At 39.6% G+C, this 72089-nt stretch overlaps 2 protein-coding genes across 4 annotated transcripts; one reads left to right on the top strand and one right to left on the bottom strand.

Moving 5' to 3' along the window:
- The first annotated feature begins 14316 nt into the window (after positions 1 to 14316).
- kita (KIT proto-oncogene, receptor tyrosine kinase a) lies at positions 14317 to 34648 on the top strand. 2 transcript variants are annotated; one of them, XM_044362550.1, is made up of 21 exons: positions 14317 to 14781; positions 17671 to 17925; positions 18625 to 18909; positions 19072 to 19211; positions 20034 to 20205; positions 20663 to 20849; positions 21661 to 21776; positions 22024 to 22138; positions 23964 to 24148; positions 25648 to 25754; positions 25912 to 26038; positions 26627 to 26731; positions 27055 to 27165; positions 27398 to 27539; positions 27715 to 27809; positions 27913 to 28043; positions 28439 to 28561; positions 29393 to 29504; positions 29597 to 29696; positions 30008 to 30113; positions 31975 to 34648. In XM_044362550.1, the coding sequence occupies exons 1-21, from the start codon at positions 14727 to 14729 to the stop codon at positions 32152 to 32154; spliced, it is 2949 nt and encodes a 982-aa protein (XP_044218485.1). In that variant the 5' UTR covers positions 14317 to 14726; the 3' UTR covers positions 32155 to 34648. The 2 variants fall into 2 exon arrangements, with proteins under 2 accessions (XP_044218485.1, XP_044218484.1); XM_044362549.1 differs by having other exon boundaries at positions 20013 to 20205.
- A 19171-nt stretch (positions 34649 to 53819) lies between these two features.
- On the bottom strand, positions 53820 to 70809 carry kdr (kinase insert domain receptor (a type III receptor tyrosine kinase)). 2 transcript variants are annotated; one of them, XM_044361671.1, is made up of 30 exons: positions 70480 to 70809; positions 69489 to 69582; positions 69186 to 69388; positions 68580 to 68701; positions 67055 to 67223; positions 66656 to 66795; positions 66035 to 66218; positions 64173 to 64293; positions 63233 to 63399; positions 62991 to 63147; positions 61887 to 62007; positions 61654 to 61765; positions 61193 to 61537; positions 60571 to 60717; positions 60353 to 60484; positions 59263 to 59369; positions 58758 to 58893; positions 58097 to 58201; positions 57839 to 57952; positions 57400 to 57488; positions 56968 to 57130; positions 56785 to 56876; positions 56546 to 56668; positions 56349 to 56460; positions 56157 to 56256; positions 55957 to 56062; positions 55305 to 55450; positions 55120 to 55204; positions 54786 to 54868; positions 53820 to 54638 (listed from the first exon to the last, which is right to left on the bottom strand). In XM_044361671.1, exons 1-30 carry the CDS (start codon positions 70544 to 70546, stop codon positions 54422 to 54424), a joined length of 4059 nt encoding a protein of 1352 aa, XP_044217606.1. In that variant the 5' UTR covers positions 70547 to 70809; the 3' UTR covers positions 53820 to 54421. The 2 variants fall into 2 exon arrangements, with proteins under 2 accessions (XP_044217606.1, XP_044217607.1); XM_044361672.1 differs by having other exon boundaries at positions 67055 to 67220.
- Positions 70810 to 72089: the final 1280 nt, after the last annotated feature.

Raw genomic sequence — 72089 nt, 5'->3', positions numbered from 1 at the left:
ATGGAAAGACTCAGTAAGGCCTTACCAGATCATAAGTCATGTAAGAGATTGAGGGAAATTTGATTGTATGATGTTTTACTTTGTGAGAGTGAGAGGGAATCTGATTTTGATATATTTGGCTGCATGAGTGAGTGTGAGACAATTAGATTAGCAATCTCTTTGGTTTGTTTGATATGTAACATCAGTCTCCTTCGTGAAACTCGACGCCTTGTTGCCATCCGTGCGGTATCCATGCTCTGCTCCTCTGGGAGAACAGGTCCAGGAGTAGTCCAGGGTTTGAACAGATCTGCTGTAGATTTGTCTCTTGGCCGTCGTGAGTCCTCGAGGCCGGTGTCCCATTTCAAGCTTTTCTCTGAGGGGCTACATGTGTTTCCCAGGCTTTTTGTTTAACAGGGGGCATCATATACAGATTAAAACACCATCTCTGTAAGAGATACTGTCATTGATTTGTCACACCAGGACGGGAAAATAAACAGCAGTCAGATTACATCAACACTACTTTTAGCCTAACCTCTTAGAAAGACACGCACGCACACACGCACACACATACGACACATATGTGCTGTAGAATAACCAAAAACCCATTGATCTTGATCTCTAATTTATAGCTGTAATCACATAGGCCTCGTTGTTGGGAACTTGCTGCAAGCCAAGAAAACATGCTAACTCATGACTGTGCAGAGATTGCTTTCAGGAATCATATGAGACTGCTCCAGGCTGGGACAGTACAGGACTCCAAACAGCACTTAAGACTTCCTTTTATATTTATACTTTTGTGTTACCAAGCCAACTTTTGTTTGGTCAAATCTTGCTCCTTGACTACTCAGTACAAAACAATCAACTGAAATAAATAAAAAGGATAATTTGCACACATGGACATATGTTTTCTTCAATAATCAGCTATCCAATGTCATTTCTTAACTTGAGTGTGAAAGTCAGAGTTCAAGAAAGATTTAGAAAAACAAAAATTCAAATACTGAATTTGTTCCCGTAGAAGCTCTAATGTCCGATCTTTCATGCTACATAAATGTGAATGTTGTCTTACATAATCAGTATTATTAATTGATTTTCATGCTTTTCAAGTGAAACTGTTAATTCAGGGGTTACAATGTAATCAAAATACAGACATTTCCTGTCTGTATTTTGACATATATTACAGAGTCCTGTGTTAGTTTAGGAATAAAGGTTAACAATGGCGCCAGACTAAAACTAATGTGTGTCATATCAACTAATGTGTGTCATATCATGAGGAAAATATGTTTTTCAAATACACAAATCACACTGGTTTAGCTTGTTTTTTGTATTTTTCGTGTTTTCCAGTCTAATTGTTCACTGCTTCAAATTGAATAACCTGTTATTAAATTATCATCATGAATCTTCATTCAAAACATATGTTTTCTAAATTGTACAGTAAAAAGCATAGTAGTCATGCAAATCAATATATCCAAAGTGTTAATTATCCATGAGATGGATGTAATTTGAAAAGAAAGTCTTTGACAGTCCAGGTTTGAAAAGCACTTGGTCTTGAACTAACTGTGACTATCGAGGATACAAGACACCTGGCTATTCAGTTCCACTGTTGCCTACACCACTCTAGCCACATAGTATATTTAAACATTTATGTACCCTGACTGCCTCACATTACAGTATTTCCTCTGTTCTGAATGACCACACACAGATGGTACTGAATAGAAAAGGTTTTAACCAAAAGTGTTTCATATAGCTTCTTTCTGTCTGGAGCCTCACAGAGAAATAGTCTTCTGTATTCTCAGTAGCTGACTCTTTGCCCCTAAGGCAAATGTATTGGAACACGCAAACGATCGCTGACTGCTGCTGCGTCCACATTTCTACAAAGCACAAAACCCATGGCATCTCCATCACCCCCAACCCCCCCTCTTGGAAAGACTGTACAGAGTAATGATTGTTTTCTTTTTATTTCATTTTTTCACTTAACACCCTCCCTGTTTCTGTATTTTATAGCTTCAGGTCTGAAACATTGTGCCTCTTGTTGCTTCCTGGGGGTCTGACCTGGATACAACAATGTTTATTTTTATTATATATATATAATAATAATAATAATAATAGTTGTTATTGTCCACAAATGTGGAGATTTGCCTTCAGCCTCACAGGTTGGTTAAAACACATCACAGTAAATCACATTAAATACAATAATAAATAGCACAACATGCACAGTACAGACAAAAACAACAGACATGGTTTGAGAGTGAATGGTGTTTATGAATTTAGCAAAGTTATTGTTCTATTATTGGTATGACAGACTTTTTGTAAATGTTCTTGGTTGCTGCAGCAACTCTATAGCGTCTTCCTGAGGGCAGTTTTATGAATTCTTTAAAAAAATGATGAACAGGATCAGGCTTTTGTTTCACCTGTGTTTAACATACTGTATACATCCCAGTTGTTTCTGTTCTTTCCCAATCATGTTACTGGCCATGTTTGTAATTCTGGACAGTCTATTTTTGTTCTTATGCCTATACTATATACACATATTAAAAGTTAAAACACTTTCTACATGACTTCTCTAATATGTTCTTGTTTATAACTTCCAATTTCCTGATTAGATACAAGCACTGCATTGCTTTTGTATTCTAAAATGTATTCTGTGCTGGCTGTGAAAGTGCAGTCAAAAACGGTTCCTAAATATTTAAACTCAGGCTTATTTAAAAACTTATATTTAAAACAGGCTGATCATTAATCAGAGCGGTTGGAAAATAATGACAGGCATTGTGGTGACTCACAATCACCAGCTCCTTAGTCTTACTTTCGTTAATAAAAAGGCCACTGTCCTCACACCACTTAGTAAACTCACCAATATGGTGGAGATATGTAGACTGCTTAACTGTGTCCCCTCTCTGCATGAGACCAACTGACACCATGTCATCAGCATATCTATACAATTGACAGGTTGAATTCATAATTTCGATTTCATTAGTTTATAGGGAAAACAAAACTGGTGAGAAAGCAGTTGTCTGTATGGCTTGTTTTTTTTAACTTGTGAGGGCTTGTTATTACATAAAACTGTTTTTGTATCTTACAGTATTAACTGCGGGTGTGTGTGTTTGCGCTGGTGTGTTTTTGCTTTTCTGTGTGGATGCATGTGCACTTGCGTGCTACTGATCCAATGTAGTAGTCATGTGCTTTTTGACTTGTGGCCTTGGCCTGGGGATGACACCCTTCCATTCATGTGATCAGTGACAGTGGGCTGTGTTGGTACCCTGAGCCTCAGGCTGAGTGGAGAAGATATATTCCTTTCATATGCCAGACTGACAGAAATAAACTCTCTGAAGTCACCAAAGTGCATCTGTCTCCCAAACTGTATTAAATGATGGCCATGATGCCCTCCATGTGGTGTGAAGCAAACATATTCAAATTCACAGCCACACTAACTACATGTATTTGCTTTGTGTGCTGCAGTCCTTTATAAACTGATCTGAGTGGAGGAGATGGTTTTAATCCTGCAGTGATCTGGCAGAGCCTGTATTGCTGCAGCTCTACTGATCCAGCACCAGGCAACAATTATCTGGGTCTGTCTTCATCTGAAACATTATCTGTTCCCCCAGGAAACAGTAAAAAAAAAAATCAAACTTGAGTTACTCTCAACTCTTGGTCCTGGCAATAAGTAAGAGTGTAAGAGAATGTGAGGAAGCCTGACCAGACTGGTTTGGAAGGAGGTAGGAGGCAGACTCAGACTTGTTGAATGAGAAAAAAAATGTTTATTCTGTCCAGTGTAACAAAAAACAAATGAACAAACAGACAAACAAAAAAACAAATGTCTTAAATAAAGAAATGAATACAAGCAAATCAATTTAACTGGCTTAACTCAAGATGACTCAAACTAAGGTATGATCATGTGTACACAACTACACTGTCATCCTTTGATTTCTGCCCTCTCTCAAACCAACATCTCTCCCCTTAAATAGGCCCTCCAATCTACTAGGCAGAACCACATTTCTTGCAGGGGTGTTCCTTCCCTGATACCAACTGGCATATAACTATGCTATTGTATCAGTTAACATTGTTTACAACAAATCACATCATCCGTAACATAATCCTCATTACAAGCCAAAATATGTACAAATCATATAGATGCTAAACCAAACATTAACTGAGTAAAATAAATCCCCCATACTTGGTCTAACACATGACAATGGGTGACAATTAATGACTAATGACTGTTTTAATCCCCTTGTTGCTCTAGTCCAGATTTGACAGGTCTCAGTATAGTGGTTTTGATTTTCGATTTTGATTTAGACCTGGTCTAATGTGGTTTGGATGGAGAGATATCAGTGAAATTGCTTTTTTCATTTTTCATAAGCAAAATAAAGGTTTCACAAATCTGAAAGTGGGTTTAAATTGCATTAAGGCTTTTGCTATAATATAGTGTGAGTGATGCAGAGAATCAGCCACTAAAAATCATTATTTATGTTTCCCTTTGTTCTCTCAGACAAATTGTCAAACTAAACGGCCAATCAAAGGTCATGGTCAGTATTCAAAGTGACCAATGAAAGGAGTGAACTGTCTATTCCATCCCCACCTCCAAAGTCTCAAAAGTCAACGAGGAAGTGAGTGTTGACCAGTTGTGAGCGTATAGGAGTTGTTGAGCTCATGCTCATCACAGCCCCATGCTAACAGGAGCACAATTGTGCACACAGAGCAGAAATGCTCCCTTGCGAGGATGCTTTTACAGTCAAAGATACTATTCCGTGCACTTGTATCACATGCACGTGCCTGGTTTTTATGTGCGTGAGTTTTGAGACTAATTTAACACCATACACTACATACTACAAACTCATCTCTCATATGTTCCATCAGGATGTTTTTGTCAAAATGACAATATAATGTTACTTTAAGGGTTAATAATCTGTTTTTTGGGCAACATACATTGTAACATTGATTTGTGTTCAAAACACAGAACACATTTCAATTCCATGTGTTCTGCAGAACCAGTGAATCTGATGATTGGCAGGTTGTCGATTCCTCTGAGACAGCTGCTGAACAGCTTTTTTCAAAACTGATTGTTTTGCTATGACTGTCTTTGTCTCTCTGTCTTTGTCTTATTGTCCATATGTGCAGTGATGGTCCATATGAAAAAAAGGAAATTGTGGTTACTGAGAGTGGCATCCATCCATGGCAGTGCAGACTGAAGCGACCAAAGCAATTATTATGGTTCAGCTACAGAGGAGAAGTCCATGAAGTTTAGACCTCCATGTTATGATTTTCATTTACTAGCAGTGACAGTTTGTCAGGAGTGTAATGGATAGACTTTCATTACATTTATTCAGGCTTTCTAGTCATTATTTCATAATGACATGACATTCCTGATGAGATGAAATGTGATTAAAGGTATTCAGAACAGAAAAACATGCAATTTTGTGCTACTCATAATTCTAATTTGACTGGTCAAATTTACCTTCTGACTACAGTGAAAACATTTGCAGTTCTATAAATCTATATACTGTAGTTGAAATACAGATCTGATTATAGTGCAACTCTCTTTTGTTGAATGAGAATAAAAATTTAACTGCATCAAGCAAGCAGGATATAAGAGACTTCTTTCTTCTGACTGTAAGTTGATATGTAAGAGCTCAAATGCAGATACGGTAGGTAGAAAACTATGTTTTTAATGTTTAAAGGAGAAAAACCTGACTAGTCAAAAATCAAAGACAAACTTTTTTTTTTTACAACAACTTGCAAATGTTAGTCACAGATAAACAGCCAAGCTCAAAAACCACTGTGGATAATTACTGTAAATCCAATGTATTGGTGTGGGGAGCAAAAAAAAATGTCTGTACTTCTTAAGTTTTTGTGATCTTTCTTTGAAATGAGTGTGGACATTTAACCATTTGAAACTCTAAATACCAGAATACCAGGTTCTTGAAAAAAAGTTGCATGCACATTGGTGGCTGTGTGCAGCATATTGGTATAGAAATTTAAATTTAAAATATGTTTGTTTTCCAGTCACTGTTGCCAAGTGCTTGCTCATGGAGGAATGTTGGGTCTCTGTAAATTAGAGGACAATCTAGACCCTGATCTATGTGAAAAGTGCCCTGAGATAACTTCTGTCGTGATTTGGCACTATATAAGTGCATTGACTCGACTTGACCAGTCATCTGGTTTGGCAGTATGGAGGACCTGATAACTTGCAGTTTTGAAGCAAGGCTCTTTCTCGCCAGCTGAGCAGCTCATAATCCCTCCATGATCCACAAACCGATTAACTCCCCTCCCAAACACACCCAGTTTTCCTCATGCCATGTTTTTACAGGAAAGCCAGACTCCATCACTCAATATATTCCAGTATGAGTTCTCCTGTGTTTTCACACAACATTCAGCGAGAAAAAGTTGGTACCGTCAAGTTACCCTAAGGCACATAGTATTTTGAGGGACCCTGGTCAACACATGCTTCAAATTTCTTAAGATTGATTTAGCACTATGAGATCATGGAGCCTTCATACTACAGCTCTGATTATAAGCTGTAACAGATGGGAAAATATCATGGACTCTGCCTTTGACAAAAATTTATTAGCTGTGAACAATGAATATATAGTATCTTTTGTGTCTGCAGTTGAAATGACAAATTTCTCTCCTGTTGCTGCAGGTGATTTGGATCAGCTGTAGCTGTACTGACATGACTTGCATGTTTGAAAAATATAATTTAGTAGTCTTAGCATTCATTTTACTATACATACGTATAGTAAAATGAATGCTGTTGCAGAGCTGTTGTGGTTCCACAGAGATTACTACACTGTATTTCTATAGGTTGTTACACTGTGCGTTCATTGAATATGTCAATATTGGTATAAGCAAACGAGGCCTCTAGGTAATGCTGCAGGACCACTGCTGAAGCTTATTCTCACAGCTTTTTTTCACCTGTCTGTTCCCAAGAAAATTTGTAACAAAAACAAAAGGCCATGGAGGAAATTACAGAGTTGTCTTATTGTGATTCATATCCAAGCAAACTTTCTTGAGTAAAATATCAAACATGCCATGGTTGAGTAAATAATCTGGCTAACATAAAAATGTCTTTTCTCTCAAAGCTGCAATTTCAAGCCATAAATGTGTCTGAATTCAAGCAACAAACAGACTCCCCTCCTGGGAAACTGGATATTTAATGTCTGCTGGGTGATGCATAACTGACAGCTGGGCTCCCCCACTGTGCAAGTGGAGTATAGACAATATTATAAAGTATAGCTATATCAGACCCACTACTTCCTCTCTTGTGACTCTCGGAGGTTCGTTGCAGTGTGTTAGTATCATGTTGATAGGTTTATGGCTCATAACAAGCAGGGAATTATATTTGGAAGAGGTTGCAACAAGGTCATGTGATATGTATAAAATTGAAGGAAGTGCAAAGTTGACAGTTCACACCAGAGGGTACTGCAAGTGATAAGTGCTCATTTTTCATTCTGGCCTCTATTTAAAAGCAACAGTCATTCTGAATGCTGCTTTCTTTCACAGCTTTTTCTCCCCCTCATGGTCCTGGGAACCATGACGGGCCCAATTAAGACGTCACTGACAAAATAAAAATAAGGATTCACTGTTGTTTTTTAGATGTAATGTACAAATACCTACTGGGGTCTAATATTTCATTCTGTCCCCTGTTGTTTCTCTGCAATATTGACATTACAATAACAAAATATCATGACAAGAAGTACAGCATATTTAAAAAGCGTGTCATTTAGCTTATGGAATGCAGAGACTCTCTGGTATTGAGTTCATGTGATAAAATGCTAAAAGATATTCATAGATTTCATACCCTCAGATAAAAGTATATTATATGTATAGTACTAGTCAAAAGTTTGGACACACCTTCCCATTCTCTTGAATGAGAAAATGTGCATAAACTTTTGACTGGTAGCTACAGTATAAAAATGGACACTTTTAAAACACAGGTTTCCCCTTAGCTACTACGTAACACAGTAGTCTCCATTGTTCAGAGTTGTGTTATTTTCAGCAACAGGTTTATTATTTTGAGATCATAACAAATACATAAAACTCTTTCCCTGTACAAAGTTCATTAAACAGTTTCAGACCTTCTTTTCTTCCTAATCCTGCTGAATAATCCTAACAGTCACCAGCTACAGTACTTATAATTAAAAATGAATGATTTAAAAAACTGATTCTGTCCAATAATTGTCTTGGAGGTCATGGAGTGGTTAACGAAGATTCCTTGTCTTCCTGATTAACTATAGAAAAAGGACAAACAATGAATCCAAATATTGGGAACATCTTGGTCCCCTGGTTCCCTGGATCCTGGTTAAGTTGTAGAAGTAAGCTTCCCTCACCCTTCTACTTTGCATTAAATAATGGTATTGACAATAACCAATATCCAGAAATTCCACCAAGTGTTCACACTGGAAGTAATATTAATACCAAAGTGCAATATAAATACAATGACATCATCAGCATACAGTGACAGCCGATGTGTCTCTCTCACAATTATTCAGGCTCAGACCCTAAGGGGATCTAGATAGTCAGACAACAATGCTGATATCCTATTTTGACATTAATTGGCTTTCATATGTTGTGGACTTTGTATTTATATAATCTGAACCCATTTTTAAAAAGTTGCTCCCCCATCCAAAGCAATATATCCCAAAATATCAAAAAGATAAGGACACTGATTTCACCAAAGTCTTTGTTCCAAATTTCCTTCCAACTACGTAAGATATAAAGTAACCTCCTAACAATATTAAATCTTCCTGAAATGAAAGTCCTGAAATGAATACTTTTGATCTTTGCCACCTGCATATTTTTGATTTTATATTAGCTGATAATTTATGACTAGATTAAGCTACATATATAACTTTCGAAAGACAAAATAACACACTGTTTGTCTCACAAATGAAAAGCAGAATTTATATGCAAGATAGCGCAACCTTGCCCAATTCAGTACACTAGGCTGTAGTATGGCTGCTACATTAGCCACTGAGGCTAATGTTAGCAAACTACAAACATGTTTCTGTGTAACTAACATTGCTTTTACTGTCGTTATGGCAGATGAGCAAACTAAATTGATGATTCCTCTCTACTTATTCAACTGTTGCATATGTTTTAGCATTTACAATATCCTGTGATAGTCACTTGCGGCCACACTGGTGTTCAGGAAAAGATGCATATGGTTAATTTAACGTACATTGGTCTTGTAGTGTTTTGGGTGTTTCCACAAAACAGGCTCTTACTTGTTTGGAATAATCATAATTAGAGCATTTCTCATGGAAGAGTTTCTCAGATGCCTCTAAAAACATTTCTACGAGTGGTTTCTGGCTCTGATCATTCCTGATTCTTTCAGTTCCAGCCAAGATTCCATCATGTCTTGAGGAAAAGTCATTCATAGCATTTATTATAGCCAATATTGTCTCTGGTTTGTACTCCCGAGTGCGCTCCCCGAAGTCTCCATGTCAGCCTCTTTGTTTTTCATCAACATTGTGTGCACCAAATTTGTTTAACTTTCATTGCCTTGTTTTTCATTCTCTCTGTGTCTTTTGTTAACCAGGATGTGCCTGCGCCCTAACATAACACTTCCATGCTTTATTGTTGCCCAAAGTCACACTAGGGACAGTTCAGCATCCCAAGTGCCCCCAAAGTGCCCTGTGGTTTGCCCAAGTAGCAGTCGGTGGAAAAAATGAAACATAAATCTAAACATACACACTAACACTGTGCACAGTGCAAATTTTGGTCTTTGCCTGTGCCCACTGGGGAGTCTTTGCATGCTACATCTCTATATGACCTCTCTGTTGTCAGCATTATAAATTCCATATGAACATTTTTGCTCATTTCCACATTATATCACAAACATATAATGTAGAGACACAATATTAAACATTGTTTATTAGTTGACAGGCATAATCACAAGCAGATTTGTGTTTTAACCCCATATTATTTTTTCTTATTTGTAAACAACAGATTTAACAGTCACTGTTTTCTGGTCTGTAGGCCTTTGACATGCTTTGACAAAACTATAATGAAGTCCAGTCCTCTCTTGCAATGTTTAGGATAACACAACTGAATTTATTTTTTCCAGCAGTGCATACCTCCTTTCTTCATGCCCTATGTTGCCTTCTAATGAAAAGAGCTTCAGTAAAACTATGCTTAAGTGCTTTTGATGTGTAACAGAGCCAATTAGAACAAAGCATGCACACACATACACATCTATACTGCAGTTAGCAGGACCCATGAGGAATGAGACCAAAACACCACCAGGAGACTGAGGGCAGGCATGAATCAAGTCCGCTCCATGAGGTTATTATGGAGAGGCTGCAGGCATGTGATGTACATTGATGCATTTAGTTAGCCAGAGGTCTATCTCACAGCTTGACAAAAGTTGGGTTAAATCTAGATTTGGGCTGTTTTGTTTTTGCTAATTCCTTTGGATATCACTTTGAAACACTGCAGGAGAAGAATCTGCCTTTTCAAAAACATGGACAATGTGGAACAGTCAGTGTACATCTGCTTCGTCTTGGCAGAAAATAAATTTGTTCTTACCGTTGCGTGCAATGCTAGGAGCCAACTTTCTGTCACCTCCCAGTGTGATCACTTATTCCTTGTTGGATCACTTTGTAAGATCACAAAATAGAGGTGATGTGTCTTACATTACTTTTTCTGTTTTTAGACCACGGCGTAACTCCATAACCACATGTGTTCACACTTTTACAAGCATGCAGTTCCAAGACAACAGCAATTGTAGGGTATGTAAATTATACTGTAGATGGAAGCTGTATTCGTCCGGTCACCTACTGTCAACACCTTTGTTGAGTTTTAGACTGCACTAAAACACAGTGATTAAAGACCATAAAGTACATTTTTTGTACTGGAGGATAGTTGGTTTTTTCCATCGCTGGCTGTGACGGAAACATATATATACCTGACTTCTGGGACAAAATATAACCCTATACATCAACCATGATTGTGAAAGAGGTTAATGAAATCCAGCGCAGTTCTGATGAAGTGAAAGAGATGGGATTGATGAAAAGCACAAGAGGACGTGTTACACAAGAGCTGCAGAGCAATTCTCATTCAAATGGCGTCTTTTGTATATTATTTCTATTTTCCATTTTATCCATATTTTTTAATTCCATATATGCATTATTCTATTTAATTTAATGATTTAAATTGTGGTCTGGTTATTTGTGGCAGTATTAAGATACATTTATTTGCCATTTTATGACCGTGTTCTTTTGATCCTACAAACAGGAAACAAAGAGCAGTTGTTCTGATATCAGATTCTCTGCTACTGAGTTGAAGGCTCCTAAGGGGTTGTTGACTAAATCACATGCGCAAGTTTTAACCAGCCCCAAGTTCCCCAACCAAACCCCTCTCTCATCATCTCTTTTGTCTCTCAGTCTCTTTATCTACACATGTTGCTTATTTAGATGTGCATACACCCGCATGCACCTTCATGTAACTCTTAACCAAAACAATATGACCAAAACCGAAAGCGGCTACTGTAATGTGCACTCCGTCTGTTGTAGTCTGTTGTTCATATGTGGGCAAAAACTTGCACAAACATCAATTTACATAAAGACAAGCATTGTATTCCTACTTCCCTCTCCCAGTATCCCCTACCATTTTCCACTGTACACATCCTAGGTAATGTTTTGGAGAGACACACAGTCAAAACTTTGTTATTGAGCTTCCTTTATCTAAACCAAAACAACTCAAAATTACAATCATGTTTTTTTGGGTAAAGATGGTGCTCTGGTTAAAGAGAACATGTAGCCTACCTCCATTTTCCTTAATTATAAGACGATGGATACTGTCCTTTTATTATTATATTACAGTATTATACAGCTACTATATTTAGATAAACATGGACATGGGACAACAGGTGTATCCTTAAGTTTTTATGCGTACAAGGAAATGTGGAAATGTTTAGGCTATGCCACTGAAAACAACTTGTGAACTATACTTCCATATACACATACATTATTTCCTTAATATACTTTTATTTAATATGTTATGTCGATGAGTGGATTTGACAACTAACTGTAGTGTTTTCACATGTTGATCAGACAAAAATCATTTTCTGTTACCCGAAAAGACATTTATGTGAATAGAAAAATCGATGTGTGATAATTGATGGGTCTTTTACAGGAGTTAATGCTTCGAGGAAGTTAAATTAGAGATTTGGTTTCAGTGTGTGAGCCATCTGAGCCTTTAAGAGTGGTGTGTGCTGCTCACGTTATGCGAAATGATCCCCGAACATGAAGACAGCAGGAATCTATTCAGGCATGAATTTATGGTTCATACCTTTTATAGTGTTGAGACATTTTTACAACAAGCATATTTTCCAGAAATGTGCTTTTTCCCAGTCCAAAACGGAGTGATTCTGAAGACAGTTTTACACCCAGAATAATACCAGGAGCACACGTCCAGTTTGATTTCTCCACAGCAGTTAAAACAATGTGCCGCTGCACAGCATTTACAGGTTGTGACATTTAATTTCATTGTAATTTCAAACTCTCCTCTGGGGAACCATGTCAGATGGTAGGAGTCTCGTGTTAAATGTGATTTAGTGTTTTCAAGCATGTGTGATTTTGTGTTTCGGGACTAAACACAAACAACATGAAGCTGTTAAATGAGTGTATGTATTATTTCTAGTGGGATTTGTTGTAAGTACACAAGGACTTAAAATTCATTTCTGAAACATGCATATCAGATTTCATGACATTTGTTTAATTGGGTTAGTCGTGACATTTATGGACTCTGGTTAAAAATGTCACAGCAGAATTACTGGTTGTCATTTATTGTCCACCTAATTTCACATTAACAACACACAATGTTAATAGTAGAGGCCACACCCACAGATTTGCATGTGGAAGCCAAACATGTACAATAGTGCAAATCATAGAAAATAAATACATACATATACAGAGGCAGAGATCAGTAGTCCAAATGACAAGTTGTAGAATAGATTGAATAATGGCAGCTTGCTGAGCTTAAATCAGACCAAACATATAGGCTTTGTTTTATATTATTCTTTAAATTACTTTTAAAGGGGCACTCCATCAGATTTTACACAAAAAGGTTAGTTTACTTGTCATGGCCTGTGAAAATCATTGTGTAATGTCTTCTTTGGCTCAGGTAAGAGCTTTCTAAAGTCAAAGAGTCTTGACTCTCATGCCTATAATTTAAAATAACCCTGATGATGTTGTCAGAGTTGTTTTGAGTTATATGCTAGAGACTTCAAATATTTGGCAGAAATTGAAAATAAACCGGGGGTGTGGAGTTTGAGAGAGGCATTTAACAGGCGGGGAAGGTCTATGTACATGAAAGATACCATTGAGTTGCATTACGGGAAATGTAGGATCCAGTATTTTTAGAGCTTGACCCAAAATAGGGCCTAAAACTCAGAATCTCTCCGTCTCTGCTGCCTTGATTTTGACAATTGTTTTTTTTTGTTCTTTTAAAACTGTCCCCCAACTTTATGAAGTGAAATCTGTACAGGTCTTTTTGATCTTTAATTATAGCGCCCCTTCAGGAGTCATTATGTTTTAATGTTTTTGGTTCAACTCCAACTGAAAATTTTCCCCAAGGGTACTACAAAAACTGGTTAAATCACTTGAACTGTAAAACCCTGAGGATGTAAAAATGTTATAATATAAAGTCTTATGCAAAAAATAGTATATGTGTAGAGAGAATTAAAAAGTCTAACATCATATCACAGGATAAATAGAAACAGAACATTTAAAATGCAAATTCTGTTTCCCCGAATGGGTTCATCTAAAAAGTCACTCAGAAGGGGAACAGTGTTTGATGTGATCACAACAGGGGATTTTAACTGGCTGTTTTAATTTACAGGATAAACCTGATGTGGATGGAATAGTGGATGATACAAGAACAGCTGTTTGCAATAAAAATATGGCATAGCTATTTGCTTGCTTTGCTTTGCTTGCAACATTACACACCATCAGAGAGCAGTTACCATGCATGCATGTTTGATAGCCAGTGGAAAACTAGGCCACCTCTGGGAGTGTGCGAGTGTGTGCCAGTGTCCAAATAATGTCATGTGTGGTCTCAGGAGGAAGCAAAAGACAAAGAGTCGTTATCTTCCCCATTTCTGAAGAAATCCCAAAATAAATATAAAATAAAATAAAATACTTGAGAAACATTATTGTCTCTTTAGACCTGAAACTGATGTGTTTTCAGTGTAAAGCGTGAATACGTGTTAGGGTTGCTCCCAGTTTTTTTGACTAGACATGTGGAAAGTTCTACAGACTTAATTAGATATACTGATTCCTAAAGATTCAGCGTTATCTACAGCAGGATCATTCATGTGGGCTAGATCAAAGCTTTGTACAATTGTTGGTGTGCAATTGGTCTTCATCTGTCAGTCTCTGAGCTCGGTTTTCTAGTCGGGAAGCAGACAACAGGTCCCAAACACCTCCCTCTCTCTGTGTAACGTAGGCTCCACCACTGGCTCGTATAAACATGTTGTTGACGCCACAGACAGTCAGAGATAGGCTACCTGGTCGGCCTGCACCGTCCCCTCTGGCGCGCTCCAGGAGAACAGCATGTTTACAGATAGGCGACGGCTGCTGCTGTTGCGAGCTATACTGAGCATCTGTGCCTTTAAAGACTTGTAAGTGCGCCTCTATCAGAGCCCGCAGTCAACTTCCCACAACCCCGACGCGCTCGGCGAGTAGAGTAGAGCTACCTTGACCATAAAGGCACTGGCTCACCTTCACAACTAGACCCATGGAATAATAACTATGGAATACCACTGGATACTGCTGTCTGTCTTTTTGCAGTTCACCTTCCATCCAGGTAAGGCTGAGCGTTTGCACTTGATGCGCCAGTTTATGAAGGCAACTTGTTGCTGTTCACTTTTGAACAACGAAAGGGTCGACTATATCTTAATGACTGCAGGTATTCAGCTCCCTTTAGCCCGGTAGGTTAATCCACATTATAGTGAATTGAATTGTCTTGCTCTGCATCGCCCTCATGGTGCATTTCTCCACACTTGTCTTTGTTCTTGTAAGTGCAGGCAGGTCTAAAGCCCGCTGATAAGAAAACCTGAAGTCACTGAAACCTCATGAGGAAAGTGGATAGCTACTTTGGGTGATGATCTGGAGCGCGCTACTTTAATAATTTATGTTTTATTTAGAGAACAGAGCGCCATTAACAAAAAGCGATGTGACTGTGGAAGTAAAGTAGGATGCAGAATAACGTACATGACTGCGATCGATGCCGAGACTTTTTTTAAATATCTTGTTATGGTCGATAAGGGCGACAGGTTCATGCGGTTTTCTGCCGCACATAACCGTCGTTATGGAAATATTAACAACCTCTTATTCCTAGGAAGCATGCAAACGAGCAGCTGCAATATCCCGGACTGTTTAGCCTGTTTATGCAATTCCTCACCTTTTGGATAGGTACTAAATATTGTCACATGTGTGACTTGACACCAAGCCGTTTAGACCTGCAGCCCGAGTTGGTTTGTTTTGCTTTCTTCTGTGGATGGATTTTGACACATTGCATCTATTATGTCTTGGCATCATTTTCAGTCTTGCTGCTGAGGTTAAGGGCCATAAACATCTAATTAGAACACTTTACTGCCTTTTTATACAAATATGTTTGGGTTTTACTCTGTTATGTCAGTTGAGTTTTCACTTTGAAAGGTTTTTATCGGTTCAACCGCAAGTTTATAATTCAAAGTCAACTTTTCATCATGTCAGGAAACAGAGTTTGGGATTTCCCCAGAGATAGCTCGCAAAATTATGGAAATGTGTCTTGGCATGTCGCACACACCTCCTTTCTGTCCCGATACGAGCGGTTAACCATAATGTGATAAAGTGTTGCTGTTTGCACTCCTTTGCACCACTGGTGCGTCCGCGGAGCCTCGTGCAGCTCAGGGCGGGATCAGGTGGACTGTGTTTTGTGGCTTCATTTCCATCAGATCCGATCGCCAGCCCATGGGAGGCCGTTGATGTCCATGTTGATATCATCAGGGAATTTGAATGACTGCCACATTTCCAGTCAGTGTACACAAGCTTACTTGTCATGTGATGCAATACGGCACGCCATGAAGTTTGCCTTAAGCCCGTTCAGACAGGCTGCACACCTAATTCACTTTTTGCCATGTTTTCCTGTGCTCTGCGACAATTTCTTGTGCTATTTAATGATTTAATAAATGTAGCCTATTCCGCATACATCACAAAGAACTGTAAGATCCTCTTTTTTTATCTTCCCCTACTTGCCATGTTGACCTGCCAAACCTTTACGTTAAATTCCACAGTTGTTGGGTAAATATTTAGGACACAGAGGTTCTGCACACACAGAATCCATAAGCATTATTAACAGTCTCTAAACGGACCTGTCTTTGCTGTTTGCTGTTCTGTGATTCTAATAATTTAAGTGTTTGAGATAAGTCTGTCGTGCCATTACACCCTTTCCACAATGTTATCTCTATACACAATAAATACTGTACATGACTGTGGCTGAAGTGTAGGCTGTGGGAAAGGGAGAACAATTGACTTCATATGAAATGTATTTATTTATCGTAACAAAGGAGGGGTGAGTGGACGGATGGATCTCTCACACTCCTACTGTACAGAGGAAGCTGCAGCCACAGTTCTGTAGTGTTTTTATCACTGAGGAGCTCAGTGGGGGTTGTGTACCTCTTTTTTTTTTAGTCTTCTTGGTGATGTTTTCTCAGGGAACAGGAAACATTACTCATTCACTTTCCGCACCTGTTTTCAGTTAGTGCAGCAGATTGAATCTTTGGGTATAGCCGACCCCTTGAAAACATCCACTTCACAGTACCCATCACGCCAGCTCATGCTACACACATTTGTTTTATTTTATACCATGACTGGTAAAAATATGAAGGAGGAGTTGCATGTTTCTTGTGTGTAGCGCAAGTCCTCACTTGATTTCCTTTGCTATTTGATTAGAAAGATGTACTCAGATGTCAAGAGGTTGAGGGTGTGATCTCCGGTGTCACTCCGAGCTCCTTTACCTGCCACTTTACGTCATGATAGTCAGACGTTAAAAGCCCAATCTTCAACAATCTAAAGTATATTCACATATATCATCAAAGCTTAGCTTGTAGATGAAAAATAACACTTTTTGTGATTCTCAAACCGTTAAGACAAACCGTCTTAAACTGAACAATTATTCTTTTATATATAGTTGTTTTAAAGTGTTAATCTGTGTATCAAAAGACCTCTCAATCAATTTGGGAGTGATAGCCAGTACAAATCTTGTGTTTTGAATTTTGAGGGTGGGGCAATCCTGTTGTTTACATTTGGATCAGGGATTGTACCTTTAAGCCGTTATAATGCACATGAGTCTTGTAGAGTTGTTGACACATCTTGACTTCACAGTGGGGAGGGGGATTATAGCATGATTAGGATCTTTTAAATGCCGCCTAACTCCCCTTTAAGGTTTTTAAAGTAATAATAATAAAAAAGACCTAAATTATCTCTCCAATATTCTGAGACTTGAAAAGATCTTCAGTCTTTCAGGACATTTAACCTCACTTCAGTGTTTAAAAGCATTCCTCCTCTGAGTGATCATAATATCACCAATGTGGCCATGAGGATGTATGATCTTGTCCTGCACAGTGTGGTAAAAAGTAGACCACTTTGCAACATATAAATAACACAAAATCATGAGTTTGGAATGTTTGCTGTACCTTCATTCCCATTATAGGCAACACAAAGCCCACTATCACCCCTGCCGGCCCCCACCTTGTCGTCCAGCTCAACACACCCTTCGACCTGCGTTGCCAGGGTGAGAGGAACATGCAGTGGCAGCGGGAGGACCGGCTGAAGGTGCGGGGAGAGAAAAAAACTGTCGGGATGTCCACTCTGCACATCGGCCGGGCTCAGCCTCTTAACATGGGTCGCTACATCTGCCTGGAGGAGAGCTCCAAAGAGAAAACCTCCATCTATGTCTTTGTCAAAGGTAGCTGGATAATCTGTGTATGAGCAAATGTAGGTGATTTGTGGTTGTGTGGTATTTGCGTGTGTGTGTGTGTGAGTGAGAGAGAGGAGAAAGATGATTCAAATCAAAAACAGCAGAGGAAATCCTTTGGCATTTCTCACAGCAGTGACAGGGAGCAGTGTGTGTGGGTGTGTTTATAGACAAAGGTGTTTGTAACTTTGCCCCTGACAGGTACAGTAGATACTCTAGCCGATTATCGAGTGCTATAACTGAGTTTTACTGTATCTCCTGCTCTATGTGGCTCCACATCCCCTTGGCTTACTGCCATCACTGCAGGCTTATGTGCTGATCATTCACCCCACAATCCACACTTCTACCTTTAAGGCAACAAGCAGTTTAGATCAGAGGCCCAGATGTGGAATCATCATAAATACTTGCTTATGAGCTTGTGCAGGAGGTAAACTTTTAACTTTTGCCCACAAATACACTCTGTTTTTTTTTTTTATCAGTGCTAGAACCATCATGAAGAAAGAAGCAATTCATAGCAATCATATGGCAAGAAGTCAAAATATGACTTCCCAAATAAAAATATCAGGAATATGGAGCCTGTGGAGCAGTGTAGCGTTTTTATATCATAGAAGTCACAAACTAAAGTTTCAACAACACATTGTTTTTACCGCTCTGACACCACCTTCGATGTGCGATTGCATTTTTTGGCAGATCCCGACAATCCGTTCAGAAAATCAATGGTGTCCAACATTCTCACTCGAGTGGGAGACTCTGTTTCCATCCCCTGCCTAGCAACTGATCCAAGTCTGGTCGACCTGCGCCTAGAAACGTGTTCCAGTAGAGTTCTGGCCCCTGGTCTCCAGTACTCTGCAAGCCTGGAGCAAGGCATCACCATCCACAACACACAAAAGGCCTACGAAGATTGCTATGTGTGCACAGGAACGCTCAGAGAACAGCACGTCAGATCACGTGACTACTATCTGACAGCGAAACCAGGTAAAGCAGTGTAAACACATGCATACATGTACATTGTTTTGCTTGCTTTAAAAGTTTTTTTTGTTTGTTTTGCTCTGTTTTGTTATGCACTAGCTCTATAAAAGTCAGGATTCTGACACATTTATGCAAATTGAATCTTAATTTGAGTTTATTTCCTTTTAGTCCCTGTTGCTCCTCCTGTGATTGAGATGCAGGCACCCAAAAGAATGATTCTCACCTGGGATGAGAGTCTCTTAATCACCTGCAACACCACCAACGTCAATGGAGAAATTAAGCTGAAGTGGGTCACCCCGCCTGGCTCGGTGAGACGCTTCTGCCTTTTCTTTACTGTGTACTGTGCTGTTGGTGTAAGATTCAACTAGATTTTTGTCAGTGGAGCCATTTTTGAGTATTGATTGGTTGTCTTGTGAGATCTAAAGGGGCTTTGATCAGGTCTAGGAGATATTTTACTCAAGAGTTAGGAAGAGTCAGCCACTAAATACCAGCTGTCCTGGGGATTTATAGCCAGCACTAGTGTTATTTTTCTGAATTTATTGTAAAAACTCGCATAAATCATCTTTGATATGTCAGAAATGTGAATCCAAATAATAACTACCTGCCAGTTACATTGATTATTGTCCAGGAACATAAAAATTAGTGCCATCTCATCTAAGCTGCCACAATTCTTAGTCAAAAACTGCAATGATTCAGTAGAAACGTAGCATTTTAATACACACAAAAAACTTCATAAGATTGATGTCATGATGCGCTAATGCAGATTTTTTAAAAAATATTTCATACATAGATTCAACTATTTTAAAAAATGTTTTTGTAATGAAGAGCAGAGTGTGGAGGAGAGAGGTGAAACTCCTGTGTAGCTGATATCAGTGGCTGTCTCTTCTTATAGACGAGAGTGAAAGGGGCCATAGTTCCTGCTGTCTAAGCTTGAGGGTCTTGGCTGTGTGTGGAACATGTGGACTACCGTGTGCATACGTATGTGTGTGTGACTGGATGTGTGTATGTAGCTTGCATGCAGGCACTTGTGTGTCTGTCAGTATTTGTGTGCTTGGCAAGGATAGACATGCAGACGGGGTTAATCTCTAGAGATCTCTGGGCGTTGACAGGGTGCCGTCTGGTATCCACAGCAACCACCAAAGGTTGACGGTGCTTCACGTATCCTGACGGAGGACTTTACTCACGTACGCAGTGCCACATTGCACATTGCGGCGGTCGGACCACAGGACGCTGGGAGGTACCAGTGTGAAGCCGAGAACGAGAAAGGGGTCAACATGCAATCAGTGTGGCTCGATGTTTATGGTGAGTACATGGAGAGATTTGTTTTCAGTTAAAGCTGCGTTCGGTAGATTTTCGGTAGATTTTTGACGTCATAAAATATTGGTCATAACTGACCAATGAGGAGAAATTTTAAGCAGAAGGTGTGACCGGCCAGTCACTCATAGCTGGTATTGGAGTTGTATCAGTCTTGTGTTGAATTTCTTGATATTTCATCTCAAAAAAGCCGACAGCAACTTTAAATTCACCAGTTTTCATGAAATTTGAATGTTAATTGTTCATATTTGGAGTGATACGGTATGTGTTGTCTTGTCCCGTCGCTTTTGACTGTGAGGTCTTCATGTGCATGTGTTGGGTTACTCTGTGGTTTGCCTGTAAGTCTCTTGACGACAACGACTGAAATCATTCTGTGTCCAATGAATATAGACTGTATTTTACTTCTGCAAATCCTGCAACAATATCTAATTTCATTATTTTTCAGAAAAAGGGTTCATCAGCTTAACCCACATAAACAACAGAACCATCCATGTCCGTTCAGGCGAGAGTTTGTCCCTAAACGTTGACATGGAGGCTTACCCAAAGCCATACATCTCCTCCTGGAGCTTCATGGGCCACGAGCTCAAGAACACAACCGACCATGTCATCACCACACACAGTCATGAGTACAGGTGCGACAAAAACACACATACACACACACACACACACACACTTACTTTAAATGTGACTTACCCCAGTCTCACCACATAGATGAAAATGTTCATTAACGTCTTACAATGGAATTTAACACCTTTGGTTTGGAGATGGCTGCAGGTCAGCCAAGGTGCTGATGCAACAGCTACACTTGTTGCAGCTCCCTGAGAAATACGGCAGAAATTTTAAAAAGGCCTATGGGTTTCTAGTGAAACGAGAACTGTCAGAATATAAATGGCTTTCATGGAAATTGAAACCATGAAATATCTGCAGTATTACCTCTGTGCTGCAGATAGAAATTTTACATAATATTATCAAAGGCTGCATGTCCAGCATAATGCATTTTAGTTCACGCTTCATGGTGTGTGAAACAAACATTTCTTTTAATATGACAAGCCTGTGATGTGACCTTTAAGCCTCAATTGGACATGAGAGAACACAGTTCTTCTTACTATGTTAAAAATCAATAAATCCATGTCAGTAAGTGTAGAAAAATTGATTTCTAAAGTAGCCTAGAGAATAATTGGGTATAAAAGGACTGCAAATAGTTAATCATTTTCTGTTAATGCTTTGCATGAGCACGCTGTCGATGAACTGATTTGTATAAAAGAAGACAAAGAGAACACTGGTTATAATCTTAAATGCAAATATCTGAGCATTTTAAATTCTTTCCTCAGGCAGTAAAGAAATGAATGAGCAGAAGCTGTTTCTTTTTTTTTTCTTTGTTTATGCACAATTAAAGCAACAATAAGAATTTAACAATTAATATAATTACTTTTTGTTGTTTAGGTACAGCAGCGAGCTGAGGTTGGTGCGACTGAAAACGTCAGAAGGTGGAGTTTACACCTTTCAAGCTTCCAATGGTGACGCATCAGTGAATCAGACATTTACCATCTTTGTTATCAGTAAGTTATGTCATAGATTATGTTAAAGGTTTCCTGCTCCCTTAAGCTATATAATAAAAATTCAGTTCCTCCACATTGCATCCGCTGACATGAGGTAAAAGGCTTCATTGACATTTTTTCTTTATAGGTCTATAGCTTTCACCCTCCCTTGTGTGATTTATACCTGGCTGAGGTTCAATACAGTTAAATGTCATGCTGATAAAACTTGTTTTACTTGACATTTAATAAATTAATTTGTATGATTTAGGTAAACCTGAAATTGTATCGCATGAAGGCCCGGTGGACGGACAGGTACGCTGTGTGGCGGAGGGGTTCCCTGCCCCACAGATCACCTGGTACTACTGTGAGCAGCCCTATGTCAGGTGAGATCATCAGACAAAGCGGCTCAATCGGTGAACATTTTAATGTATAGTTTATAAAGGCCTTGGAAACCTATTTTCTCAATCAGCTTCATACTATCAGGGATCGATGCAGATATGTGAAAACACAATTTTCTGTCAAAGTTAAAACAGTTTTGGTTATTTAACATGAGAGATTTCCACATTTCTCTGTTTGTCATTACGTTTCACACTGGCTTGAAGTGGGCAGACGAAGTGTGACATCATACCTCCATGCACCAATCAGTGTTTAGTATTGTTGCCAGGCCGCTGTCAATCAAATCTGATCAAACCATACCCACACCGTCCTCATAAAGCAGATTAGCTGGGTTAAGTGTTAAGTGTTGAGTGAGTGTTAAACTTTAAATAAATAACAACTAAGGATTTTTCTTACCAAATTTGAACTTTTATTGTTGCTTATTTGGTAATATTTAATGTCATAGAGAAAGATTTGAAACTTTTCAGAAAGTTTTGAAAGTTTCCAGGGGCTTTAGAAACGACATAAGAGTAAGAAAAACATATGGTCCCATATTCCAGTCTCAAACTTTATCCATATTCCTTTGTGAAAGTTTTTCGTTATTTCTACTTTGGTTTAAAAGACATAAATAAGTACAGACTAATATGCTGGTGTTGTGTAACAACTATGCTGGACGTGCACTGAAACTACAGCCTGAAGTAATTACTGGGATTGGAAACTGATATAAGGCAAATTGGTCATCAGTTTTGAAAACAAAGTAAGCAAAACCTGCCAAATCAAAATCAAAAGCAGCTATATCATGTGTCAACGAACCAACAAAATGCTCTAAAGCTTTCCAGTTACTAGATTTGTGTTTGCTTAACGATTTCACAGCTTTTGCAATGTGTTTCCCTCTATATACACAAGGTTTATTTTCTGTAAGACACTATTGATAAGCATTTAGGCTGTTAAAACTGCATTAATGTAGAGTCCCTTCTGGTTATTCTGTAAAGTTTGGGGAGTTTTACTTTATGTTTGCACGCAGCACCACCAACTTATTGCAAAGCACCTTTTCAGATCTTTGTTTGTAGTCTTACACTCAAACTTACACAAAATTAATTTGAAGCACACCTCAAGGGTCATAAAGGTCACACTTAAGACATATTGGATGAAGGCAAGAATGATGATGAAGGTGGAATGTTGGATTGTGGGATTTGACGAGGCTGACTTGTGATTGGTTGACTGTGATAAGATGATCCCATGTGACAGGGGATTGGAAAAGAATTGACTTGTGATTGGTAGGGGCCCAGTACATCTACCTGGATACAACTGGACACCAGTTCATCTTGTGTCAAACATAAAGTGTGTTGTAGGAGGAGCACCTGGTTGCCATAGCAACTCCAATCCCAAGTGGCACAGCCAATGGATCATAAGTAATTATCCCAACTTCATCCAGTCATTTTTTAATTACAATCAAATCCACTTAACACTCATTACATGCAGGCACGCACACAAAGTATAGAAAGAGAAACTAATGTGACCTGAGTGAGCTTATGACCAGAGAGTACGTAGATAAGAGTTGCTTTTATGGTACAGTGCAGTGAAACATGGAGCCATGGCCTCATTATAAAAAAATCACCTTTGTTTTATGAGCACAGAAGGAATTCCCTGCTAGTATTATGACTTCTGGCAAAACTAATTCCTGGGAAAGGTGTTTTCATGACTAAGGAAAGGAATGTGTGCTTTGCAGAGACTTAGGTCAGAGATGCCAGAGACTCTTGACTGAGACAATTGATGAATAGCTCGGTGATCCCGTCAACTCGCAATCAACAATGTATAATCTTCTGCCTTCAGGTGCTCCCAACAGGTGAATGCCACCCAGGAAGAGCACAATATCATCACTGTGACACTGTTCAGTCCCATGTTTGGAAAGACAGAGGTGGAGAGTCGAGTGAACATCAGCAGGGGACGGTTCAATACTCTGGAGTGTGTGGCCACAGTGCAGGGAGAGCAGGCCTACACACTCTTCTCTATCAGTGGTGAGTTGAGGTATCACACACGCAAATTAATACAGTGGGATGCACACACATATGCTCACAGGTCATGTGGTATTAAAGGGGGTGCCGGCGCCTGGCAGTCTCATGTTTTGTTGTTGAATTGTTATAATCCTCTGCTTGTGTTCACCTTCGGATAAGAATTAAGTGCAACAAAGTCGACAGTGCAGAGAGAGGACTGACGGATGTGAAAATCTCCTCATTTCAAATTGCAGATCTTTGTTTACCTGATTTTAGTTTCATGAAAATGCTGTTTACTAGATTAATCTGAGTGACATTAAAACTTCTGTCACCTGCCTGTGACTCCCTGCTCTGTGGACTTAGAAACAAAATTTTAAGTTCAGCTTTCTGTAACGCCCTCATAGGATTTATTTCTCAACTCAAAATATTTACTAAAAGCATGATTTGGGTGAGGATTAACCCTTAAATGTGGCCTTAAAGTTAGAAGTTGGTCTCCTAAAATCTGTTAGGTAAACATTAGCACGGAGAGATACCTCAGACATGATTGGCTACGATAAGATGTTGTCACTTACAGATAGGAATTAGCTTTAGTCCATTGTTTACTCTATGACTCCAAATCCGCTCTGTTATAACGGCTTCCCCATCTGCTGTATAATGTCCTGAAAGTGGTAACAGCACTGGAACCGAAAGTATAACAAGTTGTCCCTGCCTCAGCCTGAAGACCCGGGTTTATGCAGGACACTGGGGGCTAACTGTGGCTACAGCGGGTATGTGGGCGAGCATTATGAGGGAGGAGAATGTTCGCAGCCAGACAAGACAGGCCTTTGGGAGCGTGTGCCCAGGATTTTTATGCTTCACAGAGTAACAGCAGACCAGGCGGAGGCGCTGAGAGTGTGGAGCGCAGTAGGAGTCCTGGCAGTGCTGGGAGTTCTGGGGCTGTAGGAGGCTTGGAGGTGTCAGTGAGCTGCAGCAGAGAATACACAGGGCTTTAGAAACCACTGACAGGTTTACAGGGGATTAGTTCCTGCAGACTCTGCATTCTCAGATTTGAAGTGGAGAGAAAGCTTCTTATCTCTAAAGAGCTTATTACACCCCACTGTACAGAGGAGCTAAACAATAAGGCATCACAAACAGCCAGACACAAAGGAACAGAACACTGATTACATATAATTACTCACCAGCACAGCTGTAAAAGCAACAGCAATACAGTAAAATACTGTATAATCAAAAGGGATTAAAAGCAGTTAACAAACAAAATAAAGTGGAGAATTTGCAAACATGAAATAGCAGAGGACCCTACTGTATGTATACATAAATAATTGGATTAGTTTGCTGTGATTTGACCAAAGAGGGCATCACTATGACTTAACTTTCTGTGGCTTACCTTAATGCCCCTTTGCAATGTCATTTAGAGTATAAACATGGCAAACCACTGAGAGAGTCACTGTTTGACTCTGTTGTCACTGCTCTCATACTGTGTATATCTTATGGTACCTAACAGAATCATATCTGTCTTCCTGCAGAGAGGACTGTTCCCCATGATCTATTCACCCCTCTGCTAATTGGCTCTGTATCAGCAGCAGCCATCCTCTGTCTTGTTCTTATCATGCTGTTCTACAAGTATATGCAGGTAAGACAGTTCCGCTCATTTCCTGAGTGGCACACCCTCTATCTTCAAATTTTGAGACATAACAGATCAAGAAATAAAGAATAGCATGTTCAACCCTATGAGTTTGTTTGTATCAGTAATGTCTGTTTTGCTCTCTTTTTGTTTGCCTTCACACCAGAAACCCAAATACCAGATACAGTGGAAAGTTATCGAGGGCATCCACGGCAATAACTATGTGTACATTGACCCCACCCAGCTGCCGTATGATCACAATTGGGAGTTTCCTCGAAACAACTTGCGTTTTGGTGAGCAATTTGCACTCCTCATGTGCTGCAGCCACTGATTCATCAAAAAAAAATCTGTGATGTGTGCTGTATTGAGGCCTCTATAATTCTATTAATCTGTCATTTCTGACGCACTGTGACACTGAAATGTACATCCTGGTTGTCACTGTAGGAGCAGAGTGAAATGGAGATAAATGGAGGTTTGACTCAGTAATAGTCTCTGTAATCAAGCCTAACAGTGCAGTTGGCATGACATCATTGCTGCCACCCTCAGGCTACTTCATGCTGATTGACAGACTCTGTTTTCTGTGTATTTGGACACAGCATTAAGGTTTGAGCCATGTCTGTGGTCATTACCGACGAACCAGTTCTACAGCTCATTAATGAAGAAACCCCACTCCCTCACTGCAAACATAATATTGTTGACATATTCTGGGTGTTGTTTTTAACAAACCTCCTTAAACAGGATCCTGCGTGTCCTGTTGGCTACGCACGCAGCCCGGGGGGTAAAACTGGTGTGTTGTCCTAGGAACGCTGGCATGTGGCCAGTTTGAGGGAGGAAAACAAGATGGGGAGTAACAGTTTTTTTGTCTGTCTTCTTGTGTTCAGGGAAGACACTGGGATCTGGTGCATTTGGAAAAGTGGTGGAAGCAACTGCGTATGGACTCTCCAAAGCAGATTCAGTCATGACGGTGGCTGTGAAAATGCTCAAATGTAAGCACATACATGCAAAGGCATTGGCACGAGCACAGTCTAGCAAACTGACTAAACGTAGCTATTTGATAAATGTGCATAATAGCTATGATTTGTTAAGAATTAATTAATAAATAATTTTCCTGTAGATGTTTAAAGACAGGCAGTTATTATGTTGATATTTTTACTGGGTGGTTTGCACACTGCTGCCAAGTCAACATATTAAACAGGCACCCTTTTATTTTAATTAGCCTCCAGCAATCATGGGTGAACTTGAGCTTAGTTTACTCCTAATCCTTTTGCACATGCTGATTGTGTTCCAACATTTTTTTTTTCTTCCACAGCAAGCGCTCATGCCACAGAGAAAGAGGCACTGATGTCAGAGCTGAAAGTCCTCAGTTACTTGGGAAACCACATGAATATTGTCAACCTGCTGGGAGCCTGCACTGTTGGAGGTGCGGCAGCCATGTTGTCCAGCATGATAATTAGGAATGTGGAATAAAACTAGAAACCTCAGACATTGTTTACAACATTTAAGATGATTAATTTCCTTCTGATTCTTGCTGTCAGTATGTGTATCAAACCATGCTTTACCACACCACATTGGTACCGTTTCACTTTCTAAATCAGCTGTTTGTTATATTTCTGGAAATATCACTGACATGAGGCGTGTTTTTTCATCTGCAGGCCCTACACTGGTGATTACAGAGTACTGCTGTTTCGGAGACCTCCTTAACTTTCTACGCAGAAAGAGAGAATCCTTCATCTGCTACAAGCTCGAGGAAGACTGCTACTACCGCAACGTCGTGCCACAGAGAGACGCAGCTGGGTCAGGTTCTTTTATGTGTTGAAGAATGGGAGAGTGGTTTATTGTGTTTGGAAGAGAAAAGAAAGTACTAGTATTTACTATCCAGAACGTGCGTAGGAGGAGAGTATTTAGACGGCAGCGTGCCTATGTGCGACTGTGCTCAGCTCAGACCAGACTGCTCCTTTCCTCTTCACAGTGACAGCTTGAACGGCTACATGACCATGAGGCCTTCTGCTGCTGGCAACCTTCCTTTCAGCTCATCTTCTGAGAAGAGACGCTCACTGCGCAAAGGCAAGCCAGCCATTCATCAAATTCTTCAGACTTAATAGACACAGTTGAAAAAAGGCTTAAACCATATCAGAAAAAATAATTTTGGACCCGTTTGTCCCTTCAGGTGGCTCTTACGCTGAAGCAGATGTTGAGAGTGAAATGTTTGACGAGGATGGTCTGTCTCTAGACACTGAAGACCTTCTCAGCTTCTCCTACCAAGTGGCCAAAGGCATGGAATTCTTAGCCTCCAAAAATGTGAGCATCCACTCTTAAAATAACAACTGTCAAGCTAGATTTCTGCATAAAACTGAATGTGAATTTCTACAAATCATATCTGACTGTTTTTTTTTTTTTTTTTTTTTAAACACAAAGCGTTGGTCATGTTTCCACAGCTAGTAAGCGGACCTAAAACGCATGTTGGAGCATGCTGTTGAAAAATTTATTAGTCATGGGGGCAAAGATACTGTGGCCGATAAGCTCATGTATCAGTGTCAGTGGTTGTGTGTTACACAGAATCAGATGTGGAAATTCAGTACCAAACTGCATCGGGAAAAAGCGCTTCATTCGTGACTAATGTTATATTATTGATTGGTCACGTAGCTAATGTGTATCATCAGATATTATAGGTAGTGGTGTGCTTTGTTTTCCAGTGTATCCACAGAGATCTGGCAGCCAGAAATATCCTACTGACTCAAGGAAGAGTGGCAAAGATATGTGATTTTGGCCTGGCCCGGGACATCACCACAGACTCCAACTATGTAGTCAAAGGCAATGTAAGTCTGCACTAAAGATGTGACACTTCATGAAAGTCCCACTGCAACATGACATCCTTCTACTGTATTAAATCAACCTCTGTCCTTAGATTTACTGGTTTGGAACTGCTTAAATCAATTTGTAAAGTAATAAATTAGTTTATTGGTAAGTAAATAATAAAGTTAATTGGTGGGCCCTTGCATAATCTGTCATGTCGTCATTTGTCAAAGCTGCTGTTTATGCAACCTTCCTCCTTAGGGACTGTTCCTTTCTCTAGAAAGCTAATTTTAGCTGAAGGTGTATGACGATAAATCATCTAAGGAATATAATATTTGAAAGTAATTAGTTGAAGGAACATTATTTAGTCTTGAGGATGTTTTGAAACACAGTTTCAAGATCAAACAAGGCAATTTGCCTTTGACTCACTCCTCCTAGAAAATATTCAGCAACTTACGCGAACTGTATCTTGAACCTTATTTCTCAACAAGCCTGTTCTCAGATCATCGTGTCTTCTGAGAACTGTTAAAAAATGAATTTTCCAAAAGAACTTTTCTCAAAACTCAAGGCAACAATTCCCTTTTTAACTTTTTGTTTTTTCTCTGTTTCTGCAGTGGCCTCTCTTGTACTTTATTGTTTCATTTGTTTAATTTCTGCATTTGAATTGTTAGCCTTAAGATAGCATAGTACACAGGAACAGTTGTTGAGGCTTGTATACAAACCCGACATGCATATGACAGCTGATGAACTGGCTGTGGTCTGTCACAACTTGTTTGGCCATAAAAGTAAAATAACATCACTGATTAAAAGTTTCCAATTGTTACTGAATGCAATTTTCCATCACTTTCTTTCAGGCTCGTCTTCCAGTGAAATGGATGTCTCCAGAAAGTATCTTCGAGTGCGTGTATACGTTTGAGAGTGATGTGTGGTCATATGGCATCTTGCTCTGGGAGATCTTCTCACTGGGTATGTCTATCAAATCTGTGTGTGTGGTATTCTGGCTTTTCCATGCGTTTTCAGAAGCACATAGTGTAACGAGATCTCTCTTCTTAACATAGGAAACAGTCCTTATCCTGGTATGCCTGTCGATGCCAAGTTCTACAAACTGATAAAAGAAGGATACAGACTGGATGCGCCAGAGTTTGCACCCAGTGAAATGTGAGTTTCTGTTGAAGTGAAATATGAGCGTGTGTGAAAGGTGTTGAAGTGAAATGCGAGTGAGTGTAGAAGGATCATAGCAGAGATCGTGTGGTTGGATAGATGGAGGTGGTGAGACTATGAAAGAATGTGATGTGGGGGATTTGAAAAGCAGCCTGCTCTCATCCTGTTGCATTTGGCTTTTCACAAGCATATAACTACAGTAAAACTGGGACATGTAAAAACTCTTGAACAGAAAGCAAGACAAGCAAAGAAAAGGAAGGGAATGTGGACAAATAAAACTGTTTGTGTGCTCATATACTGCTTTGCAGGTATCAGATTATGCGGTCCTGCTGGGATGCTGACCCCTTCAATAGACCCCCCTTCAGGAAGGTCGTGGAAAGGATTGAACAACAGCTGTCAGATGCCACTAAGCATGTAGGTCGCACCACTTTGAGATTGTTTACTTTCTCTGTAAAGAGATCAAAATTCCATTCCTTAAAAATAATGAACCGAGAAGACTTCACACACCATTCAGCAGGGTTATGACATTGTGAAATAGAGGCAATTCTTGGGTCCTAAAACCTGATGTTACATGGTTCATGTGATACCTTTGGCATTATTTTTAAGCCCTTAAGCTTTCACAAACAAACAATCTAAAAAAACAGAGAATGTTTTTACATATTGAACAACATGAAGCTAAGCAATGTCCTCTATGCTAACAGATAAACCAATGATTATTTTATTTTAATTCTTCAAACACTCCCTGATAGATTTGTTTTTTAAAGCGGATGACTGTGGCAAGCACGCTAGGTGTGGATTTCTGCCATTTTCAAAGCCACCTCTAGAGTGTTCACACATAATTTAGCCGAGGGTCTGGGGCCTCACAGCATGAGCATATGTCTTTGAACTCCCTGGTCATCTGATTTACACATGCAACATATGAGGGGTTCCACTGTTCTCATGATTTTCCACTTACACCACAACAACTTTGATAGTTCATGCTTTAAGCTTTAAAGGGACAGTTTGACATTTTGGGAAATATGCCTATTCATTTTCTTGCTGGGAATCAAATGAGAAGATCAATGCCACTCTCATGTTTGTGGATTAAATATGAAGCTACAGCCAGGAGGCGGCTAGCTTAGCTTAGCATAAAGACTGGAAAGAGAGGGAAAGAACTAGCCTGGCTCTGTCCAAAGCTAAAAAACATGCATTCCACCAGCTCCAAAGCTCACAACTCACCATGTTATATCTAATTTGTTTAATTCATACAAAAAACAATTAAGAAACTATTTCTTCAGGAAGTAACTGCACCTGGCCAAGAAGTAGTCCAGTCCAGTAGTACATAACTGCTCGTAAAATCACAACTTTTTTCATTTGGGTTATTGTACGGATAAAAGGTGCAATACACAACATTCAGTGCCACTCAATGTCAGTAAACAACTATCTGCTATGTAAAGATATCGTGGAGTAATGGCAACCTGAGCAGAGAATGAAGTCACACTCTGTGTGTGTGTGTTGTAATCCGAGCCTCTCTGTTCTTTGTTTGATAGCCGGTCCAGCCACGCATGCATGTTATTGCAAGTGAGCGTGCATGCTAGTGTATCTGAGTGTGCATGTTAGTGCATGTGAGTCACTCTGTGTGCTCCATGTGTCCGTTTTCAACATGGCAGCGGGTCAAAAAGTTTCTCATATTACAGCTAAACAGAACATTAAAATATGTTTCTGAAAACATTAGCAGTAAGAGAATCTTGATCCATTTGATCAGCACTGCCTAGTTTGACAGTTTGATCTGAGTTTCGTGAGCTGTCAGTTCAGGGGGCGCTTTCTTTTTTTTTTTCTTTTTCCAACTTCATTGAGTAAATAATGCACACATTTGTTTTGGTCTGAGATGCCGGTGCTACAGCGAGACATCTAGTGAGGCTTAATGTCGTATATTGGACCTTTAAATTAACGAGATATAACATGTTAATTAGTAACCTTCAGGTGGTGCTCGTAGGCATATTTTGTCACCTTTGGACAGAGCCAGGCTACCTGTTTTTCTTTACATCCAGTCTTTATGCTAAGCTAAGCTAACAGACTCCTGGCCATGAGCTAGGCAAGAAAGTGAACAAGCATATTTCCTAAAATGTCATACTATTCCTTAAAGTTTATTTGTTATTTGTTGATGTAGCGGCACATATATAAAACACTAAAGTAAGAAAAGAGACACATTGTGCAGATTATATGAATACTGAAGTTTAACTGAGATGTTTGAACAAACCTCTCTTTCTCTCCACCAACTCTTCCTCATTTTCAGATTTATCTCAACTTCAGCTCCAGGATTCCTGTGACGCCCGGAGCCAGGGAGGAGCCGAGTTCTCAGAGCATGGTGTTTCACCCAAACTCAGCCGGCAGTAATAGCGCTCCAACCCAGCCCTTACTGGTCCAACATGAGGTCTACCTGGAGGGGACAACCCTCAGAGCCCAACGGGTGTAAGGACCCACCCAACCTGTCTTGCTGCCTCATAAAGTGCCTGGAATGTTCCGCCACAAACCACCCAAACACTACACCTGCCCACCCCCACCCCCCACCCCCCGATACCAATGGCATTTGATGTCACGTGTCGCAGACAGAATGGTAATTGCCATTTGTTGCTAGAAAGAACAACAAAGGAAGAATGGCTTTTATCATTGCTATCACTATTATTGCCTACTGATTACAGGGAGAAAAGTTGGACTAATGCTCCCCTGCTCACAGCGAATAACTCTTAAGGCACCGGGGAGGCGGAGGGACTCTAAAACTGTTGTACATTATCACTGCTATCTGTTTTGTTATTTTGAGTTTTTCAGTCAAATTTTTCCTACATATTTCATAAAGATTGTTTTGTTGTTTTTTGGCACTCCGTATGTAACTGAGATGTTTCTTTCTATCTATTTGGAGTTTTTTTCTTTTTATTACATTTTGTGTTTTGTTATTCTTTGTTGTTTTTCTGTCATGGACATTTTATGTAGTGTTTTTATTTTGGTTGGCTGTTGCAATTGTCGGAGGAAAAAAAGCACTTGAGGCACTTGAAATTCACATCACTCCATACACCACGTATACACCAGCTTTCATTTATTTTTTTTTATTCTTTTATTGTCAGTATTATTTCCATCTGTTCAGCTTTATGTTTATATGAAGGATATAATTTTCAGGGGCCAATTCAAATTGAGATATCAAGACACTGGTATATAAGCTACAGTATTAGTAGACAACATGGTAGACATGCTTAGAGTCCATAAGTGCTTCAAGTTGATTAGTTGATACATTTCTGCTCATTTTATGTTGGATGTCACTACCTAGAGAGCAAATAACTTTCTTTACAGGATTTGATTAACAGATACACTTATTTATACCATGTATCAGCCCATTATTACTTTACATACACAGTTGTCTTCAGAGATGTGGTATAGACATGGTACTCTAGCTTTTCATTTATGTGCTTGTTGACTGTATATGTGTACATATCTGTAGATAATGATACTAATCATTACAATATGATGAGAGTTAAACATTTGACAAAGAAGACACTCTGTGATGCCTGTAACTCTGAGGAGCTTCAGCGTTCGTCCTGGTTTTGTTACATATAAGTAATCCAGGTGTATAGTTTCACTTTTTGACAACTGGACTGCTGGAGAGTTCTCTTGTAAAGGTGTAAATAACTGTTCAGGTTTATATGGTTTCTCTCCTGCCACATCCAGTGTATGATCTTTGTTTACAAGCATGAGACAGGTACTGCCATTTCTGAGATGTGTTTTCTCTGCTTTACACCTTCTACCCCTTCATGAAGGACCAGGAAACAGGAACTTGTCTGTTTAGGCTGACAGGCAGTTGGTGTGTTTTTTGCCCATACTGCTGCTGAAGTTCTCTATTGTATATATCATGATCAAGTCAGGGCGATGCTAATGTGAAATGCCATTAAGTGAACTGCAGTAATCTCTGAGGCAACAAGCCAGATGAAGACTGAGGGTCATCAAGGCTCAACACTGAGTAAGAGTGGCTCAGTGTGTTGGTCATCTCATTGTTCCCCCGGCCAGTAGCTGGTTTCCCAGCAGTCCTTCTCCTCTTTGTATCCAGCTGTTTCCTCCATCAGAAGTGGGTCTATCAGTAGCTCTCAGCCAGTAGTCTGTTCCAGTTCAGACCATTACGATTCCCCTCTTCCCACTGGTGGATGTTGTTGTGAAGAGCACCAGGAAAGTGTCCTGTTTGTGTGTATGAACATGTGTGTTTGTGTGTGTTTGTATGCGTGAGAGCATGCACGTCTACTCGTCTTTGTGTGCGTGTCTGTATGTTTGCAGAATTAAAAGAATTATTGTTATAAGAGGTGCCACTACTAAAGATTCATCAAAGTCGTTTAGGCTACTAAAACCCCACAGTCTTACTGCTCTGTCTTTTTGTAAATATAAATGTGCATATGTTGTAAAGTAATGTTGATGCTTTTGAAGATGTTTATCTTACTGAAGATGTGGTACATTCATGCAAATTTTTATTATGCTGTATTTTCTTACGTGTGCACAGATTTCCAACTGTAGACTCAACTGGAAAACGCTGCTTGTGTCTCTGTCACCATGGTAACTTAAATGGAAGAGATTCGCTTTAGCTAATGTTTTGATTTTGGCTAATTCATCATTTCGACCCATGTGCCAGTTCACTTGGTAACTGCCACAGTAAAACAGGCTAAACTGTTCTCAATGGTCATATCAGACCATCAGTATTTATGGCAATATCAGTCAAAAATGACATTACTGTATTTTACAACCTGGAGGGAGATGTCTGAGACAAATAGAGATTATTTTTCATTTCATTGCTCCCCTTACATCTTAGAGGTTTTTCCTGCATTTTGCTACATATTTATTAAACCTAAGGCTTTAGTGTTACCATGTAAATTTGATGTGTTGCTGTTACATATGTCAATGTAAATAAAATTGTGTATATTGAATTCCCAATGAAATTTTTTGGTCCTTGAATACATCATTTCTCATTGAAAATGCATCTTGCTCAACATAGGTCACTTTAAATCTCCTGAAATCAGTGCTGTAATGAATGGAAATCTTTTAATGACTGACATATGACAGTCATTACAAATTTTCCAAGTGCAGTGCCAGCCATGTGAATTCTCAAAGCAGTTTGTCCCCTCAGGCGGTTGTCACAAGTGATTCAGATTATCTCTACTTTGCTGTGAAATGGAGGTTAACTGGACCTAAGTATTGCTGAATGCTATGTGAAGCACAGTAATGGACACTATATGTTTTTTTTAGCCATTCTTCCTGCTCTACACTAAATCCTTTGGCCCCTGCCCAGAAAGGGACATCTGGTCGTTAGGGGAAAGCCACAAGGAGGATTCGGAGTCACCCACAGACAAGCCCGGTGTACAAATTTGTGTGGGCTGAGTCTATTGTTTTAGGATCTAACTGATAAGAGACAGGCAGGAAATCCCACCATTGAAGCAACAGAGTAGTTGGATGCGAATGACTTAGGGAAGTTTTAGAAGAAGAGTGAAAGACTGAGGTGAATCTTTGTGCTATTACAGTAATAAGGCCAAGACAACATCAACGCTTCTCACTGCAGCCAACAGATATTTTCACAATATGAAATATTATTTGTCACAGCATTTCATTGTCAATGAATAATATATGTGTGTATTAATTAAGTCTGTTTATGACCTTGCTCCTAAGAAAGTTACAGTTACAGAGTAAGTTGCTCCTTCCATCCTCTTACAGCAGTTGAATGTCAATGAATTACAGATGTTTTGGAACATACTTCAAAGACATTGAATCTGTCAAACCTTTTTTATATGATTAGGCTCCAGGCTTCCTTGAGGGCTAATAGGTGTGCACTGCCTCAGTATGAAAATGTTCTTGTTGAAGTAAGTATACTACTCTATTAACACTGACATTTATAATGTAGCTAGGGGGGTTTGTCAGACAGTAGAGCCATTATTCATCTCTTGAAACCATCTTGTCTCCTTTCTCTCTGCCCATCGGAAAGATGAAAAGTGGGAAGTGATCTGGCTCCGAAAGAGTAGACACATTTGTTTTCTGTTATATCAGAAAATATAAAACGAACATGTGCTGTGTTTTGTGCAACAGGTCCCCTGTCAATATGTGGTGGCTGCAGTTGCTCAACTCGCTGCGGTTATTCGTTGTGGTTGTAAATTTGATAAGCATGTCTCTCTCCTTCCGACACTGTTTGTGGTAAATCTGGCAGTTTAATATGAAACACTTTCTCCATGTTTTTAAGCTTAAGGTAAGAAGGAAACAGTAAGGCTGGTGCGTTTTGGACAGTACAAAGATTAACAGTAACTTCTGTGGACAGAAAGACGACTTTTCTAGTTTACAAATGTATTTTCTTTGTGGATTTCCAGAATTTAGAATATTACTGCAAATACCCAGAAACAAAATTACCGTCAGCTTCTGCAAAGTTGCCTAATGACAAATTATTTAGAGTAAAGGAACATTTAACAGTACCTCCAGGTCCTCTATTAAATGACCTTCCTTGACCACGTCACAGTGTCTTTCCTCAGCATCATGTGATGCTTGATGCCTTACCATGTGATGCTTGAGCACCATCTTATTTTCAGTGAACTACTATGTAACGGAGATAGAATCAAGTCTTCAGTTAGAAAAAAGGGTTGTCCTGATGTACACCAGAACACATTCCCATTCCCGCTAGCCTCCCACGGCTCTGGTGAGCTGAATACCAGCATTGTCACAGACTGTGTCCTGCATTAACCAACTTACTGTAACTTCTGGTCACGTCTTGAAGACTTTCAAAAATAGCAATTCACCTCAGAAATGACATATTTTGCCAGTAAACATGTTAAACAAATGAGGTGGAAAAATGTTTTTATTGTGCCCATTTAGCAGTTAGATTATTTGCAGGGGTAAGAAAGGAAGGCAATATGGGTGCCACATATGGGTTACTTTCTGGGTCACCACCACTTCCTCATATTTGCTCAAGCTGCTCAGGAAACATGCACCCCTGTGTGCACCCTGACAGAGCCAAGGAGGGGTGCTGCTGCAGCCTGTCAGCCAGAAGCTCAGAGATACAGAGACCGCAGCGGGAGCAAGCAGAGATGGTTGGTTGAGGATGAGTTGTGTGTGTGTGTGTGCAGAAGGTGGTTAAGGATCTGTGTGTGGTGGGGGTTGTTGGGGGGCAAATTTTATCTAAGGTACACTGCACTTCCTCATGTGTTAAGAGCAAACCTTCTGTTCCCAGCACTGTGTGTCGGGTCAGTAACAGCTACATTCAGTCCCAGGCAGGCAGGCAGGGCTCGGGACTCTAGCAGATGGCTGCCATGACTCTGTTGTAACTATAAAAATACTAAGCAAACTTGATGGGTAAACAACTCTCTCACATTTTGTTTGCTTTGAAATATTTTATAGGGTTGACTCATGACATGTAGAGACATCATAAACATTGTCTTGTTTGGTTAAATTATAAAAGTCTTGGAAAATTTACACACTCAAAGATGTGTTTTACTTATTGCTTCTTCAGCTTCACTGTGCAGAATAATGTATGTACAGTTGGCATAATGCATGTGAGTTTGACACCAGAGGGCTGTTTTCACATTCTCCTGCTGAAAGTGCTATGAGCATGATTTGTCCCGTCACAACTAGTTTGAGGGCCAGTAGTGGTCTAGTATGCAACTTACACAAGTGTGATGTGAAGATCTAAAGCCTCCAGTGCACAAACACTGAAAATGGACTTTACAGTGAAGCAGGAGACATCTTGTGTCCAGCAGTTAAACTTTGGTAATGAAAAATATTTGTATATTCATATATTCTGGATTTTTCAGAGGGAAAATGAGCAGAAGTCATTTTAAGAATTTATAACTTTATAACTGAACTTTAAAAAAAACAGTGACTATGAACATTGAAATGTCATCACCTTTTAAGTTGATTTATTGAACCTGTTTCTTATTCACACATTAGGCAGTATTTATTAACATTATTATTCATTAGGAGTCGAGTTTCTGTCCGGCTGGTGAATGAAAGTTCAATATTTACTTTAGCTCTGTTTTTGATGTCTACCAACTTCTGAGGGAAATATTTGGCTCTGTAGCTACTAAATGCTCCACTATGTTCACCAGTTAGTGACTAACTGTGTCTGTTAGCCGTTTGGTGCTGAGCAGGTAGTTTACAGTTGGTTTTTAAAGCTTTTTATCTGAAAACAGCTGCCCGCTGCGACCGAGAATGATGCTATGAGAGCTGTGAGAGTGAGCCAAAACAAGAAAGTCACAGCCAGACAGCTAGACAATGAGCTGAAACTGGCTGTAAAGCTCTGTAAAGCCGGGGAAAGCCATGTCAGTGTGTTTACCTCTTGGTTACTAGAGATATCAACATTCTTGTGCGCTTCAGGTATTTATTCATTCATTCACTGTTCACCTCAGGCTTGATGCCAACATGTTTGTGCAAGCACACAACAGGGAACCATAGTGACTTTGCTTCTTTTTTTTTTTAATTTTTGGATGTGACCAAATCTTTTGAGGCATGGATTAAAGGATCATTTCTAACTACAGTTGAAGTGCAATTGTGTTGACAGCTCAGAAATATATTGTGATGCTTATTGCAGGAGTTCTCACGCCCAAGGTGTGTTGTAGAGTGAGTTACTGTTTATAATGCTGACTTTAATATTCATCCTCTACGATGTGTACAGATGTTATAGTGCCATCCTATTTGGAATAATCTTCATTTGTACCTTCATTTTTTTCTTATAGCTTTAACATTAATGTTTTGATGTAAAACTGCTCTATAGGCCATGTTTGTTTTTTTTAAACACAGAATGAATGATCTTATCTGGTTTTAATACAGTCTTTTATCAACTCTACCATCTCTGCAAATGTTTTAGTTGTTCAACAGAGCCAGTTCCTCCTGTGAGATGTTTTTCCAAGCCGTCCTGTGTGTCGGAACATTCCATCGGGCAAAAGGATATCACCTGTCCGCTCATCCAATATTTAACTGGTGCTGCAAAGGCAAGGTATTGAGTTCATTTTAATCTCCAATTTCCTTGGATCTATCGAATAGGTCATGACGTTTACTCAGAGTTAATTCTGCCAAACATGCCATTCATTCCATTTCAAACTATTGTTCACTTCACTGTAATGTCTGTTCTTGTCTGGGAGACATTGTGTATCCCTGTGCTGTCATTAAACCCACACTATCACCGGCCTTTGTCCTTTATCACAAACCATCAATTTTATACAACTAATTGTGATCTGTACTGGAAACTGAGACAACCTTTCTTATTGACAAAAGGAGGCCTACTTTTCATGTTTATCTGTAAAGCTTAACTGTCAAATCTTCCCAACTATATCACATCTTTCCTTTCATTTAAATCACAGTTTAAAATTATTACTACAAAATTACAGTTTTGATAGACAATGATTACCCTGACTTATGTCCATTCTAACCCTTGCAGGGCTGGATTGATACTGTGACTGCTACTGCACCTTTAAAATGCAATGAAATAGAAACAACTCTGGAGTTCCCCTCTTTCTTTCTCTTTGGAGATTGTGAAGGTCTATTACGACATAACATTTATGACTCTTTATTGTTACCTGAGTATCGGTTCTCTGACTTTATATTAGTTTAACGGTTGTAACTGTTTTCTCTATGCTGTATGTCTGGAAGCTATTTAAGAGCTGTCTGTAAAAGTTTTGTCTAAGTTCCCTCTTGAATAAGACAATTTGATATCAGGGAGTCTACCTGATGATAACGTTTCTATTCATATACAAGCCTTTTGAATACAATTTTAAAAAATATTCTATATTTGATTAAAAGCATTGAAAACATATGTATAATATGTACATATATTGCCATATGTTGCAGCAGCTCATGTGATAAGTGCATTGAACTGTGGAATTTCAAGCAAGCTGTTTCTCATAGTCCCCCAACACCATCACATATGGTGTAAATGAGAGAGGCTATCTGGGAGAACATGCGTGACAGGAGTCAGGAAACCAGAGGGTGAGGGTCATTGGTTTGATGACACAAGTGAGTGGCTCCCTACCTCAAACCCCACTCCACAATAAACTTGTAAAATTATTTGGTGAAACCAATCTTGTTTTTAGCGAAACTCATTTTCTCCATATATCCTCTTAAGAAGGCTCAAGCAAAGATCTTCAAATGTGATTTCAAGCTTGAACTTATTTAGTTATCTTTTTGAGGAAACTTGCAATAGAGGAACAACACAGACTAAGAGACAAGAGACTACAGCCAAGTTAGCATCTCTGTGAAGATGTAGCCTACTTAGGCACAGCAGTGCACTAAATGCTAATGATAATGATAATGCTAACATGCTGGTGTTTATAAGGTGAAATGTTTACCATCTTAGTTTAGCATGTTAGCATGCTACCATTTGATTATAAACACTAAACACAAAGTCCAGCTGAGGCTGATGGGAATGTGATTAGGTTTGCAGCTATTTAGAAATAAACCAAAGTATTGGACAAATCAAAAACTGAACCTGGTGATGGTGCTAGAGGAAAAGTTCAATAGCTGAGAAAAAAATCACAGAAGTAATTTCAGTTCATCCTGCAGGACAGCACATTTCATGGCAATCCATCCAATAGTTGTTGAGAAAACCACAAATGTCAAACTCACGGTGGTGCGAGAGGTCAATATGACACATCATCTAGGAACCATGAATGTACAAAATTTTGTCCCCATCCATCTAGCATTTACTTTAAATTTTGAGTGTAAAATTTGACATCCTGGTGGTGCTATATAAAAAGTCAAGGGATCGCAAAAATAAGTATGATTCATCCTCTCGCGACCATGATTGTCTGTTTGGTGGCACCTGGAAGTTCCTTGATGCCCTGTCGATCAACCATATTCTTCATACATTTTCTCAATTTATTTATCATTTTGTCATCCTGTTTTTCTAATCTTTTGGGGGGGGGGGGGGTTGGATGGAGGATGTTGTATGCTGTACAGATTGCAAAGTCCCCTGAGAAAAATTTGTGATGTGTATTGGGCTATGACAAAATCTCATGGTGATCCATCCGATAGATGGACAAAACTGACCAACAGACAGACCAATATTGCTAAACCAACAGCCATGCTGCTACCATGGCGAAAAATGTCTCTTGCATTATCTCGTTAGACATTCAATTCTTGTTCTAACTACACTGTATACATCATCGAAACAAGTTTTCTCATTATACAATAAAACAAGCGTTCATAACCACGTTATGACGATGTTAATGTGAGATATAATTTCTCTAATAATGGAAGCTGCACACTGCTGGAGGAAATAGGGGAGCTAGAGTTCAGAAGAATACTTTTCTAACCTCTATAAAACAAAACAGCATGTTTTTATGTTTCTCTGTAATATTCAACACACAAATGACTGATTGACAGTGTTTGACACCGCCTATGACAGCTGGTTTCTATAATGATACAGAGGAAACAGCATGGTGCAGCTACAAGCACGATATTGAGACTGCCAAGCTGTATTAAGTCATGTTCTAACAACTGCAAGTAACTAATTGTCTGGTATGCGACATCACATACCAGGCATACACGAATAAGATTCTAATGGAATTCTGTATGTTTTGGTCCATAGGTGGTGAGGGTATATCGCCTTACTAAAGTAGATGCAGCCATTTGTGTTGGTTCAAAACAAGCCCTGAGGCAGTTTGTCTTGTTCAAGCGCGGTCCTGTGAGTGGATGTTGACTGACACTGACAGATTTTTATTTTAACAGGCTCTATACCTAACCACTCTATATGTAGGGTAGTAGCTGGAGAGTTTCACAGGAATGTTAACATCACCACGGGTGCATTGGTAGGAATGCGAGGAGATCACTGTTGTTCCCCTGTGGCTCTTTTCAACACTGTTCTTACTGCAACCAATGCAAACAGCAAACAATGAGAATAGAATAGAAAAGAATCCCTTTATTGTCGTTGCACAGAGTATAACACATATATTTGGTGCAGCCTCTAAAACAATAAGATATAAAACAATATGATAAAAAAGAAAAATTATTAGCAGCTGAGATAATGCACTTCAGGATATCGTACATTTGCTGAATTGCAGTGGCCTGTATACATGTAGTGCAGTTAGGAATATGTGCATACTAAGGTTCAGTTGTAATGAAAACATCTGTACAGTGTTCTGTAAATGTGACTGTAAGTATTGTAGTACTGATAGTCACACAGGTCCCACACAGTCAGTGTTCAGTTCTGGCTCTGGGGTAGAAGCTGTTCTGGTTAGCCCTTTTAACATGTTGTGATCACAGCATGTTGGCAATTCAAATTGTGGTTTTTACTGGTGTGTTGTTAAGTGCTAAAATACAGAGCTGAATAATTAGTTGTGGGATTTTTTCAAGTGTACACTTGCTTGGTAAGAAATACTGATCCTTGTGCTTTTCTGTAGGTGAACGAGTGCTTTATTAAACCCTTTATCAAATACATATTGGCAGTGAAATTAAAGAGGAGAAGGTATTCAGCCTAATTTATTTATATCACAGGTAACACACAGTGAACCCTGGATTAACTTCTTGAACATAAAAGAAACATGATTTCATATTTCTTCTTTATTGAAAACAATTTTATTATTTTCCCTTTCATAATCCTGCTTAAGTAGCCAATTTCTAATACTCATCCACGATATTTATACCCCAGGGCATTATATCTTCAATCAAACTCATGTTTTCTGTGTTTGTTAGGGTTAGTGGTTTGGTCATTAAAGTGGGATTAATGGCCTGTCTCAGCTCAAAGTCAATGACCATATTAGGAAAGCACAGTGACTCTCTCATGCCAACTCAGACTAAGGTAATGATTAACAGACCACTGTGAGGGAGTACTTTAGTTTGAGGCTCATTTATCTGCTGGTTTATGTTGAATTTCCAGGATCCATAGTTCTGCTGTTTTGTTTCCTTGAGGTTCTTTCACCTGCAGATGATTTAGAGTCTATAAGTGAATGTTTGTGTTCATCCGTGGTGTTATTATAAGTGGATTGTTGGTATTATTAGGCTTAAAATCCCTGAAGGCAGACTGCCCTGAGGACACTCATTATGTTTTCAGGGATCCGTGGTTAAAGCTGTCTGAAACTGCACAGGATGTTTGGAGGTCAGTGACCAGAAAAAACAGATCCCTGTTTAATGTTTTAAATCAGACTCTGTTTACTTGACTTTCCTTGACTATGGTTTAATTTAATAAAATTATATTTTGGAAAACACAAAATAACTCATTTTGTTGAGATTGTATAACCAGTCATTCTCCCATGCTTTATGGCTTTGGACCCAACCAAAAATTTGATCATCATTCTCATTAAAGGAAAATAATCAGAATTGAACAGTTCATTTATAGTTTTCAGTCTAAATTTATTATATACCAGTAATGTCAATTTATTCTCCTGAGTGGCTGTAATTGAGACAAAACAGTCTGAGAGAATGAAAGTCTTTTGCCGCACTCTTACTGAGCATACTGTACACAATGCTGTTATCTCTTCACCTTGTATAGTACGCACCAAACATCCTGTTTCTGCATTCATTATTTTAAGAGTAAGGATATCAGTCTTCCTTCCCTTCCACTTTGAGCTGTTGGCAACTAAATAAACATCCATACGCACACATGCACACGTTCTCTCGGTGTCAGTCTTACATCCTGGATCATTCAGTCATCATGCAGTCTATCAAATTCACTCTCCCGCTGTCTCTGCTCATTTGAGTTGAGTAAGACTAATCTATACCATGCTGCTGGTGTGGCAAAAAAGCAAAAAAAAAAAACCCTGTAATATTCAGTTTTCATTTCACTGTCCCAAATGTTTCCATTGCTATTCTATTTTGTCATCATCATTTCGAGTGAGGAACGAATCAGCAATGACCTGATAATTGATCAATCATTAAGTATTTCCTGAATAACTTGAGAACCGAGGACTATATAGTAGATAATGATGAATTACTATAGAACTGACTATATTAATCAATCATTAGGTAATAATTTATTCATAAATATCTGTGAATTTATCATACTGACCACTTTCACCATGAATCACTCCTGATTAACTCTGAACCGGATACTGAGCAGCACAAAACTAGTGTTGTTAATTACTCATTGCCTAAACATTAGTTACTCTTTTTGTACACCTCAAGTAAAGTGATATATCATACAAAGTGGTTACTCATTAGTCCCTCATTACTTCATCATTATCTTACCATTATTACTCTTTTTGTGCATCCTCAAGTAAAGAGACACATCACACTGAATTGTTACTAATTAGTCTCTCGTTAGTAATGTGGGTGACTCAAAAAGATGGTAAGATAACCACCTTACTTGTGCTCCAGCAGATTAATTCAAATATTTTAAGAGTTCTTGGCACACCTTCGTACGGACTTTGGATTAATGTTCGAGGAATGACATTGTGTGGACAGCATGCAGAGCAGATATAAAGAAGGAGAAAACTGTGGACAAGGCCCAAGAAAAGGAAATGGCCCGAATCAAAGTGGATAAAGTTAGAGTAGTGAGGTAGTGAACTGAACCAGCTTTTGATATTAAGCAGGCAAACTCTTTACTGTGATTAAAGCAAAGCAAAGGGAAGCAGGTGGCCTCTTTTGGTTCAGAGCGCCTTAGTGGGGGAAGCTCAGAGAGCAGCTGCAGTGTTAGACAGTCGCACAGTGATTTTAGGAAAGCACCTACAGAGAAGTTTTGTAAACTTACAGTAGGTGACAACCTGGATACCTGGATTTGTAGAGGAAACTGGTAGTAGCACAAGACCTGTGGTTTAATTCCTGTGACACTTGCACTTTCCAATAAATGAAAGACCTCATTTTACTGGAGTAGTTTAGGGTTGCTGTGTTGCATGAAATAGAAATCTATTTGAATGATCATGAAGTAACCAGCCCGACATTTGCAGCTCACAGTGGTACGATTAGTGAAGTATTTGGATGAAGATAACAAAAGGAGTAGAAAGAACAGAGCCTGGCGTCCTCCACTGCCTGAGTGGAGAAGTTTACCACTACTCCAGTCCTGGGAAGGCGCTTACAGCTGACACTCAGGGCGTACTGCCACCATAATGGCTAAGCTTCACTGCCATTATTGTTATAAATTGGGGAATAAAAAGAGTTGGACAACAGACGTGGTCCAGCTAAGCCAGTTGGACTTGTATTTGTGGAGAAATGTGTTCATGATGATCGTCAGGAGCAAAAGTCCACACCATTACTGACTTTCGTGTTCCCAGTAACCAAAAACACCTTTGCAAATAACCAGAGGAAGGTTATAGAACAGGCCCTGCACACTCACACAGCTGCTTTCAATTGTTCTAATTAGACCCTGCTCAAGTTAAGATGGGACTGGGAATTATGTAAGCTTGCTTAACTACATTTCCTAGTAATGATGATAAGGGAATGAGAAAGTTTTAGTTCTGTCAGGGTATGTAGAGGGTTTGCAGGACCCCGGTGGCTCTTCCAAGTTCAGGTCAGTTCAGGTCAAGGTATCAGGAGTATTGAGTGCTTAAATGTAATTAATAGTGTTAGAGGTTACAATAAATTTATTGACTCAGTCATGGTTTATTTAAGCCACACCCAGCAACTTGAGAGTGAGGGAGGGAGAGAGAGCTCCAGCAAAGGTCCCCAGTTGGACTGGAGACAGAGACATAGCAGTTCGTGGTTAGTGGCTTAACCCTTAATCTATGTGGGTGCCCCATTTTGATTTTGACATGGTTTCAAATCAAATCAAATCAAGTTTATTTATAAAGCTTTAAACTCTGTCAGCCAATGCAGGGACAGCGGTACAGGTGTGATGCTGTGTACTGACTGCTTGTTTTTCATCAGCTCTGTCTAACTCAGAAGGGAGATGTCTGTCAAGCAGAGTCTGGACATGCAGTCTTGAAAAGAGGTCTAATCTGGCAAATAAGTGAAAACACCTGTGTGGGTGGACCATCAGTGTGTGGGCACTGTGTGGGCAATGGATGAAAATTAGAAATATCAAACAAAATGACATTTTAATAGAAAAGCGACACATTAGCTCAGTTACACCATATAAAGTGCATAGCAATAAAAAGCATGCACAACACAGTATAATACACAGTACTTGCACCAACAGAAGACATTAAAATTAGACTAGATAGTTTATACCACTTGGTATTCACTCCTTTAGTGACTGATTTGGCGATTCATTGTATCCACCAGTACTGTTAATTCAATTTGAACTACCCAGTCTTATTCAAGGTACCAGTTCCTCTCTGGAATATAATATAATATATATTATTTACCTGGGCCCCACAAAACACCCAGTGTACCCTTTGGTCCAAAATATCTCCTTCCCCTTTCTCCTGCTGACCTGCTTTAAACTGCACCTGTAAAACTTAAAAAGATTCCTCTTCCTCAAACAGTTTTAGTTCCTCTTGATTCACTTCCTCCAGTAGAATCGATCAAAATATGCTTTCAAATTGCCTCCAAAATGACATTAGCACCTGCAAGGCCTCATTTAACAATTTAATTGCAGAGTTTTTCATCACAAATGCATCTCTTAATGCTCTGTTAACTTGACATACATCTTGCAGAGATTATATGTAATAACATAATGATGATGTAATTTTACTGATGATGTAGTTTTCCAAATAGACTTAATGGCAGGTTCCAATTTGCAAAACTAAAGGTAAAGTTATGTACAGTCCATAAATGTTATGATGAAATTTACTGCCACTAAATGCTCACAAAAGTTTGAAAACGTATGGGCTGCTTTTATAATTAAGAGTTTAATACACAGACTTCACTTTACTGATGCGAGAGGACTGACAGTTGACATTTTCAGTTCATCATTTAGTTTATTTGGATTTGTGACTTTCTCTTTATGTAAGTTTCAACTTGTTTTGAGGAATTGTGCAACAATGTCACAAAAGACTTTTCCCTCTGTGTGTCCCCGTCACTGCTGTAGTTTCCCTGCCGTGTTTTCCCTGTGACGGCGGCGAAAACACACATCTGCAGTGTAGCCGGGGAATGACGTGAGCATCCGGTGAGAGTAGTGATAACCTGAGAGGGTCTACTTCCTGTACAGCTGTGCTTGACCGGTACAACAACACTCATGAATGAATTATTCACCAAAGACACATGCAGATGCACACACACACACACACATACAAAGCTGGTGACATAGATACCTGACTTATCCTTGATATTTAGTGTCGGGACCATAGATGGACATTCCTTTTACGAAGGAAGGAACCAGCAGTGTTATCATGACAGAGAGAAAAACATCCTGAAGTTTCATACTTTTTTGCCCCCCCTCTCCCTCCCGCCAGCACTATTGCCGCCACCCCGCTGGCTTTTAATATCCAACAGCTGAGTGACCTCATGAGAAATTTGTGAATGGGCAGTCCGGCGGGTTCTCTTATCAGACTCTGCAGATTTCAGCCCCTTGTAGGACTATGAGACACAATAACAGTGAGGCAGCACATCCTGCTTTGCTCAATGGATAATGGATAATTGTGCAATCAATTGTTGAGAATATACAGTACAGTTGTGCAGGAATCATTCAGTTCATGCCCTGATACCAGCTGCAGATAGTTGTGTGACACTAACAATGTACAACTGGAGCGGGGCCATTTTATTCATGTCCCCCACACTCACTGCTAACTTTTCCAAACAAAAGTGTTGTAGATAAAAAGTGCCATGGGAAATCTGAGGCTCTGTGTGATTAAATAAACTTGCATCATATTAATCTGCTGACAGTGTGTGTGCTCATAGTTGTGCTAGATGCAGAATTCAGTATGACGCATCTGTGACCATTTTACCCGTATTATCTCTGAAATGTAATAAATTAAAGTCATCTGACTTGATGAAACTGTTTCATGACAATGTTTTTCAGTCCTACAAGAGAAAACCCACTTTTTAAAAAACTACCTTAATATCATTGTAATATCTTTTTCCTCATTATTACAAAGCCTCTGAAAGGCTTTGTAATAATTTATTACATGTGTTTTCATATTGCAGTCTAAGCTATTCATCATATACAATACAAAGTCCAGCATGTTAATATCTATGATTTAAAGACCCATATAATAATTGCTTCTCTTTACTATCTGAATCCATGTCAGAGAGGATAAGTAATTACAACCCTAGAACTATTTCCTCTTTTCACTTTCAAAAAATAGAGAGCATCTTGATGTATTTCACCTCCTATTGTTGTGTGACTACAGACAAAATAAAACTGAACTACAAGGGTGTTAAATAAACGGATCCAACAAAGCAATATTAGTGTGTCTCTATTTTTGTAAACTCTCGCTGATGTTAATCACAGTATTTATTGTTCAGAGTTTACACTGGTGTTTACATTCATAAAGTCTGAGCTTCCAACATTCTTGTTTCTGAACCACATAGAAATATTTCAAATGGTTTGCATTTGTCATGGTTGGTGGGTTTAAATCTCTGTCAAGTTGTGAGTTAAATTACAACTTCGATTCAGCCATGTGTTGCCAGATGTTTGGGAAATTACCAGCAGGTGTGTGTTATCTGAACTTTTTTCAGAGAGGAATTTTTGGTTCGGAGGCATGTCTCCTCTCAGACAAGCTGCTCTCAGGTGATCATGACTCCTCTATCCCTGAGACTGCAGACACAGACGGTGGCTGTTACCCACCCGATGCAGACAGGACACTGATTGATGAGGTGGTGCGACACACTTCCTGACAGCAAGATGGATTGCTGATTTTACTGATCTGATCTGGTGTCACTCATGGTAACATATCTAGTTAGTTGAGGTATGCAATGCCCCCTGTGGGTGAATCTTAGCTCTGATAAGATGGAGTCAAATGTTGAGGTCATCAGTGTTTACAACTTAAGCAACACTTTAAATACTCTGTATGTATCACTTCCTGTGGACATACTGGTCAAATGCAATTAGCCTCAAGCCAGAGCACACATCATTCACTGCTGAATGTTTACTGTTGAAACCAGGCCTGTGGCTACCACTGAGGATGTAAGCGATGTACTTGTTTTTGTCTTTGTCCATGTTTTCTTGATTTTAAGCTTAATCCAGTGTCGTATTGACTTTCCTAACATCTGATTTTGTTACACTGAACAGAGAGTAAAAGAAGTGAAATGAATACCAGTTTCAGAATTTCTCTTCAATTAATCAAATGATCATTACCCACATCAAGCCAATGCACTATATCAGACCATCAAACTCATCATTAAATATCCCTCGGCACCAGAGCATGTACGAGTAACTGCATCAAAACAACTTTATTGCCAGGCTTCTCACGAACATACGCACACACACACACACATCATGTTTGAGGATGAACTCCCTGGCGACCCAGCAGCGTATCCTGCAGGTCACATTGACAAGTTTATAAGAACATTGCTTTCAGTCTGTGCCCAGACGCTCCAACAGAACATCACCTCCTGCTCCTGCTAGACCTTCAGCCATGAGCGTAGCATGCATTGAAAATGTGGGTGTGTCAATCTAATGTGGGTCTAGAACATTTTTTAACAGAGTAGATGTCGTTTCCTGTATTCTGGTGCCTTTTAACAGGTGGTTTGATACTTTTATCTGGCTATACTAGCGTGAGGAAAATTATGGGAACATTTCGTAAGTGGTTGGCCCCAAATCACATATTTGAAGATATTAAAAAGATAAAAGTAAAGAAATTGATTAGATGACTAATTCAGAGCCATCTTTCATAATCACCACTTATTGTTTATTTAAACTTGAGGATCTCTTTATGCTTGCATGCAATCACAATTCCTCTTGAAATTTCTTTAATGTTATCAAATCAATGAGTAAAGTGTGGAGTACAACTGTAGTCAAAGTGCCTCTGCGCGTTCTCCAATAAACTACATTCATCTTCCAATCATTTCCACTAATATGAAGAATCACCAGGACCTGAGGTCTGTGTCTCAAAGCTAGATTATGTTGTTAACCAGTTAGCTTTGTTTACACACACATTTTTTAACACATAACACTGCTACTGAGAAGCACTCCATATACATTTTTAGGGCAACATTTCATGAGAGGATGCATGATATAATACCTGATGTTATATAATATAATAGCTGTGACACCCGTGCCTCCAGCCCCCCTTCCAGACATGACACACAGTGAACCAAACTGAAATGTACTGTCAGCCTCAGACCTCAGGTAACTGCAATTAATCTTCCAATTTACTATACCCAGCACACGTTATCATAGTCACTGTTTGTTTGTGGTTTTATCAATATTTGAATAATGTTTGTATGTTAGGGAACTGGAGGTGGTCCCTGGGGGCTGCACTGTGGCTGCCCACTGCACCTAGTGTGTGTGTGTATAGGATAGGTCTTTCCCCACAGTGATCAATAAAGTTCTTCTTCTTCTTTAATTGCATATCAAAGCTTCTATTTTGACTTTTGTCTGGGAAGCTTCAGAGGAACATTTTGCTCTGAGCTTCCCTTACGGCAACTGAACACCAAATGCCACAGGAGTTTATTTGCCGCTCAATTGTTCGAGTATCAAAGGAGTCAATCTTGACTGGTAGCGAGTGAGTGACAGGCTTGCATAAGCAGCCTTTAAAAGCTTGGGGCATATGCCAAGAATATGAGATAAAGCTGCTACAAGCCTGTCAGTGAAACAAGAATATCTGTTCAATCAATATGTGTGTGTCTGTGTGCTGTGTGCAAGTGTGGTAGTGCAGTATCAAAAATGCAACTAAGCCACTATGTTGATTGCTAGTAGGTTTTTGGTTTTTTTTCAGGTTAGGTAGTTATTTGTGAACTGACAGAACCAGGTTCAAGGAAGTCACAAGTCTTTATCTCTGAGTGACACACTGATAGAAGTCTGACAGCTTAACAAGCCAATCCATCATTGCCACACTTACTGAAGGTGTGCATTTGTGTGTGAGAGTCTGTAAATGTGTCTTGGGTTTCAGCAAATCTTTTCTGATTAGAAAGACATGAGGAAAGAGCAAAGTACATTTAGTATGCATCATGTTGCAAGGCACTATTAGAGATTGTCCAGCTGAGTTAAAAGAGTGTCAGTCAATCATATAACATCAGCTTTTCACACGGGGAGACCGCTGTTTCCTGTTTCCAGCCACAAGTTAACATTAGTTCTGTAAACCATGATCAAGGTCATACTTAACCACATGGTTATTATTGTGTCCATAACGACGAAAGGTACCAATAACCTTAATTTCAACTAAAACCATGATATTTAAATTATCACATCATAAAACATATACATTTTTCAAAGAGTTTAGGAAGTGACAGACAAATGATCAAATCAGGAACCTCCTCTATGTGTCATTGTGGAGTGCATGAATAAATGTATCTTTCATTTAATTTGGAGGACTTGTTGCACTATTGCTCTGTCTAATTTCTGTTAACATACCAAATAACATGTAGGTTAGCATCAAGATCTGGGGTGTAGTTTGTAGGGTGTGCCATCAGATGACACGAGAGACGTTGCTTGCTGTTCTGTCTCTTTGTGATCTCAGACTTCAACAACTACAAGTTAGAGCGTTGCTACCACTTAGTGGTGGGACTCAGTTTAAATAAGACAGAAGTCACGTGATCTTTCTGCTGCATCCCTGTATGAAATTGTTTGGTAGTTTTTTGTGATGGTGCTGTATATTGTGAGAACTCTTTGTTTGTTTTAAAGTTTATTCAGCAATCATCTGTTTACTCAAAGACTCATTGACAGCAACCGCCTGTTCCTTAATATGGAACCTAATCCTGATGTTCCATTTGTATTAGTTATAAACTATGTAAATTATAAACACTATCTATTGCATACAAGTGGATATTGTTACAATATTTTAATATTTTTGAACTTAATATTTAGGTCAGAATTTCAACTGTTTATCCATTAGCCTGCTGTATTAGTTTTACCTGTGTGTGTGTGTGTGTGTGTGTGTGTGTGTGTGTGCGTGTGTGTGTATGTGTGTGTGTGCGTGTGTGTGTATGTGTGTGTAATCAGAATTCCATTACAGCAATTCATCATTATAACATATAATTTCTGCAGAGCATTGTAGCTTTGGTTTGTTTGTTTGTTTGTTTGTTTCTCTCTTTTGCTGTTCCACACTAACACACACACCTACACACATGCATAATATAAGAAAATGATCCTTTAAAAGTTCAATTTTTTTTCTTTTTGTTGTCTTGTCTTGTTGCTTCTCTCTGTCATGTGTCTTTATCTTACACTACCAATTAAAAAAAGAAATTTGCTGATTCATTCCATTAGAGCTCTTTTACACTAAGAAAACAAAACAAAACAAAAAAACATGTAATTTTTGCAGGAGGTTATGTAAATAACAGAACCCTCTGGTATGTCAAGTTGACGTCAGAGTGTACTTTGTAATGGCAAACTCTGCAATTATATTCCTAAGGCAATTTAAAAAGATATCTTGATCAGTTCTACAGGATGACGGGACAATCTTTCCGCCTACAGCTGCAGATTTACTTCCTACAATTACAACCCTGGCTGGGAATCAGTGATCGTGTATGTCCGCAGGGGCAGAGCAAGTATGACCCCCTGATTTGATCATTTCAAATTTTCTTCACTGAAACCTTCCACCTCACTACATTAACAGCTGTTATTAATCATGCACTGGAGAACAGGTGTATTTGTGTTGGCGGGGCAGTTCTGTCTGTCTGTCTGTCTGTTTATTTATCCGTCTCCATTTGGTGAGCTGGCAGCCTGATTACAATAAGGCTGCTGATATCTGTTTGTGAATGCCAAGGTATTTCCTGCCAGTGCAGAGTTCTGCCTTCGGCCTGTTTATCCATTCCTGAGGAAATTAGACTGAGTTCCTGTGTCTGTGTCTGTTTTCTGAACAGCAGGAGTCTGTCACATGAATCATGAGTCATATACATAATGCTTTTATGATTACTTAATAGCTTCACCTTCTTTGCCAACATAATGCACTGATCAATCTGACCTACTACAATAAATTGAGGAATGGGTGTGCTGTGTGGGAGGGTTGGGGTAGGCGGAGACAGACATGTAATTACATCTTAGGATCAGCAGAGGGCACTGTTGCTTAGTTATCCCTGGATTCCAGATACGAACAATACTGACATCTTTTGAGAGATGATCTGATTTTTCCAGTAATTTTGAACATTATACAGACCATTCCTGTCTATGTCTATTTTCAGTGAATGAGTATGTTTTCTCAGCACAATTTCACCTGGTACACTATATATGGTTATGATTTGGCTGTAAATTTCATTCAATTGATGCCTGAGAAGAAACATTTGATTTTGAAACCCTCTGTATCCATCTTGAATACACCTAAAAGCCCGCTGACTTTTGATTCCCCCCCCCACATACACACATACACACACACCCTGCACTATGTATGAAGTGTGGAAACAACTCCTCAGGGGCAACAAGTTGTTTCCTCTAGGATGCTATAATTAGCCGGGTTTGTTGTGCTTGATTGCAGACAAAACTGTGTTCTCATGCACCGTCACCCGCTGAGACCACCACCCCTGAGCTCTTAAGCCCAAGATAGCAGTGGCAGCCATCGTCTGTTACGGCCATACATCCGGGCACAACGGCACACCAGGGTAGAAACAGCTGAGGAACAATGTAGTGACACAACCCCCAGACAAAAATCACAGACATTGAATCATACAAGATTTACTTTGAACTGCTTCCTAATCAGGGATTTTGCCCGGAACTTTGAAGACTTGGAAATACTTCACTTCATAAACTTCTACTGTTGTATAAACACATTTTTAAGTCACTCAAAATTATGGTTGCACTCTCAGTGGTAGTGTGTGCATCATGCATCATAATTACAAGTCAGTGTTGAAAAAGGACATCCAGAATCTATATGTGGATGGTTTCTGTCCTAAGCTCTCACACTGGCTTTCAAATGTGCTCTTTACTTTGTTTGTTTTCATACTGGCCCACACTGGCCTTGGCAGGTCCATTGTGGGCATTGTGAACTGAATACACCTAAGAAAATACCCAAGGTTGGAAGGGTATTGTTTATAGGATACACACACAGAATGACCAAGGCTGAGAAAGTATTGTTTTCTTTGCATAAGACAAAGAGAAAGGAAGCAAGAGGTGTATAATACACACGGACAGACAAACACAGATTTTTTTATGTTTCGGATGAAAAATGATGAGTTTGGAAGATTTTTCTCATCAAACAAAGGCTATTAACTATTTTTTTTAAGAATACACAAGAGCAATTAATCTGTGAGTATTTTTATTTTATAAAACTACTTACATTTATTGCAGGTTTAGTCAATACATTTTCAATAAAATACAGTAAGTCATATGAATAAAGGAACTGTACAAATGTGACTCTAGAAACATTGTTCAGATTGATCTGAGAGAACTTCCTCTTTACTGGGCATTGAGTGTGCCAACACAATATAAAAAATAGAGAGAGAGAGAGAGAGAGAGAGAGAGAGGGAATGAAAAGAAAGAAAGAAAGAAAGAAAACATTTGCTGATTCAATTATCTAAAAATTCCAGATGCCATTTCCTGCAATAGAGGAAGCGGGTGGATTTGCGCCTCAGGAAGTAGGCGTGCCCTCATGTCTCGGCTCCGCAGGCCTTCACATGCTGTGTAAACATGATAGCATTCCTCCGGCTGTCCAAAGAGAGCTTACACACTTATCATACAACCTTCATTTTCCCCAGCTGATTTATTAAGTTATAAAAATATCTCAACGTCACAGTGAACAGAGCTCTTTTGCGATTGTTCCTAAAGTGTGACACCTGTGGAAGGTAAACAAATACTGTACAGTGAGATGACTCAGGGTTAAGGGTTGGGGGAATATCTGGGGTCAGACAGGTGGCGTGCTGTAACGGATCTCCACGTTGAACTTGTCTGGCGTCTTGGGCAGCGGAGGTTTCTTCAGCATGTTGTGCTTCATTATCACCTCCTCGTTAGCGTAGATCGGGGTGTCTGTGTCGTCAGAATGGTACCCTGACTGGTATCCGCTCGTCTGATTGGACGACTCTGATGCCACAGACTCTTTGCTCTTACAGCGCAGCAGCTGGCTGTGGAGAGAAAAGAAGGATCTAGACGTTCAGAATCATAAACCCTGAAAAATGTTAACTAGGAAAATTAGATTTACAGTAACAGATTGTAGTTATATGAGTGACACTGGGTTTAATGTAGTGTGGGTTATATGCTGATATCCTCACCTGAAGTTAGGCGTAGTTGGCAGCTGATTCAAACCCTTTACCTCCTCTGGTGAAAAGCACATACCACTGTCTGTGTGACCCTCCTATAAGAAAGCAACCGATGTGAACAAACATGTGTCTTTATAAATATGTTTAGCAGTGAAAAATGAGGCCTTACTCAACATCATTAGTTTCCCCTTTAAACAGACTGACTTGCACTCATGAACAACTTGCCTTAAAGATTGATGCACTATATTGAAAGTAGTCTCGATCATCAGATTTTATGACATAATATTTTGTAACACACTTTTTGAGGCACACTGTGTGTTGATGGAGCACATTCAGAGACACTCACCATGACGCTGCTGTGCTCCACAGGGATGTCCTCAAACGTCTTCACACTGAGGGGCCTGCTGCACCTTTCACTCTGCTGGGACGCTCTGCACACAGAAGATGAGTCAATGAATGAAAATCCACATGTAAGCACCTCAACATTTTGAAGTGACAGTAGACAGTGAGAAGTAGGAGGATCGTGCTGACCCCAGGGATGGTGCGTTGTCATAGTGAAGCTGAGCTTCCAGGATTTCTCCACTTTGGGGCGTGCTGTAGGGGCTCCTGGGCTCAGGGGTCACTGGAGATGCCTCTGTCTCATTACCTGCTGTTAGAGGGATGTAGTCCTTCCCATCCTGGAGAGCAAGAATGACATCACCTCAAATACACACTGGAACATTTAATTACACTTACTAATAACACAAATGAGTACAAATATTTTAAAAAATCTAAAATGTTGAATATTGTAAATCTGTGATATTAATCACATTATAGTACATTCTGGTAACTACTTACATTTTTCTGATGTAACTAATTTGCATTTATCTGTTTTGTCTATTTCAACTTCAGGTACTGACTTCCTAAATTTACCAGAATAACATGGCAACACTCAGTGAAGGGGTGTAAACGTGTTGCAATCAGCTGTGCATTTATTATACAGGCAACAGTGTGATGTAATGAAAAGTCAAATTGGGCCTTTGATCTAAATTGTATCATGGACTATTGTGCAGAAACTGTTGCATCCGCCCTTTGTGTGACAGATTTCTCCATGAGTGCTAAATAGAATATGTTGAGTCAAATCTAGAAAGGAAATAATTAATCTAAATGGAAACTATTAGCATTAGCATTGATACAAACGGACCTGTTGAGCACTGGCCTGTAGCAGGTTGCCCAGATGTTCAACCAGTTCTGCAAATGTTGGCCTGTCTGTGGGTCGATCCAGCCAACAGTCCAACATGGTCTGGTATCTATGGACACAAGTAATTCGGATCACAGTAAGACAGCGGATCAAGTTACATTTCTGTGGTGTGTTTAAGTGCTTCATGTCAACTTTCCACTCACATCTCAGTGGTGGCGTACTCTGGAGGTCTCATCCTGGTGCCTTCCTTAAGCCTCCTACAGAAAGACTCATCGATGCAAACACCCGGATAGGGAGAAGCCCCTGCAGGAGAAATGACAGAGGTGGTATTAGAGGTATAAAGTGGTCATTATGTATCCAGTGTTGTGTGTGCTAGTTATTACTACAAGGTTTACCCAAGGAAAAGATCTCCCAGAGAAGGACCCCAAAGGACCAAACATCACTTTGTGTGGTGTACACCCGGTCGAAGATGGTCTCAGGAGCCATCCACTTCAGAGGCAGACGAGCCTGCAGCAATAATGATGTCAATTTTACTGCTTCACAAACCTAAATAGTACGATAGATTATCTATGCGTCAGTTCACGGGACTCACATCGCCTTTGCGGACATAGTCAGGGTCTTTGTAGACATCTCTAGCGAGCCCGAAGTCGCAGATCTTCACCACATTGTTCTCTGAAAGCAGGATGTTCCTGGCTGCTAGATCCCTGTGGATACACTGCAGAGGAAACAGAAAAAGAGGAATTTACATTCACATGCATCAAAGAGCGATCATTAAATATAATTTGGATGCCTACATGCACATGCACTGATATCCAAATCATTTGTTTTCACCTTGCGAGAGGACAGAAACTCCATGCCTTTGGCCACCTGGAAGCTGTAGCATATCAGGTCCTCCATGGTCAGATGGTCATGGTCTGAGCTCTCTGTGGTCACATGATGCATTTTACAATCATAAATGAACTAGGATTGACAATAGCAATGAGCTGAGTGCAAAAGTGAAAATGACTTCAGTACCTTCCTGAGTGTCCACACTGCTGCCTGAAGCCTTGTCTCCAGCTCTGGAGCAGACAGCCGTTCCTGTGCAGATGTCCAGCTGGGCAATCTTCCCCAGACCCAGATCCCCTTCAGTCACATCCTCCTCTCCAGATGCCCACTTTTGGCTATCCACTCGCTTCCTCTGTTGAATACAGACGTCGGTTGAGAAAATCAGTGGATAAAAGTTAGAACATACAGGATAATAGTATACTATTCAGCATGCAGGTATTGTTTGTATACATCACAATAACATCCAAATTAGATAAGACGTGTGAGTCAGTACTGTAGTGCATTGCTGTGTAATGGTCTGTGGTCTGTGGTGTGGCTGTGTGCAGTGGCCTGGACTGAGTGCAACCACTTCAGAGGTCGACTGCACTTTATTGTGCTGCATGTGGGTTACACATCATTTACCTTGTAGGGACTGTACTCTCCGCGCTTGCTCTTTAGGTAGCTGGAGAGGTTTCCATGTTTACAGTACTCTACAATCACCATCAGTGGCCCTGAGGAGAGAGCAAAGAGGTTAGGGATCAAAGTAAGAAGGATCAACAACTCATAAATACATGTTACAGGATCACAGAGCACATCTACAGGCTGATTTAATGAGAAGTGTGAAGCATATTAGAGAGAAAGGAAAATAAATACCAGCTGCCCCAAATAAACTCAGATAAGTTAGTGCTTGAAGGCGATATGTACAGTAATTAGGCCAGAGAACACTTGTTAAGTCCCATCTCTTGCTCTCATAAAAACGACTATTACTCAGGAATGCTGTATGCTCGGGACACAAAGGGGACAACGTGAACAGGCCCTTCTTGATGTAAAGTACAGGCGTGTGTTTTGTATGATGACTCACCCCCAGGCTTTGTACAGGCTCCCAGCAGGTTAACAACATTGAGATGATGTCCAATATGGATGAGGATTTTCAGCTCTGACATCAAGGCACGGTACTCACTCGACGTGGCTCCCTCTGTGACACAAAGAGATCACATTTAGCTCTGTGTGTTTGAAGGTTTGAACTGTCTTTTGTCTATATGTGTGTGTGTGTGTGTGTGTGTGTGTGTGTGTGTGTGTGTGTGTGTGCGGGGAGAGAAGGAGAGGACTGATTACTAACCCTTAAGCATCTTGACTGCAACAGTGGTGCATGTGGTGGCTTTCTCGATGCCAAAGGCGGCTGCTTCTACAACCTGACCAAATGCTCCTCGTCCCAGTGGTTCACCTTTGATGCAGAACATTTGACATGAAGATTAAAATCTGCTTTCACGTGCTCATATGCAAATAATAACATCAGTGTTATTATCATTTTCTCAGAAGAGGTACCCCTTCATCAACATGTCTTCATTAGATTTGATTTTAAACTTACTTTAACTTTAAAACTATGAATTATATAAAAGTGGATAATGTTAGATTAATTTCTTCATTCAAGACTGGTTATCCTGGAATTGTTGATGTTTAGGGTTAGCTTCTTTTTTTGTTGTTGTTAATGATGGTTTGGTCAAGTTTGCATTTGTGCTACATTTCAACCATTTATCAGTACTTTCAGCTTTCTATTTTGACTTATCTGCTCAATTGCTATCTAGTTTTTATGCAATTTTTCAGAATAATTTTTTGTGATTATAAATGAACTCTTCTGGGGACATTCTCCTTGCTTGTCCCCCCTTTCAATGTCTTGCTCAAGGACCGTTGTCCTTACTCACTACACCCCCTTGCTGCCTATTTTCTGGATTTCAGTTTCATGTTTCACCCATTAGATTATTATACATCCATGGTCTCACCTAGCTTCAGCCTGTCCCGAGGGAACTCCCATTTGTTAGCATCATAGGTGAGCCTTTCACACTGCTCATCCATGGGCATGTCCTCTGAGTCCAGGATCATGGACAGATAGCCCGTCTTCAGATCCCCACCATTTGGCTGAGAGAGAATATGAGAGGCAAGCAGAGATATAACATGTGAATTAATGAGCCATGGTTTGTCCGCAGTTTTCCAGTGACTCCGGTGCCCCTCCAGTAAAAGGGGGCCCAGTCAGTACTGCGAGTCCGCGTGACTTATGGGAGCAGAAAGTGGCCCTCTTGTTCCTGGATACAAAGGAGAGCAGCCACTGAGAGCCACACTAATCACTTCTAATTAGTCATACACCCCATGAGTGTTTTTCTCATGCATGTGGGTGTGTTTTAGCTATAATTTTATTATTCATTATTGGCTCCCCTGTGTGTAACTGGAGGGAAAATCCAAGGAAGGAAAAGCGTCGCAAAGGGAGGATGAGGATGAGGAAGTTCTTACTCTCTTTCTTCCACGGATGACAAAGACGATCAGTAGCCAGAAAAACATGGCGATGACCACTGACCCAATAGGAACAATCAGCTCCACATTAGTTTTTTCCTCTGCACCTAAAACAAGCACAGAAATATCATTTGCAGGATTATTCACAAAAACGTCTCATGAAAAGTGTCAAATCGTACAAGTGATCTGACAAATTAAGGGCCCATTCTCCTGAGAAAAAGAGGAATGTCGAGTGTAATTTCAGTGACGTGCCTTGGCAGCAGGGCATAAAGTTCAGACAGATTTGTCATTGTCTTTGGCATCTACACATGTGTCTGTGTTTGGGTTGGAGGAAGGAGGCTGTTGGAATTTGGACCGTAAGCAAACTGATATTTTATCTAGTCATAACAAATGGTCAGGAGTCAGCGCGAACAAGTACTGCCAAAGACAACTTGGAAAAGGCCTATCAGAGCAATAGTGGTGTGTAACTACATGCTGTAATGGACCGTTTCTCCCTCTAATTCACTTCAGTTCTCTGTTGCTCTGTAAATCTCATACACAGAGATTTTCTTGTTAGGGGGTTTGTCGTCTACCCTCCCTCTTTAGTGGCGCTGGGAACTGCTGTAACTGGGTCTACATTCTGCTGGCGGGGATCAGGTCACGTAGGCCCTGCTGGTTCTAGTTAGCACATTTGTCTATTTGTCTCTCTGTCCAGGACAGAAAAGGGTGGACAGGAGAGGTGGAGGCTGGAGTTGGGGCAGGGTTGGCCTCTCCCTTTGTCCTGCAGTCTCCTCATTGTTTTGGATTTAGAAACTCCCAGGAGGATGTGCGCTAACTGGGCCAACTTCCCGTCATGCGGAAGCAAAGTTATTCTTACTCTACATCTTTGATATCATAAAATACGTATGTGTGATGTGAATCACTGAAACCTTGAGGCTGGATATAAATACACAGTCTTTGTGGGTACTGCCAAGAAGTTAAGGCTAACTCTCTTCCATGAACTATGGACAAAATATTCTTTATTATCAGTAAACAGGAAATATTACATCATTATACACCGTAATATTTCAGTTATAATTAGCTTCAGTTGCCAGTTCAGGCAGGGACTGACCTTCAGTAGTCAAAAAGGCCTGTGAGGTGTCACAGCCACGACTGTTACATGCAGTGCAGGTGTACAGACCACTGTCCTCCTTCTTCACACGCTGAATAGTCAAATCATGGTTGCGCTGGCTCAGAATCACACCTGAAAACAATTCCACATTGTTCCTTAATAGCTGCGGCAACTCATGAAGTCAGTCAGTTTTAATTGATAAGACGTGCACGCCTCACCTGAGCCCTCCACCACAGTGTGGTTGTTTTTGGTCCACACCACCGTTGGGTTTGGCGTCCCAGTGGCATTACAGAGGAGAGTGATCGTTGCACTCACGTTAGCCTTTTGGTCGGTTAAATTGTTAAGGATCCTTGCAGCCTCAAGACCTAAGATTATAGCACAGAATCAAACGCAATCAATTTCAAAGCCACTGAATAACTTTAAATATCATGTTTTGCTGACTCTTTTGAACATGCTTGAACTCTCTTGGAACAATAACAAACAGTTATTATATTATATATTATTGTATATTCTTCATGACTCCATTATAAATATATTCAGCTTGTGTCAAGATGGTAGCACTGGTCTTTTGAAAAATCCTTAATGTGAAAACAATGTAACTGCAGTGGAAACAAGTAAAATAAACAAATTACAGGCATAAAGCTTCACTTCAGCAATTGAAAATATGACAGTAAAGTGCCTCTAAAACATTTTTTTGTAATGCAAAAACCTGTCAGATTTCTATCCTATGTAATGAAATTATGGTTTTCCCTTTTGAATAATTGATTTGTAGGTCCTGAATGGCACAACACCATCAAACAAAAAGGGGTCAGAGGTCAGACATTGAAATCTTTGTTTTACCTCTGAGAGAAAGACGGCGTAGCAGGCAGGTTCTCTCCCCAGTCTTGATGTTTTCCACCTGACAGGCATACAGACCCTCATCCTGTCGGGATGCGTTGGGCAGCGGCAGGTCCAGGGTTACATTGGTGCCCCGCACACTGGACGACTTGACGTGCGACAGGGGCTTCCATTGCGGCGGCACGGAGCGACAGGACTGCACTGACGCGATCTGCTCCGACTCTGAGATGTTGTTCACACGGAACCAAGCGAGGTTGTTGTAGATCAGCCTGTCTGCCTTACACCGCAGGACCACATCGTCTTCTTCCAACGGCTCATTGGATGGAGACACACTCAGTTCAAGGCCACCTAACAGATGGACACACAAACAAGAATGAAACCAGACGTAATGGACACTGAAATGTAGCCACGATTACAGAAAGAGCCCACATGAAACAAAGAAGAAGAAAAAACATAGTGCTTACGTGTCACATGGAAAAAGATGATGCGTGAATCCTCTCCTACTTTGTTAGCAGCCAGGCATCTGTAGAGAGCATGAGCCTCGGCTTTCTGAATCTTCAAAGAGCTCATGATTTTCTAGGGAAATGTATAATTTGTTAATACTTATTATTAACTGGGCTGTCAATTAAACACATCAAATGCAAAAAAGAAAATGCAGGAGTCTCATGGGGACAGGGTGTAATCTCAAAGAATTTACCTTTTGGGCATGATCTGTGTCAGTGAAAATCCGCTCTATAGGGTTGTGACCAGTGCTATTGCTGATATCTCTCCAACCTTTACAGGCCGCTAGCTGGACCTCAGACTTCATCAGACCTGACCTGTTGGATGAAAATGAACAGAAACCAGGTGAAAACTAAAAAATCTTGCTATGATACTTCTTTCTTCAAATTTTCCTGACAGTAACACTGAAGCGCCTACAGTGTTACAGTATTACACAAGTTTCTCTGAGAACTCTGAGAACATTCGCAGTCAGTCTTGCGTGTGTTTCAATTGTTTCCATTTCTAAAAATAGAGTTTGTTTGTCTTCGGTTTTTGTTTTGCTGTGTTACGCAATGTATTTTTAGGTGAAGCATATAATACAAACTGATGTCTGTCCAAAGTAAGAAAGACTTGGAAAACTGATATTTTGTAGAATACAGCTGTACAAAATTGGATACATGAGAACAAGAGCAAGAAAGTTTACAACAAGAGACGCAGCTTTAGCAGGAAGAAGCTCTTTTTTGACAGAGAGCACGGTGGGAACAACAGGAAATGTAGTGCAGGACTGACTGAGGAAGTGCTCTGATGTGTAGACAGAAGATAAGGAACATGCTGATGGTCCTCTCTGGCCAAAGCAACCCCGCACGCCTCCTTCATTCTATCAACAGTCAAACAAATCACTGCATACCTGAGGAGGCTGTTGTGTAACCGCATTGACCTCCTGTCTGTTTGGACACAGACTAGAGCTGCTATCTTAAACAGCTGATCCACGCAGGCACATGGCTTGCGGTAAAAATATCTGCTTGTCGTAATTAGTAAACACATTCAGAGTCTGAATAATTGATGTCTAAAAATAGACATTGTGAAGAGCATGAATCACATCCGCTGATCTGCATCGGGTCAGAGTGCACTCTCATTGTCTCTTCTTTTGTTTTTGTCAACATCACGAAAGCAGCTATTCCTCTCCTAAATCAACAACCTGTTGACAATGAGCAACTGAGAGGCATGTGAACACTGCGTGCGTACAAACAAGCCCGCTGTCTTCCTTTCTGTTTCTCTCTGTGTCTCTCTCACACACACAAACTGATTGAAGGTGACTTACGGGAAGGCATTCGGACAATCCTCTTTAGACATCCACTGCCACTGGATGTGTGCTGGTGTGGGAAATCCACGGGCGGTGCACCTTAGGGTGGGGCTGCTGCCATATGGGTATACATCAGTGTCCATAGCCACCTCCTTCTCAATGATATGAGGAGGAACTGTAGGAGAAAATAACAGGAATTATCACAACTGTCCGCAAAAGTGTCAGGCACTGTAAGAAGGAACAGAACGGGGGCTACATGCCATTGACCAGCAGCTGGAAGGAGCGTCTCTGCTCCTCTTTAGTGATCTTATTGGTCAGGACCATTGTGTAATTTCCTGCATCCATTTCTGTGACTCCCCGGATGACGAGGGCATCACCTCTCTGTCTGATCCTGTAGTCATCCCTCAGTGGAAAGCCGTTTTTTAACCTGGACAGATCGAGGAGAGTGACAAAGTAATCCATAACACGCAGTATCTGGATAAACTGTATGAACAGTCCGCCATAAAGGTGGTCACAATGGATTATAACTTTTTCACATGTTGCCAAAGCTATATATTGATGGCCAAAGTGCAAAACCTCCTAGCTGCAGAATTTTCTGATTGGCAGATTTCACTTTGGATAATGAGAACAAGGAAGGCTGCTCATATTCAGTCTGTCTGCAAGATAATCCTGCCCTTCGTTGTGACAGAAAAGTCACACAACAAAACAAAAACACAACGTAGAGTCCCTGGGTGTGTAGAGAGGCTACAGCATGAGTGAGTTACACAATCACTGAACATTCATTTCCAGTGGACAAGGAAGCAAATACACTGAATTTAAGGAATTCTGACCCTAGTATACTACAATGTAGTAACTATTACATTTACTACATCTTTTTACCTGAAAACAAACTTAATTTTATTTTTAATTTAATTTTTATTATTAACTTAATTTAGAGCATCGTTTTGTAGAACCTCTTCCAACTTCCAAGCAAAAGCTCCTTTCTGCACTTAGCGAGGCATTAATATCTAGTTGGTATTGTTAACACATAATATAATAATATAGTCCAAAAACAGTGTATTATGTGTTGGATATCCTTAACAAATAGCATTCTGCAAGAAAATAAGTTTTTTTTTAGTTTTTTCAAAAAAGTACATTTTTCAGATAGGAGGTTTAGCTCTTCGGCCATCGATATATATAGTTCTTCTAGTATGAACATACCATTTAATGTTGGGTTCAGGATATGCTGAGTACTTGACAGGAATGACAGTAGATGTCTGATCTCCCACATTTGCCTCCCAAACCTTCGTCCATGGCTCTTTCATATCAATGAAAGGCTTTTCTGGAAACACAAGATAAATCACAAAATGCTGTTAGCGAAACAAATCATCAGTATTTCAACATTCAGTGCTTTACGGCCATTTCAACATATATGAAAGGAATTTACTTTGGCAAATTCACAGAAAACAGAAACTTTTGGATATTACATAACTATTCTGAGACATAAAATCAGAAGTAAAACATAAAATGATTAAAGTTAAACAAAAAGATTACATTAAAAAAACTAAATTAGAAATACATTTTAAAAATCAGCACCATAAACCAACTATATTTACTAATGTGGGGCACCAAAGTGATCACTCATGTGTCTTACTTATCTGCAGATCTAACTCTCACGGCCTCCAGGACTATTATAATCTGGTTTATCAACTTCATTTCATTGTGCAGGTGTTGCTAGGAGAAAAAAACAACTACTCAAACAAGCTCACATGGGATTGTTGGTTAAATTAAGATCTATGTGTATAGCTAAATTAAGCTCAATCTCTTAAGGAAAGAAAGATGGAGATATTTAATTTAGAAAGCAGGTGCAAAGTGAGCTTTTAGGATTCACAAGACACATCCAAGGAAATACAAAAATAAAGTAAAAAGGTCCTTCTTCAGACTGAATGGGCGGTCTTTACATTAACAATAATGGAAAAGGAGATAAAAATAAAGTAAGATATTATGATGGCGTATCTTGAAGAGATAATGCACTCTGAACAGATACAGACAGCATCTGAATTTTTCCATTTTTTCCATTCATCAGATATTGAGTTATGTTCATCCTCAATAACTTTTCACCAGACTTCATCATACTTGTTGGTCATGGTAGTATGTAGCTTGACTGATGTTATGCAGGTGTTATTTTTACCGCATAAGCCGATATTGAAGCCTGGCAACTTACAGGTAGACAGTAGACGGAAAACTGACAAGCTGAATTTACGGACTGTCTTAAAAGTGAAAAACAGTTTTTCAGATTCCTGTTTTTTGTAGAAACTTCAGACCAGTTTGCATCCACACCTCCTCCTCCTCTACTGCATACTCAGCTTCCTTTTTATTCAATGATGTAATATGGCCCAATTATATTCATTATGACCCATTTTTTGTCAGTATCTTCCTCATTTTCATCTTACACACTTCTGACTACTTGACATTCATGTGGGCCTCCTCCCAATTCAGTATAAATCAGTGTAATTCTATACTTTTCCACTGTTAACAACTCTTATTGTATTTAAAGTATTAATCAACAATTACACAGTTTTTATTTAGACTCACTGTAGACTTTCTTTTTGAAGGTGGGGATCAAATGCTAATCCTGCTTTATTATTTGATTTGTTTAGGTACATAATTGAAGGAGTATACAACAGTATTTGATCAGTATATGATCAGTATTACACATGTACCTAAGTATAACCATATAAATATAACCATGTATCTATGTATAAATCACAGGAGAAAAAAACTATTGAACATGTAAAATGAAGCAGCTCAGACAATGTCCATCAAGTTCCTGTGTAGCCCCTATCCCACTCCCAGCATGAATCCGACAACAGACTACATTTTTGTACCATTTAATGGTACTCTCAGTAAGACTCAAGTCTCAAGGCTCTCTATCTCCAGGCTTTCCTTAATGTCAAATTATTTCTTTTATAGCATGAAAGACTTTCTAAATGGGATTAAATCATTTGTCATAGTGTTTTCTTTTAGCTCTGAGCATTGAAACAGCTGTCTACTACAACATTACGTTTTTTTAGTAAACATACCATAAACTGTAAGAAATGCTGAGGCTTTTTTCTCCATCTGCCCACTGAATGCAGTGCAGGTGTATTCTCCTGTGTGATCGACCGTCACATTCTCCACTATGAGCGTGTTGGACAGCTCCAGAGAGTCCCACAGCTTCTTCTTGTGGGGTGTTGCGTAGGTCAGCCTCGAACCATTCACCGAGGTCTGACGGAGAGACAGAGAGATGCATAAGGAATGCTACAGTATGTATTTAGTGTATTTGTCTTTTACAACAGACAGTTTAAAACACATGTAGACATTTAAAATATTTGTGTGTGGAAGTTTTGTTTTTGTTTTGTTTTTTGGGTTTTTTTTTTTTTTTTCAAAAGCCACCACTCTCATGTCAAAAGCATATCTGGTCACCTTTGCACTTTGACCTGGCATAAAGATAATCTGAAGGATTCCTGAAAGCAGGAAGTAAGGAATATGTGCAAGGACAACAGGAAGTGAGATACAACACTTCTGGTATCTCTGTCCTCAGCAGTGTGTCAAACAGGCTGATTTCAGTATCAGTATGAAAGAACGCTGTTACAAGGTTCGTTTAAAGCACACAAGAGCTTCTAATGTCACAGAAGACAAACAGAAAAGGCTTGGGCACTGACCAGGGCCTGGCCAGAGTGTGTCCAGTTAAACTCCATGGCCACATTGAGCTCAGTGTGGGCAGTGCAGCTGAGCACCAGCCGCTCCCCCACAGACAGCCTGACTTGTGTGGGGTTCAGGGTGAGGTCATAGATCTTGTATCCTGCGGAAAAGGGAGGAAAGACACGGCAGTCAGTCGATGGCCTATTGTTCTCCTGAGACCACAGACTCTCTCGCTCTCTCTCTGCACCTACTCTCCCTCACTCACTCAGGACTTATAAATACTATCTGTATAAATAAAGTTTAATATTCAGAAATAATTAAGTCATAAAACACACCAAAATACATTTTTCCCAAAAATTTGTATTAAAATAAGTAAACAACAGACTCATAATTTGTTTTGAGAATCTTTTCCACCTTACCGACAACAGCGACAATGTAGAGAGGGGACTTAAATGTCTCATTCCCAATACGAGTCTGGCAGGACACGACACCGGCGTAGCTGATCAGATAACTGGGAACAGTGAAACCCGTCCTGGCATCCCACAGAGAATCCTTCCCATCGGGATGAAGCTCCTTATTTGGATACTTCTGACAGACACAGAAATTTGAAGATTTTGAACACAGAATTTAAAAAAGAGACATCAATACCATCAGCACATTTTACAAATGAGCAGCCTTATCTGGCATTGTAAATAAGATAGCACTACTTTTTAACAACACATTAGATAAAAGTTCAGCAAACTGATATGTCGCTGATGATATGGGAACTGATATCACTCCTGAGGATGTATTTTTCAGTATGATAGCTTGAAACCACATTAAACTGAAAAGCCTTTTGTATCAGTTCCACTGATTTAAAGGGGCACTCCTCAGGCACTTTTACACATAAAGGATAGTTTGATGATGATGATGATGATGATGATGATTTTTTAAAGAGGTCACATTATGCCCCTTTCTCAGTTTAATATTTTCATTTTTGTGGTCTATTTACAAACATTTAAATGTTTACCACATGTAATGGATTGTAGCACACAGAGAGCAGAGGAGAAGAAAGAAACAAGCGCGACCATAAGTTACAGCGAAACACAGTAGAGATTCTAACACTGAGCTGAAATGAAACGAGTACACATAAATAAGGTAAATAAAAAATAAACATAGTTTGTTTCTTTCAGGAGTGGTGGGGGGTCCCGTTGGAAGTGGTGGGGGGGGCAATGGTAGGGGGAACGCTGAGCGTATAGTTGTGACATCACAATCTTATGGAAGTCCAAACGACTTAAAGGCGCAGTTTCTGGAAACGGGCTGTGTGCATTTCTCTGAGGACTGAGCATTTTGATAATTTCACAGTATTTATTTAGCACCTAGACCTGCTTTATCATCAAAAAAGAAATGGAAATCTCCCTCTCTACGATATGTACCCTTTAAAATCTATAAAATCTATGTCTTATCTAAGTCTATGTCTTCTGAGTCCCCTGATTTTATGGCAGTGCAATTCTAAATCCCACTTTAAGAGTACCTCTTTAAATAACATGATATTAGTTTATATTAATGTGTCCTTAAACTGGGGAAATATCACTGAAAATAAATTCACATATCATTATATTCTGAGGCTCTACTGGAATATCTTTGCATGATTTACAGTTCAGAAAACTCCTTATTTATGTTATACTGAGTCTTTATGGAGCCCCTCAGTTCAGCCTCTGTCTGAAACAGGTCGTTTTAGCTCCTGTCTCTTTAAGGCCCTCCTCCTGATGAGCACACTCTGCTCTGATTGATAGCTTCCAGAAGCTGCTCCCTCGCTACGTGAACAGATAGTAGTAAGTAGTAAGCAAGTAGTTGGATTTAACTTCTTTTCATTTCATTCATCAATTAAAAGTAGCTCCTGGTTGTACAACACTTTGGATTTCACAAAGGCAGGAGAAGAAGACAGAAATAACTCTTCCTTACAGTGTGGAGCGTAACGTTGAGATTCTCCATAGAGCCTCGGCACGGTATGACCACCCGTTCTCCTTCACGGATGAACACCACCTCATATTCTTTCTCAGACGGCACAAATGGCACCTTGTAATCTAAAATCAAATCAAATGCATAAATATTAGATATGTGTTTAAATATAGGTTAGAAGAAAGTAAAAATCACGAAATCACCACAACACTGACAAGGCTGTAGCAGGAAGGTGGTCAAGTGGCATTGGCAAAACTTGAATTATGATTGGTCACCTCGATTTTTTTGGTACATAAGTTAATTTTTGAGCAAACACATTAGAGTAAATGGAAAACTGTGTAATAGTGTATCATTTGTGCCACAAAAGACACACAAAAGTAGCACAAAACATCAAAACACAACACAGTACAACTCAAAAACACATCTGCATTTTCATATAACACAAAATATGACATAATGTAACACTGCAACCTGCACAAATCACACTATATTAGATAAAATAGCAGCAATGAATACTTGATTATTATTCTCCTAACTCTCCAGTGCCTATTGACTAAAGCAAAACTCTTCTGTCTAAGTAAGTCCAAATTAAGTTAAAAAGAGTTATACCATGCACAAACACGTATGCAGCTACTGAAGTCTTGCCATCTTCAACTTTAAGGTCTCTGTAGGAGCAGCGATACTGTCCAGTTTCATTGGCAGTTGCATTGTAGATCTCCAGTCTTGTGCAGAACAGTCCTGATCCACTGCAGTCACTGGTGGAGAAGCGAGTGCTTGTAGGAGGAGTTGTCCACCTCAAGTACTGGCGACCTCTGTTGGATCAGGAGACAGATAGTTATGGATGATCTGTTTCTGCACTGTGTGTGTATGAGTGAGTGGATGAATGCAATGCATTAAGGTACATTTACATACCTGCATGTGAGTTCAAGGTTGTCAGATTTGTTCATCCTGTGTATGCCATAGATGTTCAGTGTTGGTGGATCGGGCATAAACCGCAGTTCAATGGCTGAAAGAACCAACAAAACAAGTCAACAAATCACTGCAGAGACTGACAACAAACACAAACAACAGTGATGACATAAATCTGTACGGCCCTCACTAACAATAGCTTCATAAAGGGATCAGAGGTCATGTTACTATAGTTTCCAAATCTCACACAAACAACGTAATCCCTGAAAAAAAATGGAAAAAAACTAAAAACAATCAAATAGTTCAAGATTCCTATAACAATAGAAACTAAAAGTCTCAAACATGTGATTTGTTTTGTCACTGGCTCTCTGGCTTCCGGGGCCATTTTTCCACTGTTACACAAAATGGTGGAGCTGTGTCAAAACAGGAAGCCGGGGAAGATGGGCCGGGTCAGGCTCAATGGCCAAGCACAGTGTGGCCTAGGTGGGGTTCCTGTTTCTGAGGATACAGGCTGCCTCCCACCTCCCTGTGAGGCCCTAACACAGATATTTTATGGAAAAAGCCAAACATATTGGTCTGACCAGTTAGATATAAAGCACACGTTAACTTACTGTAACTTCATGAACCCTAAATAAAAAAAGGCATAATAAACACAAACTAGCATTATGACTAGTTGTAACAATTATTCTTTGTCAAATAGGCACATATTTCCCTCCTTTTCTCATCATATGAATTTGTGCCTGAGAGAACAGAAATTAGCTGACACCACAATACTTTCATTTTCTTCATATTACGTAACTCTTAATTAAACACAGCATGTATTTCTGTCCTCATAGTCACAACTGACAACCACATTATATTGAGAAATAAAAACAGTCTGATAGCTTATATTTTTGCCACATTAGCTCACTCTATTACAAAAACTCCTCAGTACTATTATTCAACTACAGTTTATAGATACAAAGCTTTGTAAGTAATTAATTCATTATCTTACCAGCAACACAACTGATTTCCATAATAATGCCAAGAAGTGGAATGACGGAGACTGCCAGAGCCATCATCCCACAGAAGACATGGACAGAGTCCTCATGAACATCCAATAATTACAATAATCCAACAAGCTTATTGCTAATCCATTGACCTCTGATGTTTTATATTCCACTCTGGTGAAAATTTTTCAGTGCCGCAAACTCCTGAAAACAAGCACCAGTAGAGCCAGCACTGACAGTGATCAGCAGTGTGTCCCCATGGAGCTGGATCTGCTGCTGAGGATGGAGAGACGCGCTTCAGCTGAGCAGCCTGCAGGGGAGGAGCGTCTCTCTCTCTCTCTGACTGTAACTAAAACTTACCACATGAGAGGCACCTCTTCTTGTTGCTGCTTGTTGGAGGGACAAACACTGAACTTTGACCAGAGTTTTTAAGGGGACCTTACTTAATTTGAATGTTTATTTTAAATGGAATTGGGACCATTAATAGGCATATTAAAAAGCAGGTCATGGTAAAAACTAATTAGGTAACACTAAAGCATTTGATGATGATTTTGTTGTTAAACTGTCATTTTGAATGATGAATTTTAGGAACTCCCCAAAAAACACATAAACAGTAACATTTAAAATGCAGCTTGTGTAACGTACATTTATTTTCAGATGATGAAAAAAACAAAAACAAATTCAGGACTTATAACATTTACAATAAGTTCACTCTGTTTCAGTTTTATTTCAATTTAAACAACTGTATGGAAAAAACTAACATGTAATTGACAGACATTTATGGCTCCTGAAGGATGAATACTAATGACTTAAGTGATCTCCTGACTTTTCCTGTAGCGCCACCAGCAGTTAATTACTACTTGAGAGACTGCCACAAAATTTGGCACGAACATTCATGGACCCTAAATGGTGAAGACCATCATACAGACTTTGGAGATCCTTAGACTTTTCCTTTCCTTGAATGGATTTCCATGTAATTTGGTACAGACATTCATGTAGCCCTCATGATGAATTACACTAACTTTGGTGATCCTCTGACTTTTCATCTCGCACCATCATCAGATCAAGCTGTACTTGTGTCGGCTGTTTTGTGCTAATTAGCAATTGTGAGCATGCTAACTCACTTAACCAAGATGGTGAACGTGGTAAAGAATATTGTGCGCATGTTAGCATTTTAACACTAGCATTCACCCTCACAGAGCCGCTAGTGTGGCTGTAGACTCATGTTTTCTTTTATTAATCATGATTTTGAATGAACTTGAAAACAATCTTTCATTTTGGAAGATTAATATACAGAGAAAGACAAGAAACAACTGCTTAAGTACCTCTGTGTAACTGTGATATTCAGTAAATTGAAAGTCTTGATTGAAAGTTTAAAAAATTAATTTAAAACAAAATTTGAAGGTTCAATCTGAGCTTAAAGGATGGGTTCATAATTTTTCTAGTCTGTCCTCAAACATCAGTCAGGTGTCCGTATGAACAGTGAGAGATCTCCTTCAAATGTGCTTTCAATGTAAGTGATGGGTGCCAAAATACACAGTGTGTCCACACAGTCATTTTGTGCAAAAATGCATTTAAAAGTTGCTGAGGTTATGAGGCTTCAGCAGTCTCAGTT

Source organism: Thunnus albacares, chromosome 9, assembly GCF_914725855.1.
Source record: "Thunnus albacares chromosome 9, fThuAlb1.1, whole genome shotgun sequence".
Lineage (NCBI taxonomy): Eukaryota > Metazoa > Chordata > Actinopteri > Scombriformes > Scombridae > Thunnus > Thunnus albacares.
Note: the sequence above shows the minus strand (reverse complement) of the source record. Positions and strands in the feature narration are given on the sequence as shown.

Coding starts and splice junctions, on each gene's coding strand:
- kita (XM_044362549.1), top strand. CDS start 14,727: ATGGAATACCACTGGATACTGCTGTCTGTCTTTTTGCAGTTCACCTTC. Junction 14,782..17,670: donor GCAGTTCACCTTCCATCCAG/GTAAGGCTGAGC, acceptor TTCCCATTATAG/GCAACACAAAGCCCACTATC. Junction 20,850..21,660: donor ACACACAGTCATGAGTACAG/GTGCGACAAAAA, acceptor TTTGTTGTTTAG/GTACAGCAGCGAGCTGAGGT.
- kdr (XM_044361671.1), bottom strand. CDS start 70,546: ATGATGGCTCTGGCAGTCTCCGTCATTCCACTTCTTGGCATTATTATG. Junction 63,148..63,232: donor CTTCCAGCTGCTGGTCAATG/GCATGTAGCCCC, acceptor TTTCTCCTACAG/TTCCTCCTCATATCATTGAG. Junction 56,877..56,967: donor CAGTGTGGACACTCAGGAAG/GTACTGAAGTCA, acceptor ATGTGACCACAG/AGAGCTCAGACCATGACCAT.